Source organism: Lagopus muta, chromosome 1 (genome assembly GCF_023343835.1).
Source record: "Lagopus muta isolate bLagMut1 chromosome 1, bLagMut1 primary, whole genome shotgun sequence".
Classification (NCBI taxonomy): Eukaryota; Metazoa; Chordata; class Aves; order Galliformes; family Phasianidae; genus Lagopus; species Lagopus muta.
In genome coordinates, this window is record NC_064433.1 from 51,308,348 (window position 1) to 51,379,648 (window position 71,301).

Sequence of the window (71,301 nt, forward strand, 5' to 3'; positions counted from 1 at the left end):
CATGGTGAGCGTGAAGGAGCTTTTTATTTCAGAGCTGGCACACAGAGTATGCTGAACTTAAGGGGCTGATCCGGAGTGTTTCCCTTTTGCCCCTTCCCCTCCCTTTTTCTTCATTTATTGCAAAAAAAAAATCACTCCAGGGCAGGTAGGTGAGACGGTTTCCTAACCTTGATGCTGCTTGCAGGGGCTTTCATTTGAAAGCAGAAGACGAATGAGGAGAAATAGGCCCTGATCTGGTTTGTCAGGTGAGAAGGCAGCTGGCACATAACTACAGAGCAGGGACTTTTGAGTCCCAGCTTCCTCCAAAGCCCTGCATCTTGGGGCAGGGTTTGGTCTCAGAGAGCCCCATATGCTGTGATCAGTGTGACAGAGCAGGAATATCCCCTTTTTTGGAAAAAGCAGGCATCTCCCATGACTTCTCCCATTGGGAAGCCGGTCCCCTCTGCCCTCTGTGTGGCAGAACATCCTTGCCTTCATGCCCAAACAGCGTTTGGAATGGCAAGCCCTCAGGGCTGTGGCCACAGTTCTTAAGCTAAATAATCATAGAATCAAAGCATATCCCTAGTTGGAAAGGACTCATAAGGATCATCAAGTCCAACTTCTGGCTCCACACAGGATTGCCTAAAAATCAAACCAGGTGCTTGATGCACCTCAGGACACTGTTGGCCCTTCTGGGTGCTGGGGCCAAGGGCAAATCCTGCCCATCTCACCTGCTTCCAGCCCCATGGCCTCTTCCAACTCCACTAACAGAGGGAAGTGACCTCAGCCCACGCAGGCCAAGTCAGCTGCAGCTCCAGGCATTCCTGCTCACAAGGTTTTGCAAGGAAATGGCACAAAGCAAATGGGAAGTTTTCTTCCTGAAAGTCCACATTCCTAAATCCCTGCTTCCTTGCTCAGGTTTTGCGGTCGCTGCTATGCACCTCCTCTTGGTCACCTCCATTTCCTTGCTCCTGAGCACTGGGGCACCTACTTTTCTCCCTGCATTTTTGCACATTTGCCTGTCTCCCTTCCCTTCCCTTCCCTTCCCTTCCCTTCCCTTCCCTTCCCTTCCCTTCCCTTCCCTTCCCTTCCCTTCCCTTCCCTTCCCTTCCCTTCCCTTCCCTTCCCTTCCCTTCCCTTCCCTTCCCTTCCCTTCCCTTCCCTTCCCTTCCCTTCCCTTCCCTTCCCTTCCCTTCCCTTCCCTTCCCTTCCCTTCCCTTCCCTTCCCTTCCCTTCCCTTCCCTTCCCTTCCCTTCCCTTCCCTTCCCTTCCCTTCCCTCCTGAACAGAAATGGAAGAGGCTTTATTCTCAATTGGGAAGGAAGAGGGAATCTTGTTGTCCCAAATAAGCTTTGAGGAAGTTTTGGCACTGTAGAGCAAGATGTGGAGTGGAAAACAGCCTTCCCAGTGAACCAGCAAGGGGTACTGTGCTGATGCGTGAGATGCTGTGGGAAATTAGAAGACCAATTTGTTTACTGTTTTTTAAAAATAAATTTCATATACTATTTGAATTGGTTTTTGTGTTTTTTGTTTGTTTGTTTGTTTGTTTTTTGTTTTGCCTTGAGGAACGCTGATGTGCCAAGAACTGCACAACGCAAACATCATGGAAATTCTCGTGAGCTTTTAATATGTGCTTAACTTTTAGAGATAAGGAGCAAATGTGACCCAACGCAGGGAGGTTCTGGCTTTTTTCAGCTTACATAAAAACAAGCACTCCGGAAATGTAAAAGGTCTATGTGGGTCACGCTCTTGTTCCGAGGGTGGCTTTTAATGGATGCTTCAACCTATGTGTGCACACAGCGCTCATGTGCACGCTCCGTAGCGGTCACCGTGTGAGGCTGTGCCAGGCTAAAGGTTGAGGCGTAATTCCTAGAATAAGGCACAACTTTGGTTGGTTGGGTGTCCTGCGTAGCGCAGCCCGCTCTAAGCTGGTCACTGCAAAGTGAGAGAGCTTCCTCCGCAGCTTGCAGAACTCGGGCAGCCAGCGTGTGAGGCACTACAGCCATCTGCTGGGAGAAATTAGCAAGCAGCCTTGTGGGTTGGTTTTTTTGTTGGTTTTTTTTTTTTTTTTTGTGTCTGTTTTTTTTTACTTTTCTTTTTGTTATCCAATGGAATCATAGGACCATAGAATCATTAAGGGTGGAGAAGACCACTAAGATCACCCAGTCCAACCATCAGCCCATCCCCACCATGCCCACTGACCATGGCCTTCAGTGCCACATGAGCACAGTTCTGGAATACCCACAGGGATGCGACTCCACCACTTAGGAGGGTTTTCCAAGCTCCCACCCAGTTTGACATCAGGTGATGGCACAGGGACAGCTGTAGATACCACACAGCCCTTTCAGAGCAACTGTTTCTTGCATGTCTTTGAGTGATTTATGGATTGAGATGCGCATTTGGGTCTGGTCACAAGGCAGAAGGGGGATGGGGAGGAGGTAGCTCACTCTCTTGCTATTTTGGGATGGATTGGAACCACCTCTCCAGGAACCAGCACCTGCCTTGACTCACAGCACCCTCAGCCCCATGCCATGGCTCCTCTCAGCACCACTGTGTCCTCACTTGGAGAGCAAATGTGGCCACATGGCTGCATTCCTCTTCTCCCTTCCCCACGCCAGCACAGAGAACACACGCGTTCCTTCAGCGGAGGTTCAAGAGTTTGCTCCTTTAATGTGCAATAAAAAAGGCAACTCTCCCACATTCAGCAGGAAATCCCATGAGCAGGAGCCCCAGGCTCGGCACCCATCTCCCCAGCTGCCATACAGGATCAGGCACTGTGTGTGGTTTGCTCAGAAGGGGTTTCTCCCCTAAGTGCAAGTCGCTCCTGGCTGCTGCAGGGCAGCTTTGCTGTTGCGAGATGACTGATGTCTCGCTTCCCCTCTTCCGCTCACCAGCTTGAACAAGCTCTCCCAGCAACAGCATGCTCCCACCAGTGTAACAGTGCCTATGAGGGCCTCCTGTTTTAGGGAACACAGCTCTCTGCCACAGCACACAGGGAGTCAACAGCTGTTAGCTGGATCTGAGGCTAAGAGATCCTCCCTGCATCACAGCGGGATGTGGTGGAAGGCATCAGCGGAAGCAAAATAGAGGCAGGGTCATACTGGGGAAAGAAGGAAGGAAAGGATGGTAACAGGGGAATTAAATTAACTGCGAAGAGTTTGCTGAAGGCACATCCTAACCCACAGCAGACAGCCCCTTCAGCCTGCAGGCTGTGTACCACTTGCAGCTCAAGGCTTGCTTGCTGCCAGGGGCTTTGGTAACTGGCTGGCATGCAAAGGAAACAAGGGATGTGGGTAAGATTCCAGATAAACTGACGGGTAGGAAAGGAAGAGAAGGGGTTGTGAGTAAGGTGCTGCATACCACAAGCACTTGTGCAAGAAAAACTAGAGCAATAGGGCTCCACTGCCATTAGTGTTTTTCCTCCTCCACCTGTAACATATCGTACCAACTTTGCTTTCCAGGCTAACAGTGGCAGGCAGAGGGCTGGAGACCCACTCTAGAGAGGGAGCTAGGAAAGAGGCAGGCAGGCATGATTTCAGCAGCAGGCTGCAGGCTCTCCTCTTTCTTGGGCAAGATCTCTGATTGACTCACTGGAGAGGAGGATGGGGAGTTTCTGCTTTATCCACTCCATACCAAAAAAAACACCCACTGAACTCCCATGTTCTCTAGCAGCTTTGAAAACCTTCTTCACAAGCCTATTGTGTGACACAGAATGTCCCTGAACACAACAATGATTATCTGAAATATGAAAGCAGCTTTAAAATAAAAACAACTCAAAAAGAAAACAGGAAGAGAGTGGAGGAAGGGGATAGAGTCCTTCCCCTGCTGGCCCCGGATTGGAGGCGAGCAAAACAGCACACACAGCCTCTTGCTCCACAGCACACCAGTCAGTCGTGCTCACAAGGCAAACATAGCATCATCTTCTTTTGCTTGCTTCTGATGACGGCTGGCAGCAGCAGGGGAGACAGACGTCCCTGCTGAAGAGCTGGACAAAGTGGGCAGTCGGTCTGCAACTTTTGCTCGTTCTTCCAGAAACTTGTCAAACTCTGGCACAAAAGCAGAGTGGAGCATTAACAAGGAGGGGGGTTTGTGGAAAAGCCAAAGTGCTGCCAGCTGGAAAAGCCGTTTGCGGGTGACTCTTACCTTCGCTGGTGACACCTTTTCCATCCTCTGACTCTCCCTGGAGAAGGAGAAGGGCATGATTAGAGGCTTTTTATATTGATACGGTAGCCCAGATCCTGTGTCCTCAGCTTTTCCTGACCTGGTCCTTCCAAGCAGCCTGTGCCACACACACAGCGGTGCCAGCGCTGTTGTACACTGCCCAAGATCCAACCTCACAGGCAACTCTGACAGCACCACTGCTTACAGATAAGCAGCCCTTCACTTACCACGTCAGTAGACAGCCACTTTTCTATGTCTTCCATGAAATTTGCCTGGGGAACTGGCACCTGGGACAGAGGAAAAAAAGGCTGAGAGAATGTTCTTGAAACCCACTTTGCAAAAGGAAAGCCCAACCCCAAATCTAACCCTCTTGCCCCATCATTCAGTCAGTTCAAGCCCTTCAAAATCCCACCACTGCCATTGCAAAGCTCTCCCAGCTGCCAATGGTTCACCTCTTTCCTCTGCCCCATTCACACCCAGGCATGCATAATTTCCAGGATACGTGACATTAAAAGCATCTGGGGTTTGGCAATTGACTTTGGGATATTAACACAAGATGAGACTTTGGTAAGGACCCACAAGATGGAAGTTGTCTGCTTGTGTGAGGAAGCCAGTGAACAGGAGATGTGCTTTACTCCACACCACCTCCCTTCCACAAAGCAGTGACAGTCTGATGTCAAAGTCTGTGGTGCTTAAGATAACAAATGTTTGATGCCATACGGAGGGAGAAGGGCCAAGAATTGATTCTCTGGTAGGATCATGGAGCAAGGCAGTATTTGACATCACACCAAACTACAGACACAAATCAATCAAAGATAAAGTCCTCTACAGTTGAATTGTAATTAAAATTCAAGTAAGAAGAAGACTTAGTGCAGAATATTTTACATCTCTGGCCAATTTAAGAAGCAGAGACACCTTTTTAATGGACAGAGATATCCTTGACAGAAACCAAGACCAATTCAAACCCCCAGATCCTTTTCTCCAGTCATGAGCTTTTGAACAAAGCTGAGCAGCTAGAAGCTTCCCAAGCAGAAGCGCCAGAGGCTGTGTTATTTCTTAGAGGAACTTATTTCTTAGTTTCCTCATATGAATAACTCCCTCACCCTCAGAAAATGGCAAGATGAAGAGAAAAAGCAACTCTTTCTCACCAAGGACAGGCAGACTTTCTCAAACCAGGTAGCAAGTTCAGACAGTTACCCCAGTGGGCAGATGTATGAGTGGGGATGGAAGAGGATGTGTAAAATTAGGGAAGTTTCAAAGTGAAGTGGCTTTGTCTACCCAGAAATGAACTCTGGGTAGTGCATTCAAGCTGACAGGAGAACTTGTGGGGAAACTTCCCCACAGACATTAGCCTAGGTGGTGCCCATTTTAGGAAGAAAGGCTAGCAAACTTTGCACCTGGGACACTGTCAAAACCTCAGCATGCCTGAGGGGATTTCTGCAAATGCAGAAATTCCTGTTGTCAAAAGACCAAATTTGAAAGCTTGAACACGTTATCTGCAGGAGAAGGCCTCCAATGTGATAAAAGCCAGAATATGTTCTCTTCCAAATGTGGCAGCTCATGCTAGGCAGGAGAAGCTGCAAAGGGAATGAACAGCTGCAGCCTTCCCTATACCACTGTTTCATGCCTTTGACCCAGATATCCACCCTGTTACAGGCCAGTCTTTGTACGCCACATGCTCTTTTGGCCTCAGAACTTCTGGGATTTTTCCCTACTGTCATGTTAGAGGAAGGACTGACACTGCCTTCTTCCTTCCCAACCCTGGTCTCTATAACTGGCCCAGACCAGGGTTGCTCCATTTCAGTTTGCAGTCTCTCCTGATGCCTGCAGTGCACCCACACGTGCTGTGCCATTGCCACCTGCAACCCAGCAGCCCCAGCCTCCTTTCTCCCTACTGATACTCCACCATCTCACCATTCCTTGCCGCATCATCCAGTTAGTCAGCTGGGCTCCATCACTGGAGGCATTAGACTCCTCCTGGTTGAGAGAGAGTCTGTACTGAACGCTGTTATTGCAGAAGGTCAGGGAAAAGGGAGGCAATGGGTTTAGGGTAGTGGAAAGTGCACACTGTTACTGGTGGCCCACTTCTCTGACTGCAGAGAGGAGGCAAACAGACTTGGAAAGCTATGGAAGTGTAATAAACTGTATTTCCAAGTGGTTATTTCCTGCAGATGTAAGAAGGCTATCCTGTGTCTGTCTGAGTCAAGTTCAGACTTCTCACATTTCCCCACCTCCGGGTTGTAAATAATGAAGTATAGAGTCCAGATAGTAAATGCAGGTTGGTAGAGCCTAGGAGTTATCAGTCATGTTAAATGCTTGATTATTTTTTTTTCATAAAGGCAGCAGGTTTACTGTGTTGGAGGGCAAGGAGGATACTCCCACTCCTGGTCACACATTAAAGGCTCTGCAGCCACTTACCGCTCCTGTGTTCTGCTGCCGGGCATCCAGGGCACCAGCAAGTCCTTTGGTGGCTTGGGGATCTTCGTACTTTACCCTGAAAGCATGAAGTTAGATAACACACAGGTTGATATAGTGTCTGTGAGTGAAGATTGGGAAGTTCTAAATATATACTCAGGGCTGCTGACTGCACAACTTTTCATCTCTCACCGTTCTCCTCCCAAGAGCTTCTAGAAAGGAGTACAAAACTCCTATTAAAGAAGAATGCAACCCACTGTAAACCAGACTAATCTACTCACTGCAACATCACTATGGATACCAGAGGACAGCTCTGGCACTTGATAAGGGGATGACAAGGCATCACCTAAAAACAACTGTCCAGCAGACTAAAACTCAGTCCTCAGTCTTACAGTGCTAGGTGTATCTAACATGACACTGATCTTCCCTGGACTTGACTACAGAAGAGAGATAACTAACACAGACTGCACAGGAGATCACAGTTGCTATAGAATGGATTTGAGCAAAAAAGCCCCTGTATTATTCATATATCTTCACAGCAGAAACACATCTCAAAATCCTATCTCTAACCAACGCCACTCAAGAACTGATAGTGGCAGAGACTCACAGGCTTATACCATGTGGGAGGTTAAGCTGGATGATCAGAAAAGCCTGGTGTTGCTTCAGTCTCCAAACATCCCATTACAGCAAGCTCTTTCTATACACAGACAAGTCCCACCCAGCATCTCCTTTATCCCATTTCTGTGTCACCTCCAGGCTGCTACCACACACGCCAATGCCATGCTTCACCATCTGATCCATGCAGACTGGGGAAAACAATCCATCCATGCTAGGAGAATGAAGCCTCTCCCAGAAGCTCTCCTCAGGTTTCCCTTCCAGCCAGGCCCCTTCTTGCAGCTGAAGCAGATCATCATGTGGAGCTGTTTTTGTTGGGGGCTGAGGGCTTGGGCCACCGTTGATCAAACTTCTCAAAAAAGTGCTCATCAGTGAAGGGGCCGCTGTGGATAATTGCATCAAGGATGAAATACAGCACCACTACCATGCCACTGATGAGGAAAAATGGCAGGAAAGGCTTAAGGTGTTTCAAGCACTGCTTAGCTGAGACACCCATGAAGCATCAGGAATCAGGAACAGACCTTAGCTGCCTTGCTTGTGTCTCCTGCCAGCACATCCTGCCTGGGAGCAGCAGAGAAGTGGGTCTGTTCAGGGAGAGGGAGATACTGAGAGCAGAGCGTGCTAAGTGAAATGGGAAACCTGAGCCAGTGAGAATAGAGACTACCTGGCAGGGCTGCAAGTGCAAGCAGATGGAGGGCAATGAGGAATAAATAGAAGACGCCTCATTACCGCAAAGATCACAAGCCTCAGTCCGTTAAGGATTGCGCCACACTGGAGAGGATATGATTCCACCCCTGCCCAACTGTTCCTCAGCCTCTTGCACTGTGCACATACCAGCAGCTTGGGTTTCAGAGAGGCTGTTGGCACCAGTGTTTCTGTCCCATCCTGAGGCATCACACCCTGTGGTGTGTTGGGAGTACCCTCCAAGCAGCAGTCTCATACACCCTGACGGACTCTGCACATGGGTTCACAGCCCTGAATAAAGTGGTTCAGAGCTGCAAATGTTGGCAGTCATGTTCAGGCTGAGCCCAAAACAGCCATGTGTGTTCAATCACTGCTTCCCAACAGCCTAATGTGCTCACTAATGTAGCCCATTAGTGTGGTGCCCTGAAGGGTGCTGTGGACTGGAGACAGTACAGAGGACAGTCAATGAAGCAGGAGCAGAATCCCTTTCTAGCACTCCTGCCAGGGCAATCAGTTTGGGGAGCTCAGTGCTTGGACAAGATGACCAGGAATAAATTATGCGCCGTCCATGGATGCAAACTGAGGCAAGAGAGTGAAAGGAGACTTCTTTATGAGGTGTTAACTTGCCACTGTCCAGCTGCAGAGCAAGGCACTCCAGTGGATGGAGATCAGGAGCGCAGCTCTCTGAGGGCTGGAGGCAACCATAAGACTATGGACTCTACTGTTTGGTAACCTATGAAGAACATTGGGTGATTCTGACAGGTGAAACAGAGTATCATTGTCAAGTCTGTCAAGTCAAAAGCATCCTGTCAGCACAGCTCTTGTTGGCTCTTCCCAGTTAGAGGATTCAGAAAATTCACTCTTTGAAGAAAAGAAGAGACCTCTTCAGTGTAGACAGTGTATAGACAGTACTATGAGGTCCAACTATTACTGCTTTACATCAGGAGGTCTCAACCATACTACAGAGCAAGAAAAACCAGTGCCACTTAACAAGAGGGAAGCTGAGACCTAGATCAATGCCCTGCCTTGCAAACCACAATGGATTGTGCACTGTCTGCACTCCAGCTGAATATTCTGTCCATCAGACTCCATTGATATTCAGTGATACAGAATGGAACTCATGATTTCAGAGATAGACAAGAAAACTGAGCCAGTCCCATTCTGCACCTTTATCTCTGACACTGAGCCTTGCCACCACATAAAGCACTGCAATGTCCCTTGGTGAGGGATGTGTATACAGAGACCACTTTCTTTTCCACTTGACCAGGAGAACGCTGTAACGGGTGGACAATGGCAGCAAGGAAGAATGCCTGGAACTATAGAAGACATCCTACAAACACTGTGTGTGGGAAGAGTGCATTTCTGTTTCACCCTACTGCTTCCCACAAACTTGCTGGCTGGGATCATAATTCCAATTCCCCACAACCTCCCCTCTTGGAAGAAGGCAAGCACAGAGGGGCAGCTACACTCACTCTCTGCGTTGCTCAGCCAGCGAGCTGCCACGTGTCACAGCAAACATGTCGAACTCTTCCTCCAGCTTGCCAGAGGTGTCGAGGGAGTGCAGCCCTGCACTCACGCTCCTTGAGCCCAGGGCTATGGGAAAAAAAAGAGAGTGAGCAAGCAGCATGGACACACGAATGGAGGGCCATGGGCTTGGAGGTGTTGAGTGGAAGGCTAACATTCAAACAGGTTAAACTGCTCCAGGCCCACTAATCAATTCTGCCCCTCAGAAGCAGCACAGTGTTATCAGTGTCATGGGTGATGTGACAGAATCAGTTTCTTCTCCTACTCAGCAGATATTTTTAGCTCAGTCTCTGGCAGCAGCAGCAGCAATTTATTGCACTGATTCTGAAGGGCAGATGTTCCTGATCGTTTAACACAGGGAATTGCTTCATAACCCGTGGAAGAGGATAACCTGTGTTCTCCACTGGAGTGGATTTTCAGTATCACCTGAAAATCTCTGACCTGAAAACTATTTCCACTGGCTTGTTTGTAAATACAGTATTGTTAGTTTCCTTCAACTGCATCCAAGTTGTACTGAGCATGCTCACAATCAGCAAGAACTTCAGGCATGATTTTGTAGACTGTTGCTATGTCCTGAATACCCCTCAGGATCCCTCAAGCTTTCTGACAGCCTGTCAAGATCTGGGTCCTGAGCCCAAAATGCTCATGGCTGCCTTTGCAGTACAGTTCAGTGGCTTTTCTTCTCCCCAGCCCTGGTAGCCAGCCTGACACCACATGGCAAGAGAAACAACTGCACTGTTGCTAGGGATAGGAGGGAGTGCAACTTTCTTCCCTGCTGGAAAGCCCAGTTCTTAGCCACAACCTACAACTGAGGTCCTTCCATAAGAAGGTCCACCTCCTGCACAATCTGAGGCGTTAATATTGAGACATGTGCTTGCATCTCTTGGCATGCACAGGTTTCTTCATTAGTTTATTATTTGACAATATACTCAATTTTCTAGGCTACTTTATGAATATGGCTAAATTGGTAACTGAAGTGCATTACAGGTTTCTTACAGCAGCACAGGAGAAAAACTGAGGAGAATACTGCGTGGCAACATACTCATTCCAGCCAGCTGAGAGGAGAGGTTGTTGGTGACTTCAGGTTGTCTCACTACAGACGGAGTACTGGGTGTACTGGGTCTCAGGTCAATCAAGTTATTCTCTGCCTCACTTGGTGCCTTTGGAGAAAAAAAAACCCAGAAGATAGTGAAGAGTTTGTGAGCTTTGGACGCTTTGACTCCCCAGTCCTAGATTATTAACACTGAAAAGGGAAGCCCTACTGTACCCATTGAAAGATATCAACTGGGAGCCTGTCCTTGGGAGAAGTGGGACAATGATGAGAGAACTGGCTGGGAATAGGGCAGAATACATCTTGGTACCCAAGTCCCAGCTCTGCTGGGATGTCAGTAGGTTAGGTGCTGGCTCAGACAACAGGCCAGTGATGATACAAGGAGGCTCATTTGAGAAATGTTCATGCTCAAAACCCAGAAACCACATCTACTATTAGTCTGTCCATATTCCTTGTGTGAGGGGAAGGGGCCTACTGCTAGGAAAGTCTAGCAATGGGAAATGGAGCATCTTACACACTGATGAGGTCTGGTGTGTCTGGGCTGGGAGAGAAAAAGCCTATAGCTTGCAAGTGGGGCAGTTTGAATCTCTTTTCAGCACAGCAAGACATCACAGGTTGTGCAGGATGCAAACTGAGCCATACAAAAGGCAGTAGCTTTGAATTACCTTAACAGGCTGTCCTGTCCGAACACGCTCGAACCTGCAAGGAAGATGACAGGATGCAACAGGATACATTTCAGTAGTGTGTACTAATTCACCCTCAGCCCAAGAGATTTCTCAGTAAGGCTTGGCATAGTCTGCCCCTTCCTACATACTAGAAAAGGGGGACCATGTTCAGGGCCCCATTTCTCCCCTACACAGAAGACTCCACAAAAGGGCCCTCAGAGTTGATGTCTCCAAAGATATGTCTCCAAAGATGTGACATAAGAAAGCTTCTTGTGACACTTCAAAGCTACTTCTAATCAAAATGGTTCAAACCCAGCTCTCCTACACAGAGGAGATCAAATTCTCTTCACCCTAGTAGAAGAGAGTTTGGTGAAATGGAGGACAAAAACAGGTGATGATTCTACCTAGGCAAGTCCTTTCTATGTCTGTCTGCCTGAGAGCTAGAAAGCCAGCTCTTTTCATGCAGTCTCTTTCTTCTTCTGGGTTATGTTTATATTCTATCAGCAACAAACACAGTGTACTGAAGGGGCATGGATAAGTCAGCAAGATCTGAGGACTGGCTCTTCTTTCTAAGATGGGTAATAGAGGCTGACACACCTTGAGCATTACATTCATGGGCAGATCAAAAGCTGGGATAGACTACCAAAGGGCAGTCAGCTCTTATGGAGGAGCAGAGCAGGGAGGAGAGAGGTACCTTTCATGGCGTAGAAACACATTGTTGAGGTTGTCATTGATGAGGAGTAGCTCCTCAGTGAGCTGCTCATGCTGGACACGGGGAATCAGCTCTAGCACACGCTGCTGCATGGCTCTGCATGTCCGATTCAGCTCCTGCTCATAGCAAGAAAAGTTACCACAAAGGTCAGGCTCAGGCTGAGCTCTTGCAGATTTGGAAGTCTGAATGCAACAGACAGACTCCAGAGCCAACTGGAGTCTATCAGCAAGTGTAGAGGATGAAAAGAAGTTGGTATGAGACATAAACCAAGTCTGGGATTTATAGTTACTAGTTTTCTTTGTCCTTGCAATAATTGCATACTGTTTGTTTAACATATTATTCAGGAACAAAGGCCCTCAGGGATTATAGGTCTTCGTGTGAGATGATTCCAGCCTCAACAGGGCAAATTTCCTTGGCCACTGAAACTTCACAGCCCCCATGTCTCCCTTATCCCATCACTCCCTGCGAAGTCCCACACTGAATTGTTCCAGTGCAATTGTTCCCCGTGCCTAGCATGTAGAATGTCTCAGTTCATCAACTCATTGCTAAATTGAGCTCCGTGTGCCAGCCCTCTGTCCCACCAGTAACTGCCTTGTGTTCCTTACTTGCAGCAGCTCCAAGTCAGAAGTCTCAGCCTGGGATGGCACCAGCTCTGTCAGCATCTCTGACATGACCTTCACATTCCCATTCACCACTTCCAGCTCACTGCGTAGCTTCTTGATCTGCAGAAGGGAGTGGAAGTGACTACTTACCCCGTGAAGGCCAGGGGATAGCTGAGGTAGCTGTGAAGGGCAGCGCACAGTGCGGATGCATTCACAAAGCTGAAGGGAAAAGCCACTGGAGAACTCATTTGTCACTGCTCAGTTTGGTTCCCGGGAGCTCTCAGCAGAAGGAAGCCTTATTACTTACCATCAAATTCACTCGCTGGTAAAAGATGCCAGGCTCTCACTGGGAACCTTTGCCACTATACCTAACCTTGATTTTTAATAACCAGCAAAGGCTGCTGTTATGATTCAATCTCACCCCAGCCAGCAGCTCCTCTGTGGCAGTGACTCACATGATTTCATTTCAGAGGCAGCAGATTGGAAAGAATGAATTCCCATTCAGAAGGTGACTCTGGGCTAAGAGTGCAGTTGAAGCTTTTTCTCTCTGGTTTCAGAGGCTACTAATGAGCTCCTTGAGAGCAGTTTCTACCCTCTGTTCTGCAAGGGGATGCAACCTACTAGCAGCTGGAGAATTGATGCTGAACTTGGTGTCTTAAGTCAGGGTGAGGAAGGAGAAAAGAGGATGAAGAAACAACTGAGAAAGCCCTGGTCTATGCAAGCTGCATAGCCAGTTAGGATTGATTTGTATGGAGTCACTTGTGAGTCAAGATAAACAAAGATGGTACGGAGGCATCTACAGAGAAAAATTCTGCTCCACTGTACTACAAAGACCTTGCTCAAAGCCTGTAGGTCTCAGCTCCTTACTTCCCTATAGACTGGAGATCCTTCCAGTAGCTGCAAGCAGCCCTGTCTTAGGGAAGCATAACCACTCTGTGTTTGTGGTAACACTGCGACCACAATGGAGAAAATCCCTGAATGACACTTTGGAACAGCTCCTTAAGGATCTAGGCTGGGGAAGGAGCAGGACAGCAGTCTCAGAACAGCATCTGTGAAACAGATCCCACGTGGAGGGACAGCTAGCAGCAGCAGAGGGTATGTGTCCAACTCACCTGCTCTTGTGTGGGTGTGATGGGTGCATTGCTGGAAGTGTCTCTCCCAGAGGGCAGGGTGACAGGGTGGAGGATGGACTCCATCTGCTGAGGGGAGTTGACCGCAGGAGAGTTCTGTCCAGACTGGGAGTTAGAGCTATACACAGACTATGAGGTGGGAACAGCGGCAGAGATGTTAGACACTCACAGCTGACAGGATAGTACAGTTACGAAAGAAATGTTAATGTCAAGTCCCCATCTGCTTTCAGTTAGTCTTCCAACTTCTCTGCCTCACCTCCCTCAAAGCTCTTACCCTATAGCTATAAGTCACTTTGTCCACCGTGGCCTTGCAAAGAGACTCTCCTGCAGCTTCTCACTCCCCACTTCCTCTAACTGCAATCCAGAGCTACTGTAGCACCCTCACAGCTCCAGAACAGCAGCAGTACACCTCCCTTCTCCTCAGAAACGCTTCCATACCCTCCGCGGTGTGTGGATGGGGGACAGCATGTCCAGATCAGTCATGGGAAACTCAAGGCCTTTCCGTCTAAGGTCTTCATAGACAGCAACAACACCAGTTAAGTCCGGTGAGCTGCGGAAAGCATCCGCCCAGGACTAGGGAGAAGGAGATAACCATTTATATCATCATTTACATAATTTACACTACACTAACACACAAAGACCTAAAGACAACCGGTCCCTTCACTGGTGCAGATGCTCATTCTTTTTGGCTCACCTGGATGAGGGTCAGCACCTTGTCGTGTACTATGGCAGGTGGGTTATTCTTCGGCAGGATTGTTCTCACCAGGACACTTTCCACAAAGTCCTGGCTGGCTACAAGGATATGGAAGCGATGGCCACAGTTTTTGACACATGTCTCCAAGACCTTTGAAGGCAAAGAAGCATTAGCTACAGTCTTCTCTTCTCTGCCTGCATATATTAGCCTTGTTGTCTTTGGGTGCCCAAGTTTTTGCACTTGGGGACTCAGCTTTACAGCAAGAATCACGGAACCAAGAAAGAATAGTGACCACTCACCGTCAAAGCCAGCATAACTTCATGGAAATTCTTATTCCCTACAATTCTTTTCTTTATGGCTCGGAAAGCATCTTTGGGCCTGCAGGAAAAAGCAAATGGAGAAAGATCATCAGAAGGGTGAGACCCACGTAGGCAGAAGCAAAGCAAAACAGCCACTGACATCCAGAGTCTTGCACTCAATAGGTGATCTTCCCCATCACATTTTCAGTGCATCTTGAAGCAGTGACTGATAAAGCAGTTTTTGCCGTTAGTTCTGTAAGAGGAGCTAGGTCCTGCTGCTGAGCATTGGAGCTGAAACTGGAGGCTTCTGTGCTGATGTTTGCAACAATCCAAGGTGTACAGACAAAATAGAGAGTAAAAGCAACACCAGAGATGTACTGTTTGGGGTAAAGCAAAATCCCATGGCAGTGACAATGCAGACAAGATCACAAAAAGCTTGGCATAGGACAGAGGAGAAGCAATCCTTGTAATGTTTAGAAATAAACTGTTTAAACTTTTCCCTGGAGGAAAGGAGGCTAAAAAGAAGTTTGGGAGATGCAGTGGCAAAATCTTGCATATATGGCAGCATAGCAGGACAACTGTGGTTTTGTGAGAGGGTACAAAAGGACTAACATGCTCCAGTAGAGTAGGGGAAGAAAGGCTGGCCTGGAAGAGCAGCAGCACTGGAAGATAAGAATGAGATGGAGACACCAAGATAATGAAGAAGCACCTGGGAGCCCATGGGGCAGAGAAGCTGCAATAGATGGGCATTAGCAGGAGAGTGGGAGAGACAGCTGTGCTAGCAGCAGCCCAGAAATGAAACACAAAGTGGTAACAGCTTGGGACTGAGAACTGTTGGCAAAGACAGGCATATTTGTACCAAGGGGAAAGCAAGGAAGGTGTGACAGATCTGTAAAGAAAAGGTGTTTGACTTTGTTTCCATAGAACTGTGAAGTTTCAAACTGAGCTTGCTATCTATCAGCCTCCCTGTGAGGTGGGACAGCAGGAGTGAAACCCACATTTTTCATTCCATGTATCACCTTCTTTTTTACATGCTGTTCTTGACATCTCCACTGTGAGATGGAGCAGACCCCCTAGGATTCACTGGCAAATCCCCAGCTCCAGAGTTAACATGTTTGGCAGATTTCTAACATCCCTTTTCGGGGGGAATGCCCACATTTGTGCACATCAGAGTGATTGTATATGAAAATAACTTAGAACATAACCCCAGCAGGACCTGCCTGAGATTTTCTTCTCTCCTCAGTCATTGGCCTGAAGACTTTTACATTCCCAGTGGGGAGAGTGGGATAAGGAAGAGGAATAAATCAAAGTGAAAGAATTGCAAATGTGTCTTTGGGAGACAGCCTGGCTTGAATCAAGATTTCTCTGCAGACCTCATAGGCCTGTTTGAATGGCTCCTTGTGCTCATGAAGATCACAGGGAGGCATCTAACAGATACTCTGACAGCTCTGCTCTGTCTCTAGATGCCCCAGCAGAGTCTCATCTAGGGGACCGTTGGGCAGCCCAGTTTATTACCTCCACCACTGCATGCTGCCATTGCAGTATAGGGATATTGTTACAGGAAGCGTGCTGGGACCTGCTGCTGAATGAGAACCTTTGCCAGCTCCCTTACCCTTCTTCAGTCTCATTAATGATGTCGCAGATCTCCATGTTGAGAGACCAGTCCTCGCCCCGCAAGGATCCATCGGTGGCTCTCTCTGGAAAACAGAAACCAAGACAGGATAAAGCTAAGAGAGGCCCTGGCACGCTCATGGGCTGCTCTTCAGCTCTGACCCTGGATTCCACCATAATATTTAACATGAATAAAGCTGCAAAGCCTGAGCCACCAAGTGCTTCCCACTAGGTGTCACCACCATAAAGCACATTGCTGGCTGGTGTTGGGATGGGCAGTTGCACAGCTTTGCCCACATCACTCATGCTGCAGACTCACACACTGCATGATCTCTGGTGTCCTACACACAAAGGGGGAGAGGGCCTCAGTAGAAAACAAGTGACTTCAGCTGCACAACTGAAGAGAAGGGGGATTATTTGCTTTGTTGCTGCAGGGCCAGCAAAGGAAACCATGAGTTTAGCCTGCTCATGCTGACATGTATCTAATGCCATCGGCGTTGCTTTTATTTGCATCAAATTAACAAATGAATTAGCCTCCCAATTTTTACAAGTCCTATAAAAACAGATAAGCAAGCAAAACCTAAAAAACAGGACTTGATTAACATTTGCATCTCTTGCCTGAATTTCTGGCCTCTGGGGGGTATTGACAGACAAGGACTGTGGGCTGAAGTCATGTTCCAGTTTTGATTGTGTCCCCTTTAATTAGGAATTCCTCAGTCAGCCTTGATGTTATTCAAGGCAGAGATTTGGGCAACACACAACTATTAGTGAGATCACCAGTGCCTCCACCCTGTAATCAGCTGCGTCTCACCCCAACCACACTGGCTGAGTGATGCCTTTAGGGTCACCACCAGTGGGTGGGGGAAACAACTGCTGGTGGGCAGGCAGAACCAGGCACTCTCCAGACCACGGTAAAATGCAGAGATACGGCAGATGGCAAATAGTGCAAGAGAACCTTCTTTCCAAGCTTTCCCATCCTATAAGATGCCTGATTTAGTAGTGGAGCAAGGCAATAAAACTAGCCAGACCAGTTCAGCACCTATCAGGTGCTCTTCAGGAGAACTGGGACCCAGCTTCCTTACAGGGACCAACTTACTTAAACACTTAGGGGAGTGCCTGCTTTTTCAGAACTGCTGTCACTGCACAATCTGGATCTGGCCCTTGCTGTTGTGGGTCCTCTGCCCTTCAGAGGGAGCCTCCTCTGCAACCCAAATAGCTGATGATCCCTCTGTGGGACTAAAATGAAATGCCTGCTATGCAAGTGATAATGATAGGGGCCATAACATTGGAAAAATGTTTCTAACTTGTGCCTGGGTAAGCAGATCCTTCGTGTTTTGGAATGCCTTGTTTTAAGGATCAGACAGCGAGCTACTCACAGCACTGTGCAATACACCCTCTCTTGTACACATCCCTCCCACAGGTTACACACCACAGCATGAAGCTACCTGTCCAAATGTCATTGAAATCCAGCTGCCACCTTTTTTCTTGGCTGCAAAACCTACTGATTGCGCTGTGATTAGGTTGATTACATGGTGGCCACAACCTGATGGAAGAGGGCAAAGCAGTGAAGGAGAGCAGCAGAACGTTCTTAACGCTTTTTCACCTTTCCAATTATTCTCTCCAGCTCTGGGACACCACAGAACTGGCCCTGCTGGCAGGTAGACTGCAGTTCAGGTTGATCTGATAGATTTGGTGCACTTGGTCATGAAGCTACACTTCACTGCTGCTCTCCTCCATGCTGAGGGTCACCTCCTGCTCAGGACATACCTTGGTTTATGTCCCAGCCTACCCAGAAGGTCCTCTGTACTGATTGTTGCCTTTGGCAATGAAACCCACAAATCAATCTCTTGTTTCTTTTCCTACCAAAAGGAAGTCCACATCCAACCTACTCAGCCCTGAAAAAAAACACTGCAGATAAAAAGAAAAAAACACAACTCAGGAATAGAGTTGAGCCTGCTGGGAAGCTCTAAGCTACAGAAGAAACCAGGGATTAAACAAAAACAGAACTTAACCATCAAGTCTCTGCTGCTCAAGAATCTCCCCAAGCCTCCTCATCTTGACTTCTGCCTTACACAAATGTGAACTGAGTCTGCCACCATTCCTCTCTTGCTTCCCTGTGCGTGGCACCACTCTGCAACTTGCTTTCTTGTCTCCTTTTCTTCCAAATGTGCTCGCCCTGCCAAAGCTGAGGAGCAGGTTTGCTTTCCGAAAGGAATGCAAACAAACCATGCACGCTCCTTCACCTGGCTGGCTGGTACAGAAAGTGGGGATTCCTCAGAGGTGACATATGCAGCTCGCAGTCACCTCACAGTGGGGCAGTGATCCTGTCACTGCCACCTTCCTTAGGAGGCTGGTGGGTGAAAAGCTGCAGGAAAGCAGCAAACCTGCCATAAATGCAATGTGAAGTTAGAAAATGTGCAGCTGGAATAGCAGAATTAGGGCATATGGAAAAAAGGAAGGCGATTACTTTGAATCTGCCTACTGAGATTAAGGCCCATCCTCTCTGGCCTCGGGAGGGCTGGAGCTAATGCCTTCTAAATCCTTGCTCCCAAGTACCGAAGGACTGCCCAAGTCTAATAAGATGTGTTGGAGTTTTGTCTGAAAATCCTGAACTTTACCCTTTTACTAAAGCCTGCAGAAAGAAAGGAAACTAAGTATATTCATTAGCCACGTGAAAGATCAGAGCGGCTGGCCCTGTTTCATGAGCTGTAATTAGCACATGAGCTGTCTGCCCCTTATAAAATCTGAGCCTGACATGCCGACAAGTCCCTAAAAACAGTGAGGACAGGAGGCAGGGCCTGGCTGCCTGCGGAGCACTGCTCGGCAGGGCTTATCAGGCAGCTTTTGGTTCTGTGTGCTGGGAGCTGACCCTGGCCTGACGCAGGGCATGCCTCATGGGGAGGCTATCAGTGGTCTATAAATGCTGCTTTCTTCAAAGCCTGATACCAAGACCATACAGTATGCAAGAGGCTCTCTGCAGGGCCGCTTCAAAGCCATGTTGTTTTAGTGGCCAGACCAGCTTCCTGGGTGTGACAGCACTGCGGTTTGACTGAGGCCGGTGTGCTGCCTTGCAAATTGCCCACCTCAACCCAAAATCACAGCTGTGGCATGAATCAAAACAAAGCACTGAATCTTCCTTTCTGGCATCTGATGTATTTCTGATGACTGTAAGCCACTAATGCGTCCGGTACTGTAAGATAAGAAATTATTTTGAACTCGGCATAACTGATCCACTGGAGTAGCACCTTGCATTGTGCCAGGTGTGAATTCCATGGCTTTGTTTCCTTCCTAGATTCTTGCTTCTTTCTATTGTGGCAGGGGAGGGCCCACCACTGGGCTGGCCATGTAGCCATTCCCAGTGGTACAGTCAGCATCACAGCAATGTACGGGAGCCAGGGACAGGTAATACCAAACAGAATCCAGCTCCTTTTCCTCCCCTTCAGAGGCCTGAAATATCCATAACAAGCCAGGTGGCATTCAGAAACCCTTCACCTGTACCCTTCACGCTCTACTGTAGCTTGTCAGAGACCAGCGCTTTGCTGCAAGTCAGGTCCTTTGCAAGACTGCCTTTGGCACTCAGTCCTGCTGGCTTCAAATTCCTTGCAAAGCATTCTCACCAATTCCAACACGAGTTTGAGAGCACCAGCATTTTGTTGCACAAGACAGCATAGGTTCAGCAGAAAGCAATCCAAACTTTCTCCCAGCCTCCCTCCAATTCGTAATACCCCCTGGACCAAATCAGCATCCTGTGGAAAGTCACCTCAAGAAGCCTCATGCTTTCACTTCTCACAAGGAATCTTCAGTACCAGCTCAGGCAGGACTCCCCTCTTCAGCCTTGCCCTTTCTTCCTTTCTTCCAAAGATGCAGGGGACAGACAGCTTGCTTTCCAGAGAAAGCTGAGATATATCTCCAGTCTTAATTCAAGAGTGGTGATGGACATGTACTTGATCTACCACAATGCTTTGGGTATTTGCGTCTCTGAACTTATCCTCCTGTCCTTTGCTGTGAATCAGCTCAAAGTCTCGGGGATCCGAGAGCTCTTCATCAATTTCACAGCACAGAAGACAAGACTGAGCCTTGCTGAGAAGCACTACGTTGCAGAAACCCAACAGGAAAGAGAATGCTATTAACAGCAGATGGTATCTGCTTCCCACCAGCTCCTAAGGACCAACTTGCAGAGGGTTTGGGATTTAAATAGCTGTGAGGCACATTCTATTTTATCTGCTGCTCTCCCTCAACCATGAGCAGAGGCAATCTGCTCTCTCGCTCTCTCTCGCCAGCCTCAATTTTCCTGGTTATCATGCTTAACCCACACCCAAACATAAAAAACTCCCCTCCAGCTCCATAGTACACTTTTACTTCTCTCCCTTGCCTTCTGCCCTCATTCACAGAAAAAAACTCTTTCCTTTTCAGTACTGCTATAATTACAAGCTATTCCAGACTTCAGGGTTCAGAAAAGAGCACTGTTCATTTCCTCTCTATTCTCTCACTCTGCCTTGTTACTATCAGAGCATCCTTGAAAGCAGGTTTTCCATTCTGACGTTTCTTTTACCTCCCAGGTAGAAGCCAAGTGAATTGCCCTTTCATTGGTAGAACCCAAACTACAATGCTTTAGCATTCTTCAGAAATTTCTCCATTGGTTAGAAGTACTTCATTTTTTTAAAGGCTGTATTCACCTTACTTAGGGAAAGAGATCACAGTCCAAAACCAGGACAAAAGGGAAATTCTGTGATGAAATCTCAGGATTGGGAATAAAAAGGTGTAAACCTACTCCTCTGCAACTGATACTTTTTGTAAGAAATCACTGAGATTATCTGAGTGTGTTTCCTTCTCAGCAAAACAAGTGGGACTTGCTAGATTAACATTAATGAAGGAATTTGAGAACATCAGTCTGCACCAGAGTACTTCCTTTTCATTCCATAGCCTTCATCTAAAGCTGTTTTATACCTTTTAAGATGTATCAGGCATACATCACTCTGCCCAAGTAATTTACAAACATGCAATATCAGCTTTCTGCAGACAGCCCGAAATGGCAGCACCATGCAGGTTTGGTGAACAGGTTCATGGGCTCCTTGTGCAGCTGCCACGGACCTACCAAACAACTTCAGGTAAGTCTTGTTCGCGTCTCAAATTAAAAAGGAAAGATAGCATTTATCTATGTCCCCAGGATGTTGTTAGGCAATGTTCAAAAGGAGAAAACACTCGTGTTTACAGCTGACAGCCCTTTTTAAGTCCTCCACACCTCAATTCCTTTTCTCATACACTGCAAATCCTCCACCCCTTTGGACTCCAATAACCCCAGTCAGTGCCAATCATTAAGATTTTTCTGCTGTCACACATCTAGTACTATGGACTCTAAGCTCCTGTTTGACAGCACTCTTGAAACAATTTCCTCCTCTTCTTTGTTGTTGGCTTGTTGCTTGAAAATCCCTTCTTTACGAGAAGTAAAGCCCAGCAAGAAAACCACTTACATCTGACTGCTCAATAAACTGCTCAGAAGACCCAGAGGGCACAAAGTACTCTGTAACACCTAAAGATGACTTCAGTTTGCCTGGACCCAGACACAACAATGTATCTGATACTCTCCTAGAATAATCAAAAAGGGCAGGAGACCGCATCTCCTGGGAAGCAGGATGAAACATGTGACTGCCATCTGGGAAGGCATCAAATATCACGTAGAGCTGTTCTGTATTGAAAACCTTCCGTTGTTTGGGAAGATTAAAGTCAACCTTCCCCCAACTTGTAGTTGCATCTCACCAATCCCACCCAGTACTTGAGTTTCACATCACAATGCCCACTGTTTCTTTGGACACTGGTGTGTGCATTTAAAGAAGTGCAGCAGTTTTCTCTTTTTCCACCTCACTCACAGCATGCTGTTCACCCCTGCACATGCATTGAACCAGGGGTTTCAGAGAAGAACAGCACAAAGATTTGCACAGGCAACTGAAAGCAACACTGAGCAACTGCATAAACAAGAAATGGCCAAATTGCACAAGACAGAGACATCAAGCAGGAAACATCAACCACATTTCTTCAAGCACAACCTGAAGGCATTCAGATGGTACAACATGAGAACAAAAGAATCTTTATTCCAAGTACTTTAAGAACTGCATCTCTGCTTTGAGAGCAGTGTAGCTGCCCATGGCCTTATTCTTTCTCTTTGCTCCACTTTCTTGAGCTATTCTCTTCTGTGCTCAGCAATCTGTCTTTAGCACAGGGACTAAAACGCTTAATGCCTGCAAGCCTGAAAGGTCACTAAGTGGATGCCACACTGATACCACTGCTAGAGCTGGGGCTCTACCCTGTGATCCGGCCTGTGGTGCAGGGCAGAGCCAGCAGGGCCGCCAGTACAGTGTTAGGCGCTGCTGGGTGACGATCCCACTAGACAAACCATCAGACGGCAGGTCTCAGCCAGCCCGAAGTTCCCGCCCCTGGGCAGCCCTAGCTCTGTGCCAACTACCTCCCATGCCTCTTCAGGTAGTAAAAGGTGCCTTCCCGCCCAGAGCGCCGAGAGGCCACTGTGGCTGGAGCTCAGCCAATCAGCAGCCCACGCAGGGTGGGTTCCCCGCGAAGCCCCCCAAGAGGTGCAGGCGGGAATGGCCCCGAGCCAATCACGGACCTCAGCGCCGCCAGGGGGCGTGGCTCGGACCACCGCTCCTCGGCCCCTTTAAGTGAGGAAACTTCGCCTCGCCACCTCAAGACCCCTCCACGCCCGGATTGGCCGGCGGGGCCGCCAACGGCACCGCCACGGGCTGCGCGTCCTCTATTGGTCGAAGACGGCCGTCAGTCACAGCGGAGCTCCCCTCTCACAGGCCGCCTCCCTCCGCATCCCACCGCGAGGGCGGGGCCCGCCGCTTCTCGCAGGCAAGGGGTCCTGCGGCAGGGCGGGCGGCCGGGCACGGCGGCAAGCTCCCACGGGGGGCGCGCGGGGGAGAGGGAACGGGGACGCGCGCGGGGACGGCGCGAGAGCGAGGGACTCACCGATACGCTGCCCCACTGGGGAGCTGAAGGGATTCCCCAGCAGAAAGTCCATCGCGCCGCGATCAGCTGACTGTGCCGCCGCCGCTCACGTGACCGCGCGCCGGGCCGGGCCGGGGCGGGTCTCGGCGTGACGACAGCGGCCTCCGCCCGGCGCCAGCGCGGGGCTGAAGGACGCGGCCGGTAGTAATGTGCGCCGCAAATGGATGAGAGCACTCCAAGCGTTAAAAAAGAAATTATATTGTCAGGACAGTACAAAAAGGTTGGTGTTGTAAGGGCGTCTGGATCAAACGGCAAGGAAATAACAAAAATATAAAAACTGCTAAGTCTTGCCAAAGTTTTCCCTCTAGTACCAAATACCACAAGATACAGATTATACAAAGTGTACAAATTTTAAATACAAATACAATACAGCGGGGTTGGGTGCAGTTTGTCGCTCTCCAGGAGGTTTCCGTTGTAGAGAAGACAAAGCTGAAGAGGATCCCTCTGTCCCTTTGCGTTAAAATGTGTCTGCCTGGGTCGGAGGCTCAGGTCAAGAACACAGATGTGAGAGTCAGAGCACCTGGCTATGAGGCTGGAGGTGCTGGAGGAAAACTCAGCTTCGCAAGCCAGCCTGTTTCTGCAAATGCTCACAGTTTTCCCCACGTGCTGCCGATCCGTAGTGCTGCACACACAGCTGATTCCTGCAGGAAGAGCGGTGAGGTGAACCTGATCCCACTGCTTGTGGAGGGAGGGATTTCTGCTCTTAAATTATGTATATATACATATATATATGTACACAGTAATGTACAGGATAAATTAAAATCTGTTAGATATCGGTAAAAGTTAAATACATATGATATGAACACCACGTAAACACATATAGACACACAAAAGCCTATATGAAAATCAGGTGCTTTCCTACAGCTCTTCTAGAGGAGCGGAAAGCCAAACACTGAGCAAGTGGCAGGAAAGGGGGACCAGTCCTGTCAACACACACGTGCCTTGGTCAGCTGTAACTGCTTCTAACTGGCAATCAGCCACCATCCCACAGCAGCACCGTGGCTCTTTCAACGCTGCTGGTGAAAGAGAGGGGGGTCAGCAGTCTCAGAAATCAAAGTTTTCAATCAATTATTTTCCCATTTGCTATCGCTCTCCATCAAAGCAGGCTGACCACGCCCTGAAAAAATCAGCAGAAAGTTCGTTCTCTGAAGCCAAGAAAGTCTGTTGATACATCAAACTAGGGATGACTTAGGTGCATGTCCACAAGAAAAGATTAAATTGTTATCTTCAACTTCATTTCAAATGCCAGCTACCAGACCGGTGAGCTGACACTGACAACTTTCAGCTATTTACTGACTGAAGAGCGGGCTCAGAAGATGTGATCAAGAGTCAAAGCTCTCTGTATCCTTGCTCAGCTATCCAGCTTTCCCCTCAAGCAGATTTTAAACTCAAGAACAGAAATGGGGCTGGTGATGAGTTCAGTTCCATTCCTTGATCCAAAATATTCTACCATCTCTACCGGCTCACAGAATACTCGTAAAGGGTTTAACCAAACCATCCAACCCCTGCTTCTAAAGTAAGTTCAGCTAGAGAAAGCTCCATCTTCAAGGATGGAGATTCAACAACCTCTCTGGGCTACCTGTTTCAATGACTGCTCTCACAGTTACATGTTTTTCCTTACATCCAAAAGTACGTTCTCTGGCTGCTTCCCCCATTAAAGGATCTGTATTTAAGGCTAATATCTCAAAATCTTTCTGAATTCTTTTTACAAATATTTCCATATCGGATCACATTTCATCCACCAAGAGATTATGGTTCTCTCAGCTTCACAACTTTTCATAAAATACAATCCTATGCATGTAATGTACATATATAAAACTTCAAAAACACTACATGTGGAGCCCCTGGAGAGTGCCGGTGTAACGCACGTGCACACAGGTCAGTGCACGCAGAAGTTGAGTAAATCCCAGGATCCTTTCCCATCAAAGTCCAGGCATGATGTAAGCGATGTTGTCTAGTGTGTTTGACTGGGAAAAAAAACACAACATTTTAATGTCCAGCAGTGACTCAAAATCCCCAAAATGACACAGATGAGGGTACTAAGCACATTCATTTGTCTTACAAGTCACCGTATCAAGAGACAACCAAAGTGATAAATCATCACTAGCCTACCACTGCCTTATTACTGGCTTACTGTCACATATTTGAAAACTTAGAACTAAGCACAAAGGTAGCCTTAGTAGTTGGAAGCACTTGGCAACAAAATGCTTGTGGCTTTCCTCGAGTGATTTTTTCCTGAAGAACCTTATGCTCTACCTTTCAAGTTGAAACAAACCACACTGGCTACATCACATCAACCACATGGAAGATGTGGTGAAGTACTTAAGTGATCAAAGTTGTACAATGTGAAAAAAACAAGCAAAAAACCCCCACCAAAAATCCCTGCCATTATACTCACAAATCCTTTAAGACATTCTGCAGTGTATAGGAGAAAAAACACCTACTAGCAGGGTGTCAGAAGGGAAAAAGAAGTGTCCCTCCAGTCTTCCCTGCAAATTTAATAGAATTCTGAGATTGAGTCCTTTTTTTACACATCCAAAAACAACACCAATCACTATATTATCTGTATGTTCTTCAAATGTAGTATTTCAGTAACCTCAGATCTATGGTTAGGTGGCTGAAGGCCCTAAGAACAATTGCCTTTTAATTGCTGAAGACAGAGAACTGGATCTGTACCAAGGGTGATTCTAAAATTCAACAATGCCACCTACTGACCGAAAAGATAAACTGCATACTACATGCACCATGACCACAATTTTACTCCTCTTCAGATACCACTCTCTTTACATACCTGACAGTAAAAATCCGAATAATTTCTTTCTTATCAAGTTTGAATACCAGCTTTCCGAAGTGACAGATCAGTGCCTTAATCTACCTGCAGCATCATTGCCCTTTGTAACAACAAAGTGATCACGTTTCCAAGATACGAGCCATTAGTCACGTGAAAAACGGGTGTAACGTTCTAAATTGGCAAGCAAGGAGAAAAGAATTGGATGTTTTTCCATGGCTTATGATGGGAACACCCCGTTGACTCAGCTTCTGCATAGACAGCCAGTTTGTAGGAGCTCACAGCCTAAGCTCTCAGATCTGTTCTTGTTGTTAACAGTTTCATAAAATGAATCACTGATTGGGCTGTCCCGTCAGAACATGCTAATTCACATCCCATTTTTGTTATTCTCTTGTCCAGATTCCAGATATTATTCCAGTCTCTCAGCTTTTGCAGACTACAAACTTATTTTTCATATTTGCTCTACTTTATCACTTATTCATGTCTCCTGCTGGAGGTACAGCTTCTGATTCAGTTTATAGTGCTGCCATCTTCATCTGTGTCCACACCGTGCCACAGTGAGGTCACAAGCTGTTGCTAAATCAGGGCTCAGTTGCAATTGTAATATGGAAAAGTTGCTACCCAGCTTCTTCAAACAGAAACTATTTTCCTTTCCTTGGATAAGGAAACAGCTACATGTGAGAGGCCCTACTCAGTCACATAAGGAATCTTAATGGAGATCACGTTATTTTCTACGTTGCCAACTCAAAAGGGGATGTATGAATAATACAAAGCAGCTGGAAGATGCTTTTTATATTTTTAAGGAAAATTAGAGCTTTCAAAAATAATTGTTATGTGTACAGGTGCTTTTATTTGATTTAGATAGATTGATTCAGCCATTAAAACAGAACCTATATGCACTGCAAACAAAGGAACAAATATGAGGTCAGTTCCCAGTGGGAAAAAAAAAAAAGAACAATGCAATGTTGTACAATACCCTGCAACACTGACACCTCAAAGAATTTCAAGAGATATCCCCCACTAAAAATGCTTGACCAATAAAACTTTCTTATTGCACTGGAATTTTAATTGCATTCCAGGATTGATTCATCAGAAAAGTGTAGCTGGTCTCTACTGAAATTAACAGGGCTAGAATGGAAATAACCACAAGAAACTTACCAAAACATGCTTAGGGCAGCCATTCAACTCAGGTAGTTGTGTAGTCAGACATGCTAACGGCCCCAAAGCACAGAGGATAGAATCCAGAAGTACTGACAAACTTCCTGAAACAGCCACCATTCCCTGGAAGTAAGGAAAGAAAAACTGGATAGGGGCAAATAGCGGAAATTGTGGATCCTTCACAACTATGTTGATTCTCATTCACACAATCTTCATTACTGAGCTTCCCTAGTTCACTTCCATTATTTACATGCCTACAAAACGATGCAAAGCACTTCACAGAGAGTCTGTTAGCTCAGAAAAAGAAAAAAAAATATCAAGAATTCAATAGGCAACATTCTGATGTAGGAACAGCAGAAAATGTTAGAAAGTTGTCAGTTTTGTGTACAATTTTAGTTCCACAGTTTACGCCACATAATTTCCTTTCCATTTTGTACCTTCTACTATATTAGCTAGAGGCAATAATGTTTTATTATTGAAGCCCAAAGAAATGGTAAGTCTGTAAAAATGCTTTAGTTATCAATATACTTTCAAAAAGGGAATGTGTTTGCATGCAATTTTGTAAAGGGATTGATTTTTACTCCATTTGTTCTTCTGAAGAATAACCTCAATGAGGTTGTAACAGAAACAAAATGCAGTAACATCTATCTTATTGCTGTTAAAACAAAAAAACATAGTGAGATGACCTTGATAGCCATAAAATTCACTGATATTTGTTATTTTAGCCAAATATGTCCTCTGCTTACAAGCTAGGCTGAGTTCTAAACCTGTGTGTTTCTGTGTCTGTGTGTGTGTGTGTGTGTGTGTGTGCAGGTATGCAGACAATTACTATCATCTAACATTAGGAAACCACTGGAAAATATGACATCTCCTACATTAGCATATAAGCTGAAATTATAGTAGTGGCTAATGAAAGCACTGGGAGCATGATACTAGGAGAAAACAACAGGGCATGCTAAAACATCTTGGTAAAGGCCTTCTCTGATGTTTTTTTTTTTCCCTTTCCTAAAGGCTTGAGACAAAAAGAATAATCTCTCCAGTCCTATGTATGATGGTGTGACATCACTGTTGGGGACAAACTCACCTCTGTTTCCTGCAGTCTGTGTCCAATGAGGCTCAGAGATTCACCCAGCAACTGCAAGTGTGCAGCTACATCTATAGGTTCAGTCTCAGGGGCTTTGGCTGGTGAGGAAGGCAACACTACAGTGCTGGTGGGAGATTTCTTATGAGGGGAAATGGCTCCTGGTGGAGAAGCTGGAAACACAGGAATTAAAATTCTGTATTATCTACTTTGACTCTTTTACTTAGAAGCCTATTTACTTCCTGAAGATCAAATATCAAAGGTATTAGATGTTTAATAGTTATGTGGACCTTTGGAGAACAGAGCCTGCCTTCACTGCCACGCAAAGCAAGTACCTCAGCTGAGTGTGATTTGATAGTTTTGGGAGATGAGGTAAACGGAGATGCCAAAGCAAGAACAACCCTTTTTCATATTGCAGCAAGATATTCCCACTAGAACTTCCCTGAGTTCTTCATGTTTCAATTCCTGAATTGCTAAAACCAATACCATTCTACTAACTAGACTTCTTGAAAAGTGCTGATATCATTCTTGCTCTTGAAGAAACACTGTTGTTGAGTGACATGATGAGTTAAATGTAAAGACACCACCTTCCCCACTCCAAAATAAACCCAACAAGTAGAGCAAATAAAGTGTGGCAATTACCTTTTATTTTTGGAGCCCCATCTGAAGATGATGCCTTTCTCTTCACAGTGGTGGCCTCTGCTTTATTTTGCTTGTGTTGCAGATACTGAGCTTTTTGTTTCCAGATCTGCAGTTACCATGGCATAAAAACAGATTGACAATGTTCGATAATTAGTTTACCTGATGCCAAGACCTCAGGGTAGAATAACATTACGTAGCCAACTGGTGAAGCAATGCCACGAGAAGTAAATGGATGCTTTTATGAGCACACAGGCAAAATCATCAATTTTCCCACAGTTTGGGGACAGAGGTAACATTTTAAGGTATTGAGCAATAACACCGCTGTGTTCTGACCTAAGCACCTAGTTTACAACAATCATTTCACAGAAACATCTCACATGCACTTACCAGTTTATCCTTGTCAGGTAGCTGCTTCCAAACTTCTGCCAGCTTTTTACTAAGGTCTCCGAAATCTGTTAGGAGGAAAAATAGAAACGCTCAAAATAGATTAAAGGATAAAATCATGGTAAGGATACAGGGAATTTATGTGAATTTCAACAGTGTGAAAAACTGGCCTATGCACACACATTTAGAAAGTAATCCCTTTTCCACACTAATGGGTCTAAAAATGATTTCTGTTGTGCATTTCCTTACTGCCAGTGACTCAGGAAATACAAGATCACACATGAGTATGCAGAAAAATAACACAAAGAAAACAACTCTTAAAGTAAATGAAAGAAAAGAGTAGGAAATTTCTTCATCCAGATTCACAGCTTGGTTAAAATACAACGAAGCGAATCATAAAATCAATTTCTGTCCTTTTTACTGCCTCAAAAAATCAGAGGTTAGTATGAAAGAGAAGGTATGTCCTGCTAATTAATTAGACCGATGTATAATGAAGAGAAGAGAAGAGAAGCTACGCTTTTCTCTCACCTATCCCAGGGTGCTCAGACACAATATTGGTACGATATTCCTTACAGAACACTTGATAGGCAGACATGTTTTTCTTCTTTGGCTGGACGGAAGAAAAAAGGAAACAAAGGTTTTTAGTTATAAAAAGACATACTCAACTTTATTAATAATTTGACATTTATCAAAGACTTAAAGAAAGACACAGTGATTGGATAAGGAAGATAAAATAGCCACGTTTTACATGTTGTGGCCAAATTTAGCAGTTTTGAAAGCAATAGGAACTGGCCAGAATCAGTTTTAATGGAAGACTTGTTCTGCAACAACTATTGATGCATCACATTCCTAAGTCAAAATTGTTGCTATTCTAAATCCAGGAGCAACAAATAACTGTAAACATATCTCAGTTTTACAATTGAAAAAAACCCACAACTGTCCCACTGTACCAACGTGGATCTGTCGAAGCAGTTCAGTTTTTGTTCAATTTCAATGTTCATGTTTTGTTCCTTCTAAATGATTCTTACTAATTACTTCATACTTTCAGGAAAATTGTCTGTGCAAGTACACTGATAACAGATGCATAAGCAGTTGTCAGGCTCTGATCAAAGGAAAGTTTGCACATAAAGCAGAATAGCTGAGTAAATTTGGGCTATGTCTGCCCATTTGTTGACACAAAGCAACATTTGTCTGTGCGGATGTACAGAAATTTCTTCTCCCTGTCTATCCATATATATACATTGAAAATTATTCTGACTGGAAATCTTAGACATACTCCAATAAATGGATAAATAACTTCAGTATTTGAGCTTACAACTTAGTTCCTTCCTATAGGAACTGTCATGATGGACTACATGACAGCCAGAACAGCTCAGAATTCTACTGGTAATAGCTAGAACCAGCTACCTTAACAAATGATGCAGTGGTAACATAACCTGTACCAAGTATATAAAATATAACATTTTCAGAGGAACTATGTTGGCTAAAGACTGCCTATGTCACAAAACAAAGAAACAATAATTAATACTCCTTCTGCTAAAAGCTTGGAACACAGTAGTGGAAACATTTCCACCAAATATGCTGTGATGTCAATGCTGAAATTACTCAATCTTCAATTTAACACGTCCTTGTAACAATGTGTAATTTAACAATACCCAACACCCAATTTATAGTTCCCCTAGTTTTTCCTTACTTTTTCTCTTTCTCTGTCCCTTTCTTTTTCTCTTTCCTTTTCTTTTTCCTTTTCTCTTTCCTTTTCTTTTTCTCTTTCTCTTTCCTTTTCTTTTTCTTTTTCTCTTTCTTTTTCTTTTTCTCTTTCTTTATCTCTTTCCTTTTCTTTTTCTCTTTCCTTTTCTTTTTCTCTTTCCTTTTCTTTTTCTCTTTCTTTTTCTTTTTCTCTTTCCTTTTCTCTATCCTTCTCTTTTTCTCTTTCCTTCTCCTTTTCTCTTTCCTTTTCTTTTTCCCACTTCTCAGTTCTTTCCTTCTCCTTTTCTTCCCTTTTCCTCCTCTTCTCAATTTGTCCATCTGAGTGAAAAACAGTAGGATGAGGTGGAGGAAGAACATAGGGAGCGCTGGGAGGAGGAGGTGGTGATACTGTTATTTCTGTTACTGCCACAGAAGAGTGCCCTGAACTCTTCTTAGACTTAGAGTGCCTCTTCTCTCTGTGCCTCTCCTTGTCTTTTTTTTTCTTACTTTTTTTTGATTTCTTTTTCTTCTTGATTTCCCGGTAGGAGTCATCTATCACTAGCTCACCGGCCTCCAATTCCCCACCAGAAGAGGATCCCGATTCTGGCTGTGCCTCCATACCTGAAATCTCATACTCACTCCCATGGCCTTCTGAAAAAACAGATGTCTCACTACCAAAAGTCTCAGAAGGGGGATGTGAGTCTGGAGGTTTGTGCTTCTTCCGAGATGACTTCAGGAAGCTGTGCAGTTCGTGACCCAGATGGAATGACCCTTGCTCATCTCGAGATGATTTCTTTGAGGACTTTCTTGAGAAAGAATCATCATCTGTTGCACTGCTTTTCTCTTTTGGTGAAAGGATAAGTTTCATCTTCAAGCCATCAGGCTCACGAAGAGTAAGTGTCTCTGTGTTCACATAAAGAGGTTTCATTTTTTTAGTTTTGTGGAAGCTGCTGTCGTCCACGGAGTGCTCTGCACTGCTCCCACTCATCTTCTTCTTGTGGTGCTCCTTTCTGCTTTCAGAATGTCCAGAGGAAGAATAAGATGATTTTTCAGAGGTCTTCTTTGAAGACTTAGAGCTTGTGGACAAAGGTGTGGCGATAGCCTTGAGTAGATCCATGTTTTTGTCAGTGGAGGATGGGCTAGAAACTGCTTTTTTTTTCTTCTTTGATGGTAGATCCAAAGATGAAAGACCTGAAAAAGGTCAAGAGAGCTGCTCATCAAGACAATTCTCTTAAAGATGGCATTACACAAACCAAAAGTGAAGTGGGAATCCTGCAATACTTATTACAGCTAAGTGATTTTCATCTTGGCTGAAGGAGGTCTCTGAAACTTGCAGTCAGCTCAGTGTGTCCTTACAGAAAACAATTCAGGAGCTGTAACACCAGAGCTGGTCAATCTATTTAATGAAGAAGGACAGAACGGGAAAGTTCTTGCATTTCAACAAAGTTTGTATTCTAACACGAACCAGCATATTTTGATAAAAATATACCTTACTAAGCCTGAAATATTACAAGCTTATAACACTACTTTTAGCCCTGGAGGGACCAATGAACTGATAGCATAAGCTTTTTCATTCTGAAAATAGATTTTTTACTAATTTCAGCTTGCAAAGATATTCCAAAGACTTGGCGTTCTTTTCGCATTGGGACAAAAATAAATCTTCAGCCAGTTAAGCTCTTATGAACAGGATTGTCATTTTCTGGGCAGCTTTTTCATTGTGAGAATAACGCTTCTGTATACAAGCTGAACCAAAAAGTAATCATATTGTATTCCGACACATCCTATTTTTATTAATTCAGATAATTAATTAGTATTATTTGCTAGTAAGACTGCAGCTTGTAATACAATAGGGAAAAAAAAGAATGCAAATGCCAAAAAGGAAGGTATGAGTTAGAAAACTACAACTTGACAGTGAACAGACGAGTGGAAGATCTCTGCTCCAACAACAGCAACTTGTTAAGCTAAACTCTGAAAACATCATGTACTGATCTTTAGCTTTTGGTGCAGCAGAAACCCAATCAGTCAGGTGTCTGACTACTTGGCCTAAGCCCAGTTGGTGTACTTTTCCCCCTGATAAAGCTCTAATTGCAGCATTTGATGCCATTGGTTTAACAGCATACTTTCCTCCAAGTTCATTATCTGCTTCCCCTGTCTGATTGCTGTCTTACCCCTGGAGCAGAACTCATCGGAGGAATGCTTCCTCTTCTTTTTGTGATGTTCTGTCCCCGAAAAGACCTCACTGTCCTAGAATAATAATAATAATAACAAAAAAAAGCTGACAAATGAGATGGAAATAACATGAGATTCACATGGACTGCCAACAGAGATAATTTGTGGAAGGTATCAAGAGATACTAGTACTACTATAATGCCAAGCAAGCCTATGTATGAATCAGTACTCTTATTATAGGTGCTAAATCAGCAAAGAAAACATAGTATGTCACCAGGAATCCATAGTGTAGGTTTAAGGTAGAAGGCAAAAAGCATAGTACAGATACACGAGGGAACAAAAAAATGCAGTTTTAGAATAGGCTTCAGCATACCAGACAACTAAGAGGCATCAAGCTTTCTTTGGAAACTGCAATACAGTAGGACCATAAGGAAGCTGAAATACAAATCTCTATAGGGATCCCTCCTTCAGTGAAAGAATTAATACACAGGAATACTTGAAAAAGTACACTTGAGAAGAAACAGACAATGAAAGACAGCACTTGGACATCAGCTGATGAGTTGGTAAAAGACATCCACTTCTTAATCAAGCTGAGAAATAACTAAGTGTGCACAGGCTGTCAAGCCTTAAAAATGAAAGTGAGCAGCGCATATTTAATATAGTGAAGAAGATAAAAGAAGTGAAAGAAGGCACAGAGAGGTGACAATCAAAATGATGGGCCAGAAAATGGACCTTGGTAGCTCATGTAAGCCAATTATAATCTCTTTACCAATTTATGGTCTGAAAATGAAGTTCCTCTATAGCATTTCAAATATGTGGCAGAAGATTTTCATTTTTAAACTAGATCTTCTTTTCCAGAATTGAAAATTTTAAAAACAATTGCAAGTAGCCACCTTTGAGCTAACAGCAGAATCTAAGAGCAGAGCTCCAAGAGGAAAGTTTTAAAGAAACTTAAGCTGTTGCTTCATGATTTCAGAGTTAAGACCCCAGGGAAACAGGGCAAATTTATACCTCTCAAGAGCTATAATTTCAGGCTGTCTGCAACAGCCACGAGTTCACATTTTATTCATACTTTGCTGCCTTTTTATGCAACTATACATTCTAAAAATATTACTTTTTATGTAAAAAGTCATTCAGACTATCTCAGTATTTGCAGGCTGTACATCAAGTCTAGGAAAAAATACTACTGCCCTATTTTCTGAGGCAAAGAAATCATAATCAGTTTTAACTGGGACTGACCCCCTCCATTTACCCAGCGAAGCTACCGAACAATTCAGGACACAATTAACAGCTCTTGCTTTCTTCTACAGGAATTTTTCTATATAAAAGGACTTTTAAGCAACCCATCCCATCTTGTCTCAAGCTTTATACACTTTATTACACCTTCAAAGTTTTCTCTGCAGGCTTTCTGACCTGAGCTGTTATCCTCTCCTCCTCTTGCACGACATCCTTGTAATATCGCTTTTTCTCTCGATGTGCTCTGATGTCATCAGCACTTCGGTCACTCTCTAGGAATTCTAAGATGAATGTGAAACAAGAAAAGTAAGAAAAATGAGATACCATGTCAAGAGGCAACAGACACATGGACTACATACAAAATAAGACAGCACTGAACGTTGGCACACAATGATGCACAAAACCCAGCAAGCACTAGAGACTAAAAGATAATATTCTGTACTTTCTGACACGGGACAGGGTTCAGTGCTCCAATATAACCTGCTATAACACAGGTTCTCAAGATTTGATTTCTAATCCTTTTAGATTTCTTTCTGAAGGTAACTGAACTTAAAAACGTTGCCGTGACTAACCATACCCCTGGCCTCCCGTTTCATTGACCTGGCTGGGAGGAGAAAGGCTGCAGTGGCAGAGTTCCCAATTGTGGTGTTTGCTCTATGAAATACCACCCGTTTCTCTAATCCCATTACTTTTCATCTGGAAGTCAAGGGCTTGGGATCCTGCAAAAACTAGTCCAGATAAAATTGAAAGGTTAATACCCTTCAATGATCCACAGGAGACTAACTTCCTTTTCCACTCTCTGACTCTGTGACCCGGTGAGGGCTGCAGAGTGTACCCTTTTTCTTGGCTACTCCCTCTGAGATTATGAAGCAGTCATACCTTCTTTCTTCTTGGAGTCATCATAAGCCATGGTGGTCCTGCAGAAGCCTGAGAATATGTTGCCACGTCTGGGCTCCTTCCCCTGTTCCCATCTACAGGAAAAGTTCTGAGAAACAGAGAATGAAAATAACCCTCCCATCAGGAAGAACCACAACGTAAAATGAGAAATAACACCCGAACAAAATGAAGATTCTCTGGAAGACAGTGGGAAAGTCTTCTTCCTCATCCATCCTTCAGATGTGATGGAATTTTTTTTTTTTAAATTAAGAAGGAGATTTTTTTGTTGTTTGTTATTTTAAAAATGTAGCAGGACCACTTCTTCCTTGTAAAATCTCCAGGTCACTTATGTAATTTATCCACAGAAATGGAAAGTGGGGAGAATATAGCTGTTTGATTTTTGTCACAAATGAAATTGTACCTGAACTTGTATTAAAGACATGTTTTGGCAGAAACCACTGTAGCAAAGAGTGAGACAGTTAAAGAGAAATAACGAATTCTTGAACTTCAGATGAAGCAAAGGAAAAGACAGGCATGCATCATTGTGCTTTATAAGGATTGTTTCAAATCCTCTGAGCTTAAGGGTTTCACATTTTGTAGTGAAGGTGTACATCTTGCTGATGAGTTTCCTGACACTACCACTGCAGCCATTCTGAATGCCAGCCATGGGAAAGGAAACAGTGGAAAGTGCTCTTTTTTACTAGCACTTCTGCAGCACCCTTCCCCTGGCAGCTTCCAAATCTCAGGTCTCTTCTGAGTTATTCTATTCTACAGCTGCTAGCATACAGAAGAACAGCACCACTGCGCAATAGCTGCACTTCAGTTCTCTAAGAAAACTGATTTTGTTCTTCAAAAGTGAGGTAAGCAAATGGCTTAACATGAAAAGATTACCTCTTTTCATAAGAGATTAAACCAATTGCACTTAAATGATTTTTTAATGTTGTTTGTGTGCGAATGCTCAGCCATAAAGATGATGCAGTTTGCCCTTTCTAGCTGTCACAGGCATGGAGCCACATTTAAGTTACTTCGAGATCAGTGAACTTGCACTACATCTTTGTGTATACATTGAGTTAATAAACAAATGGCTGGAGGGTACAAAGTATTCATCTGATTGTGGTTACTTATGTGAAAGAACAAAGTTGCAACTATTTCAAGCTAAGGGTTACACAGGTGTTTCTGTTAAAGTTTGTGAGAATTCAAGAGAACACAAGTTCTGGGAAACCACCCAACTCAAGATGTTTCCAGTCACCATTCTGACCACCAGACATTGTTGTTAGTAAACACCGCAATTTGTAGGCAGAATTTGTGCACGCACCCAACAGCTTCACAAGCATCTTGCCATTATGAGATCTGACAATCTTAAAGGAGATCTTGAAAAGACCTGATGCTCAGCTCTTCGTAGTCTGATGGACTTCAGCAGGAGCACACACAATACTGAAGCACTGTGCTCAGGGCCTATCCTTAAATATCGAGGATGGTCAGGTCCTGGAACAGGCTCCTCATGGCAGTGGTCATGGACTCAAGCTGTCTGAGTTCAAGGAGTGTTCACACAATGCTCTCAGACACAGGGTCTGATTTTGGGTGGTCCAGTACAGAGCCAGAAGCTGGACTCAATGATCCTTGTGGGTGCCTTCCAACTAGGGATGTTTGGTGATAAATACTGCTCAGCAAACCAAAGCTGATGACAGTCATTCATGAAGAGATGACTTGGAAAATATGTGGGCAACACTCTTAGTCACAGAGATTGAGTTTTGGGTGGTACAGTGTGGAGCCAGGGGTTGGACTCTACAGTCCTTACGGATCCCTCTGTAACACTATGGTAGCTGTAGGCACAGCTTCCAATCTCTTTTTGAAGCTTAGGCAAGCAGCCTGTCAGCTATATTTGCTGGTAGATAACACCTAAAGGAACACACGATCTAGACCCTGCACATAAAGAACATAGCCTGAACTTGTCTTGCACTACAACTGCCATTCGGTTCCACTGCTCCGGCACTGAGGAAGCACTGGGAGCAGCGCTCTTCCCACGCTCCCGTTCCCTCACACCCACGGCTGCAGAACCGAGGCCCTGCGTGCTCTCCCGGGGGGCTGATGCGTTTCTGTCCTCCCGGGTGGGACCGGCTCCCTCGCTTCACTTCCCGCCACCACTCCCAGAGCCTGACGCGAGCCCAGGTCCGCCGACGCCCCACATCCCGGGCTCAGGCACGAGCCCCGGCCCCGCCGCCTCCGTTTGAAGCGGGCTCAGCCGCCCCGCTCGCTCCCGCCCGCCGCTCGCTCGTTCTCTCACCCGAGCGGGCCCCGGCCTCACTCCAGCCCGCGGCTCCGCCCCTGCAGCAGGCCTGGGCGTGCCTCCGTGGCGGCGAGCGCTGTCGGCCTGCGGTGCCGAACGGAGGGAGGGGAAGGTAGGAGGCGCGCGGCCGCCTCACTCCGCGCCGCCGCTTCGCGCCGCGATGCCTCCCGCCACCGCCATCTTGGAGAAGGAGACAAGGGACTGCCGCCCGGCGCCAAGGGCGGCCAGCCGAGCGCCGAGCGCCTGTAACGAGGAGTGGGGGCGGGGCAGGAGGCGGTGAGCGGGAATGCCGAGAGCATCGATGGGCGGGCTGGCGGGAAGAGTCGTGCTCCAAAGCCTAGAGCGGAATATGGAGTCATACGGGCAAAAGAAATCTAAGATCCGAGGTTCAATCGCCACCCCACCCCATCACGCCCACTGACCATGTCCTCAGTGCCACATCCACATGGTTCTGGAACACCTCCAGGGACAGTGATTCCACCACCTCCCTGGGCATCCTGTGCCACTGCAGCACCGCTCTTCCTGAGAAGTTTCTCCTGTTATCCACCCTGAACTTGTCCTGCAGCATCATGACACAGCTTCCCCTCTCACCATGGCTTTTTAATAGACAAGGCCTAGAGATGGCTCTGTATGCAGGGTAGGTTGGTTTTGGCTGGTTATGCTTACAGCAGTGGATCTATAGGAAAGAGTGAAATCCTGTTACTAAGCAGTTACAGAGGCAGCACTTGTGTGCAATTAGTCAGGCAATGACTGCTCTGTTTGCTCAAAGGTCCCTGTTCAACAAACCTCAGCTGACTCTTAGCTTAAATCCTATCATCTCTACTGACGTAGGACTCTTCCTTTTATTTAGATGCTCAGATACTCATATGACTGTCAGGGACCACTGCCAGTCACATGCTGCCTGCAGACCACAATTCCCAGCCATACGTGAAGGTAAACCTGTCCCATCACTGATGTGCTGCTTCCCCAGTGCTTACATATCTGCTTTCTGGTCTTGCTGATGGTTTTGTTACTTAAGGAATACAGAACACAATTTCTTCATTACAGTAGGGCTTAGAGGAATTAAAAAGGGAGAAGGGCCTATGTCTGTTACACTACATGAATGTATAGTGTGATCCGTATAACAGATGGTAATAAAGTTGCTCAACCACAATGCACAGCTCCACTATCTCTTAGGATAAATACAAGAGCTGTGCAGAGGTTGCCGTGCATGTACACATGCATGTCTGCTGCAGACAAAACTCTCTGAAAGTGCTCCTTGCTCTCCAACCCATAACCCAGTGGAAAAGTGCCTTTGCAGATTTATGGCCAGAACCTTACCAGAGGCTGAACTCACCATGCTGTGCTCTTTGCCATCTTGCTGGTGCTACAGACTTCATGGAAGCAGCAGGTAATGCCTGGAAGTGCTTGGACATGCCAGCCTAAAGGAAACAGCAGCAAGTCAGAATAAGACATTAGCATGGCTGGGAGAGGCTAGGTGCAGCCTAAAGGAACAGAGATTGCTTTGAAAATCAAACGCCTAAATTACCCTGGTATTTGATGATGACAAGTATTTGATAATGATAGCCAGTAAATGTGCAGGGAAGGTATGTTTAATATCCTGTACCATAAAATGAGAAAGGATTCAAGCTCCCCTACAGCTTAATGTTTTCAGCGCTGGATGGTTCAGAGGTATTAGAATGTGATGGTGATTGCTTGTGGAGGAGAGAGAATGAATTTGCAGATGAATTTGCAAAAATAAGCATATAGCAGGATACTTGCATATAAAGCTACTGAAGCACCAATCATTCAGATTTCCCTTGGTGAGACTTACTTATGTGCCCTTCCTCCCACAGAAAATAATAATAGTAGGAGTAGTAGTAATTGTAATAGTAATAGTAATAACAACAATAACAACATGTAGTCCTTCCTACTGCACTTCTCATCAGAGCAGAAATGTACAGAAAAGCTCATTTCAATCATTCCCATTTTTCTGAGCTAATACAAAGAACCAGCCAACACAAATCACTAGCATGTTCTGGCTGGTATTAAGCAATTCAGTCTTTCCCTGTACTAGAAAATCTAGAAATCCTTTCAGAGTGTACACCTGGACTATAAAGGTTGGGTGGGGAAATGTAGGATGCTTCAAATCCTTCACACTCAACAGAATTCCTTCCTTCCTTCCTTCCTTCCTTCCTTCCTTCCTTCCTTCCTTCCTTCCTTCCTTCCTTCCTTCCTTCCTTCCTTCCTTCCTTCCTTCCTTCCTTCCTTCCTTCCTTCCTTCCTTCCTTCCTTCCTTCCTTCCTTCCTTCCTTCCTTCCTTCCTTCCTTCCTTCCTTCCTTCCTTCCTTCCTTCCTTCCTTCCCTCCTTCCTTCCTTCCCTCCTTCCCTCCTTCCCTCCTTCCCTCCTTCCCTCCTTCCCTCCTTCCCTCCTTCCCTCCTTCCCTCCTTCCCTTCCTCCCTTCCTCCCTTCCTCCCTTCCTTCCTTCCTCCCTTCCTTTATTTTTGTATCCTTGAATTGAAAAGGTTGTAGTGAGGGAATCAGAAGAGCAGAGAGTCTGCATAGTTTTTAAGATCTGATGTGCAGCATTAGCCAATCTCAGAGTATTTTGAGAATATTCCTCATTGATTTTACTCGGAGCATCTTGCATTCTTTTGCCTGCATTCCAGGAAGACAAACTGCTAAAAGACTACTCAGTGTGTTCCCTCAGGTGTCTCCTTAGCAATGAGATGCATACTGACTGAAGAACTCTTACCAATACAAAGCATTTTGGGATGTGCATGTACTTGCTTATGCTTGATGTGAGATTAGTTCTGTGCTAGGGATTACTGCCCATTAAGCCACACAACTGAGTGGTCATGCTTTTCCCACATTATATCCACCATCTGTTCCTGTCTGTCTGCTGCCTATACTGAGGAGCAAGTTTCCAGATTCAATAGCCCTCTCTTTTTTTTGGTGCTTTTTTAGTACTTAGCCCAGTGACTCTCAAATGCAATGAATATCAAAAGAGTGAACAGTAAGATGAGCAGAAGCCCACAGCCACATTACATACAAAATTAAATGCAGCTCTCAGAGCTGTATGAACAATTATCAGTTCTTCATCATACTTTGAAACTCCAAAACCTTTTTTCAGTCCTGTCCCATTTTTCTGTAATTTTTTCCTAGATTCCAAGATGATTTGACATTGACTGGAATGAGACCTGGATTAAAACCCTGATCTCTGCCTTTCCATGAAAAGTCTGTTTTGCTTTGCACAGGCATTCTACTCTGTGCACATTACAACACCTGTATGTCACCAGCTATCAAACTGCCCTCTGAGAAATAAATGCATTTTAAAAGGTTATGGAAATTCTTATATATGAAGTGACTATAATGTTACAGTGGACTTCAGGTAAAATAAACACTGGGTGGCAATTACCCCAGCTGTATAATTTCCTTAGCCTGATATATAAAGAAAGCAATCAAGCACTATTTGAGCATAGGCTTGCTTCTCTAGAGATGCAAAAATTCAAAAGATTTGTCATCTGCGTTGTTTCAGTATCGGGGATTGACTTAAATTACTTCCCATTTATCTCCAGTTTCTGCAGGAAGCGTTCATTTCCCTACTTCTTCAGCTGGGAATATAGTCATTAACAAAGCCACAAGGGTGTGTGCAGTCATTTGTAACATCAGTACCACAGCCTGAATATCCCCTAGAGCCACAGCATCTGTCACAATGGACACTCACCTTCTCCTGCTGCTCCTATTCACATGCTGAGAGAGATGGAAAGGCAACATTCTCCTCCATCTGGTGGGGAAACAAACTATGCATTACAGCAGGAATAATGGATTCCAGACAGGAAGAGTGTGCTCTGGGCACCAAATCACATCAGTCACACTCAGATGTCTTACCAGCCATGCATTTGTGCAAACCCCAGTTGACAGCAGTGCAGAAATACCTCTTTAATGGCCACAGGCAACATGCTGAGGAGACCTGCAGTTGATGCCTGTTGGAGGGAAAGGCAACCCTATTCTCTTCAAATAATGTTGATGGGTCATGGCTATTTCTATGAAAGTAGGCTGCCTATTTGATTCTGCTTCCAGCTAGAGATGTTGCATTTGGAGATGAGAATTTTTGGGAAGAGCAGAAGTCTTCACTGCACCCTAAAAAAAAAAAAAAAAATAGCTACAAAGTCCTTGAAAGTTTTCAAGAAAAATGTGAATAGATCACTGAGGGACAAGATTTAATGAGCATGGTTGGGTGGTTGGACTAGATAATCTTAGTGGTCTTTTCCAACCTTAATGATTCTATGCTTCTACAAAAGTGGCAATGGAATGTGCAGAGGGAGACTGTCAACAGGATGATACTGCCCACACAGTTCTTGAATTGCCAACTGAACTAATGCAAATCCTATGGCTGTGGTGTGCCATCAGCTGCAGTGCTAATGCAAAGATGTGAGTAAGAGGCAAAGTGTGGAAAGGGCTCCAGACACCAAGCGTATTTTGGCATGGGAAAGGCAATAAGAGGACACATTGATCCAGGGACCAGGTGAAGAAAAACAAGTGCCCTGTCCATCCCTGTGCATTCCAGAATGGTACATGGGTGGAGAAGGAATGTTGTTGCAAGGCATTTCATATCTTGCAGCTGTTTACATAGCAGGTAATTTGCAATGCTTTCACCAAACTAAATAAAATGCTCTAGGTCATCCAAGGCTGTTTCTTGCTTTGTGGGCATGCTGTCATCCAATCCCCATTGTAAACTGATTGATCTTTATCTTAAAAGCAATCATGCCTCTTCCTCCTACAACCTCCACTGAAAGGATGTTCCAGAATGTCACTATTCTGATAGTAAGAAAGTGTCTTCTGAATACCAACCAAAGTGAATTCATGGTTGGCTTGCATCCTTTAGCTCCTATGCCAATATTTTCTTTTAGCTAATATAATCATTATCCCCTGTTGCTGTTTTTACTCTGATGCATTTATAGAGTCATCATACCTCCCCTCAGTTCTCATTTTGTTAGGCTAAACAAGGCATATTCCCCTCTGTTTCCTTGTAGCTGGTAGGCTCCTCACTCCTTTCTCCAAGCTGGCAGCTTTGTGCTGGTTTTGCTCCATGTTGAATCCTCCTCTGAAGCTCTCTCTGCTGAGAAGTCTCATCAAGGTCTCATGTAGTGCCTTGAATGCTTCCCTTTCTCTAGGGGAAATACCTCCCCCTTTTTATGAGAGCAGAAGATTGGAGTCCTTTCTTAAAACATTTGGGTACAACCTTCTGATCCTTCCTGTACCTCCAAACCCTATCCTCACAGGTTAATGAATTTTAAAAGTTAATGAATTTTAAAAGTTAATGAATTTTACAATAGCATTAATATATTAAGAGGTAAAATAAGCCTAAAGAGGACCACTTTGAAAACAATGATGGGTGTCTGGTTGCCTGTAAAGCATAATACGTTGTTAAAAGATCAGCAAGAGTCAATTTCTTTTTACTTTCCATTATAGTAAAAGGGAAATACAGCAGCAAGGAACATGCATAACTTATTCCTGGTGTTTCAGGGACAATGCTAGAGTCAGATCAGCCCAAGGTTTACCCTATGACTACAGCACAGTTATAGTGGAGAAGGGACTGTTTTTCAGGTTGGTAGTACTGTATGGGTATCACACTGTGTGGTGAGCCACTACCATGATGCCCATAGCATTGGGGTGCTGCTCATGAGGAGATGTGGAGCCAAACTTCCTCAGGCTTCATTTCTCCAACTTGCCCTAGTTGCTGCAGGGCTGTATGTCCTTTCTTCCTTCTTTCAAACTTTTTCTCCCTGTAATGCTGTTTCTGCTGAGGAAAAGAGAGAAAAAGTCAAGGTGCCAGACAGACATGCATCTGCATTCACTTGTAAAGAATCACACCTTTTCCTTTTTCGCTCCTGATTCATTTTCTTTGAACAACTGCAGTAATACCTACCAGCCTCCTTTGAGTGGAAAGAAATTACTAGTCATTTTGCTAAAAAACAGAAAAAAAGTCAATGATACCAGTCACTCGTATTCTTGTTTGGAGTCCAGCTTGATGTTTCTTTGTGTGTGTGTGATGAAGAAAGACTTGTGGACGCAAGGGAAGCCTTGCAACAGCATAGATTATGTTTCACATTTGGAGTCCAGTCTTTCACCATTGCCTGGTCTTTACCACTGTCCTTCCTGCCCTCTCTCCATCTCTTCTTAAACACCTCAAAAATCTCCTCGCTCAGAAATGCCTTATGAAGTCTGATGATCTGCAGCCTCTCACTGGCAGTGTGTGTCCTCTGAATCACCTCTGTAACAGAGCAAGAATTGCAACTGCTGCCATCGAACCAGACTGATGCATTAGTTTCACAAAAACAAGGCCACACATCCCACTAGATCTACATTTTTGTTACACTTTTAAAATGTTTTAATAAAAAATATTGAAGTAAGCTTTGTTACATACATACATTAACTATATTACATATTTTACAAGGGCTGCTCTGAAAGTATTGCCTCTTATTGATGCTGGTCCATGATATCAGAGGCAGATGTTGGTGGGATGGCAGTAGAGGCTGAACCTTTCCACCAGTATTCCATTACATGTTGTGTGCAACAGATGGCAGCAGAGAAGCAGTCTGACAAATTACTGTCTGATATGAAAGTGCAGATGAAGCAAAGGTGTGTCCTTGAAATCCTCCATGAAGCAAGAATGGCACCCACTGACATTCATTGACATTTGTGAACATTTATGGAGGCCAAACAGTGGATGTGTGCTCCGTGAGGTGGTGGATGGTGCGTTTCAGATGTAATAGTGACAGTGGATCACCTCCACTGGCGCAAATTTTTATGAACCCGCAGGCTCTTGTGCATCACTTGTAAAAATGCATGGCTCATGGTGTTGGCTATGCTGAAAAATAGTGTTTTGTAGCTGAGAATTTGCTTTATCAAATAGCGTTATTGTGCTTTTTGTAAAGAAATAGGAAGAATTACTTTTGGAGCAACCTATATATATGCAGCTTAAAATGTTTCTTTTGAAGTCAGTGTGGTCCATGCAAGCCAAAAGGTTGGACACCCAAGATATAGGTGAGTGCTGAATATGCATTTATGACATTTTACTTCTCTGCATGAAATGGAGAGCTACTTCTTTCAACCACGTCTGTAATTTTACTAGATTTCTCTTTACGTTGATACCAGTTTAAACTATCTTAAATAAAAGTAGATCAAAAGACTTGTTACATTCATGAATAGATCACAAGACAGAATCATATCTCTAAGAAAATGGGAGATGGTTATGCTGTTTATTACAGGGGGATGTTTATCTTAGTCATTTGGCTTGTGCAAGGGTACACATGATGGTAGAAAGATCCTGATTTGCTGCGACTTTCTGGAATCGTCATGGAGAAGAAAGAGAAAAGTCCTTGGCCTGAGTGTAAGTGTAGCTGAACAGAGACACAATGACTTTTTCTTTTTTTTTTTTTTTGGTGAGGTTGCACTAGTGTTCATTAATAAACTTACATCTTACTATCACATAAGCTGAAAAAAAATGTAACCTGTGGTTACGGGAGAACCTGATGGTATGGACCTGTGGCATTGCAAGGTGGCAGAATGGCAGAAGAAAACTGTTTGGGATGTTTGCAGTCTGGGCCATCACTGAGCTAATGCTTGGAAACATGAGGAGTGCAAGTCCTGTATAAAATTAGTTTTAACTGTAATTTCCATCAAGTAGACAAATCAACTATAAATATGAGCTTAAATTTTTTGTAGGGAGACAGGACTGGGCTGAAGTATAGGTAAAAGCATGGGTTAAACTTGAAATGAGAACATTTTCTATGTCACATCAGAAACCAGAATTTGGTATATGCCAAGATGAATAGAAACACAGAATCACTAAAGTTGGAAAAAGACCCCTGGGATCACCAAGTCCAACCATCATCCCATCCCCATCATGCCCACTAACCATGTCCCTCAGTACCAATGGAAGCTTCCTCAGCTCAGAGACCATTGCAACCATGAACAATATGTTGAAGTTTCCTCTTCTCTTCCATTCACTGTTATCCGGATGGAAGATGGGAGTTTTTAACATTGCCTGGGAATGCTGGTGCTGTGACAGTCTAGGAAGCAATTTTGACCAGCCTCCCAGGGATCCCCAAATCCTCACAAGCTGTACACTATACAGAGATATTAAAGCCCTCCCAGGAGGTGCTGGTCCCCTGTGAGCCGCACTGGCCCATCTAGCTCACAGTTGTTTTGTTGAGAAGCCTGCAGAAAGATTTGGTGTTTCATAACTTCAGTTTCATGTTGGGAGAGTCCAAAATAGGAAAAAAAACAAACCCCAAACATTGTTCATTTCTGTGGAGGGTATAACAGTCAGTGTACATAGAGAGAGAAAGATCGTATCGTTGTGTAACCCTGTCATAACTCATTCTCTTTTTAACATTACCAGCTGGTAAGACTGTTGAGTATTGGTGCAGTGCTTGGAGCTCAGAAAGAAAGGGATGTTTTATGGCGTTAAGTTCAATATGGCGGTTAAGTTCAATTCACGGTCTCAGGTAATGGAAGCTTTTACCACATCACTTGAGAGACCATTCTATTGTCTGCTGGATTTCATAAGCAGGGATTTTTCTTTTTTATTTAGTTGAGCTGCTTGCTTTTTCTGAAGAAATAAACGACCAAATAAAAAACAAATCTGAAAATCTCCCCCACTGAGTCTATTTCAGTTGTTGCTGTTTTTCTTCGCATTTTCCTCCTTGAAATGCATTAGTTTCCAGTTGAAAGAACCTGAAGAAAAGATGATTATTACCAAGAAATTTGCAAATTAGCACAGCTCAAAACACCCCCACAGCAGTATTCTAGTAAAATGAGTAAGGCTGGGCTAAAATCTCTACATATTTATTTGGATCATTCTATATTTGGACTTCAAAATCCTATTACTGGGAGGAAATTTAAGACGCTTTAGATACATTTATCCTGGAAATAGGACTGGTAAATTGTAAGATCTCATAGGCGGGAGGATGAGGACAGTGTCTAAGATCAAACAAGGAGAAAAGTAAAAGGCATTCTTCCTTTTCTATTAAGGGTATTTGCATATCTTCAGCACATTCAGCAGATGAATATTTTCTGCAGATGGACAATATTAGTGGTTAAAGAGAAGTAAAATGCACAAAGCATGGGATGTGGAGTATTGCAGTGCCATTACACAAATCGATGCTGTGCCTTCAGCAGAGGCTTTCAGTTCAATTTAGATCACCTCAGAAGGAAGAGGAGAGGGAGCCTACATGTGGAAAAAACACAGAAAGATTGAATCATTAGCAAAGGGTGGAAGATGAGGAGGGTGGAAGAGGCAGACTGCATGAAGTGCTGTGCAGAAGAGGTGACCACTAATTGCTTTCATTTATTTATTTAGTTAGTTACTTTGTGAGCATCTCTGTTTCTTGAAGGCCGGGATCTGAACAAAGCTCTAAACAACAGTGAAAGTTTTTATGTATCTGTTTATGAGGGTGGATAGTGATAGGACAAGGGGGAATGGTTTTAAATGGAGGCAGGGGAGATTTAGGTTAGAAGTTTTTCACACAGAGGGTGATGAAGCACTGGAACAGGTTGCCCACAGAGACTGTGGATGCCCCATCCCTGGAGGCATTCAAGGCCAGGCTGGATGTGGCTCTGGGCAGCCTGGTCTGCTGGTTGGCAACCCTGCACGTAGCAGGGGAGTTGAAACTAGATGATCATTGTGGTCCTTTTCAACCCCAGGCCATTCTATGATTCTATGATTCTATGATCCTATGATTCTATGATTCTATGTTAACTCTAGTGTAGTGACTGCAGTTTTAAGTGCGTTTTTATTTGAATACAGCCATTCTAGAAAGGAGGAAGCTACCACGTTCCAGAACAGAATTAAAATTTGGATGTTGAGAACTTGTCAAGAAATGCTTCCCTGGAGAAAAATGATCTCATAAATGTCAACTGCAGCATTTCTTAAATCTTCCTGTGAAGCAGTTGCTCCAGGCATTGCCATCAACAGTGTCTCAGCAATATCTTCTGCCCTCCTGTACACGGATCTACACAACATCGTGAAGTCATCTAGCACTGAGTTTTTCACCACATTCTACTCCTTACTGCAGCTAAGTTCACATTTTACTGACGTGCTATCTCACGGTGCTCGCTAGTGCTACCTGCCAAGATTTACAGCATCTTTCCTTAACCTCAAATAGCTGCAAAAGTCACCAGATGGCAGCAAAGTCATTTCTGGTCTGCTCTTTCCCGGTCACGGCTGCGTGCTCTGGGTGCTCTGTACAGCCACAGTTCCAAGTTTTGCAGAGCATACAAAGACATCTCTCCCTGCTGAGGAAATACCTTCCTCTTTCTCAAAAGGAGGTTTATGATCTCCATTTGATGCCTCCACGAAGGCTGGGTTTTAAGGGATGCTTTCCTATTTTTCTCCAGATTCCCTATTTTTCTTCAGAGTTGCTGCTATTTATAGCTTGCCAACACCAGCATATATACATTCTAATGGCTTTGTTCTTATGGTATGCTATAAGCTGCAAGTGGAATGTGAGGCAACTAACTTAGCTTCAGCTAAGGGTAGAGACTGTCGCCAGAACCAGGACAGGTTAAATGAGTGGGTCAGGGATGAAACTGGCTAACAGGAAACTTGTTAATGGTTTTGTTTACTAGTGCTCCATCATTGTGGTGATTTTTGCTCAGTAAAATGCCAAAAATATAATGCTGAGAGAAATATCCCAAAGAATTAAAGAAGACAGAATATATATACACACAGAGCAATCCTCAGGTTTCCCAAATCTGAAATATCCCATAAAAAGGAAAAATTCTCAGACTCTTTCCCATCTACAGCAATTAGACACTGAAGCTACATAGCAGCCTGATGGGTGGACAGGTAGGGAAGGGGATAGGACAGGAAAGCAGCTGGCTGGCAATGGCCGTGTCATTTTGCTTCCTTTCCCATGAAACCTCATTGAATGTGAGCAGTTTCCTGGTACAATCCAGATGTTAGCACTGGGTTCAGGAGAAAGTTTCTTCTGATAGCCAGAGTTTGGTCTTTCTGAGCCCAATAGCTCCTTACACATTTTCCAAAAGCTTAATTCTTATTCCCATAAGTGTCCTGATTACAATTCGTCAGTGGAAGGAATCCCACAAATTGGTGCTATTCCACTCATTTTTGGAGCCCTCTTTACACTGAGAGAGATGTAGAAAAACAGTAAGAGGAAAAGAAGAATAGAAAAATTTATTGCATTTGCACAGTCAGTTATTTACACATTTAGGGTTGCAAACATTCACTTCCTCTTTCTTGCTCCTACTTAACTTCAGCCATCCTGTCCTCGGGCTGAGATTGGAAATCTGAAATGGACTTAAAACAAAAGTACGTGCTCTGGCTTATTATGAGCATGTTTCAAGGGAAAAGTTGATTATACTTTTATTGGACTGAATGTATTCGGTTGCAGCAACTTTTATTTTTTTCCAAACAAAGTTTTGTTATTCAAACAAAAGGCTAAATATTATTCGCTATGCCAACATTTTCCTGTAGCTCACTTTTAAAATAGCCTTTAGGATTTACATGAGTAAATCAAACCTCAGGAAGAAGCTTGCAGGGGGAAAAAAAATCACTGCATTAGAGGCGATAAAATGAGAAATGAAAGAGATGAACATCAGTGCAAACTCATCAGCATCAGAATAAACTCAGAAATAGACATTCTACATTTCCATAATGCTGTCAGCTGCCACTACAGAGACAGGGATCTATTACCTCTGTTTATACTGCTGCTAACTTAATTTATAACAATTTATTCTATAAAAGTAGACAGTAATTTGACTGGTTGGGGGAAAAAAAAGCCTTCTGTGCTGAAAATAAAGATGATAATGCATATAATAGATTTCTAAAAGTAATTTGAATGGCCAGTTAAAACACAAGGTGAGTTAAATGTATTTTTAGTAAATCTCAGCACGAATTATCCAGTCTCATACACGTATTTGTGGATGGATCGATAAAGGGGGAACATGGCACACTTACTTAATGTGATTAGATGGGCTGAGGTTAGCGGACTGGCAGACTTCTTAATTTGGCATGGGAGGAGGAAGTGAGAGCAATGCCCTCAGGCTGAAATCAGGCACCTTTCCGTGATTGGCATTGTGAGAAAAGGATGTGATGCAGCTTGATTCAAATAAAATGAGCAACTCATGACACTTCTGTCTGGGTGGCAGAGAAGATGAGAAGCACCACAGCATTCAGCCTGAGGAGGAGTCTGGATTCTATTGTGCAGTCAGACATAAATGTGTTCTGCTTTTGTTCTGAACCAGTCAACACAAGCTTCAACCCAGAAGCCTGCTGCTGTGCTAATGCCCTCCCTCAGCACAGTGTATTGGACTTAGCCACTCACCACCACTGGTCTGTGTTTGGTCTGCATCTGACTGCATTCTGCTGGATTGGTTTCCAAACAAGCTCAGATCAGATTGCAAGGCACCATGAAGTTGAACCTGAGCTATCTCTGCTCGTTGCAGGGAAGTTGGACTAGATGACCTTTAAAGGTCACAGAATGGCCAGGGTTGGAAGGGACCTCAAGGATCATGAATCTCCAAACCCCTGCCACATGTAGGGCCACCAACTTCCACATTCAATACTAGACCAGGCTGCCCAGGGCCCCATCCAATCTAGGTTCCTTCCAACTCAAGTGATTCTATGATTTTATGATTCTATGTTGGGATATCTCAGCACTTTTCTGTGAGGCTATGTCCAAGCTGGTTAAAGCCTATAGGCTGTCTCTTCTCTTGGGCAAAGGTCCTTATCCTCTTCATTTTCTCAGCAGGAGTCTGGACTTTTTCAGTAGCAAACAAGCCTCATGGTGAGAAGCTTACTCCTCTTAAGTGCCTTTCATGCCCCCTCAGAAGTAGTTCATGAGCCTTTAGGGGTTCATAAACCAGAGGCAGGAAAGCATGGCCGTGAAAAGTCTAAGGGATATAATCATCAGCCCACAGGTGAACATGTGCTTAAATGCTTTGCTGATCAGAAACAGGCTGCTGAAGCGGGGCCTTGGGAACTGCCTTGTGACTGCAGATATTCCCTTTATGACAAGAAGCTGATCTTCAGGCTGTGGTAGAATATGTTCCTGTTGCAACACAGTCTGTCTTTGCATGGGAAGAGAAAGAAAAACACTCACCTCTCGTGCCTGTGGAAAGTGTTGAGATCCATTCTGGAAACAGTCAGGGGAGGACTGGCAGTGCTCTGGCCCCACAGCCAGAGCATGTTCATCCTACCAAGTGGTAGCTCACCTGGAACAAACATGGCACCTGAGTCCTTACTGATGGCTCATGACATGGACGATGGAAAGGGCAGCCCTGAGGGTAAGCCAGGGAGCTGTTATCTCTGGGGTACATCCTCAGCTTTGCCTGGGTCAGTGAAATCCCCTCCTAGTGGATTGAGAGAACTCAGATGAGTCTTCTGAGGGTCTGCATACCTCAGCTCCCTCGACAGCCTTTCCAATTTCAAAGAGAGAAGCAGACAACATTGGCACACACACCAGCATTGCAGGAAGGAGGGAAGTCTCCTGATGTGGGGTAAAAGATGGAAAGTCTAAGCCACAACATCTTATGAAGCAGGATGCTAGATTGGCTGTGGGAAATAAAAAGCAAGACTGGACAGGAGTCTAGGGGTGTAACACTGGGGAGAGTGCTGAGATGTGAAGGAACAAAATGCATGGCAAGCTGAAGCCTTATCAGTGTACAATGTATACCAAGAAGAAAAGAAATCACTGGCTGTGATTTCAAGCCTGATTGCTGCTCCTTCAGCGCTCCAGCATAACATTTGATATGGACATGAAGGCAAGAGCTTGCTTGGAAACATGGCTAAATAAAGTTTTGAACGTTGAAAGCTTTGACCATAGGGTTTATTTGTGCCCATTTATTCATAGTTTGTTTAATTTGTTTAATGTGTAGGAGAATAACTCATGACATTTTTGATGCTTATAATATATAAAGCTGGATTTTACTTTATTTGACCACCCATCAGAGAGCTAGGAATCTAGAGTCAATTAGCAGTGTGATTTAATGCATTCGACATGACACACACTGCAAAGATCAGCCAAGTTGCATTCAGATAGCTGCATTATCAGGTCTGTAGAACTCCATGAGGTTTGCCTTAAATTGCCGTTCTGCTCTGAAAAGCAGGCTCTAAAAAGCTCATGGTGTGGTTCCATGTTTATTGCCTTGCTCCAGTCCTTACCTCATCATACAGCTTAAAGGAAGATGCTTTCTTCCTGCTGTTTGTCAGCTCAAGGTGAATCAGAGAGGAAAGCTGAATTGCTGTTTCATGCCAAATCAGAGCAGATAAATGATGGACAAATGATTTAATCCCGTAATGTTTTCCACTATGCTGGGACAATCCTCCTTGTGTCAACTAGTAACATTGCTGCTGGAGCATTCACCACAGTGTTTGCTTTTTACAGAAGCCAACTTCGGCTTCCCTGCTTGGTGTCATTTTAGATGAATGCAGTTAGTCCTAGGATGAATGGCTGCAGCACTCTGAGCTGTGTTTCAAGGTAAGGCAGCTCACAGATTGGTCAGTGAGCTAAGAAGCTATGGTGTGGCCTCCTTCTTTTCTTTTCCCTTATCAAAGCTCTGTCCAGCCTCAGAATTCCAAGGACTGGGGGAAAACACATCCAGACACCAAAGGCTCTCATTTGCTCATGCTTGCATGAATCAAAATCTCTTGCTATCAGATGAGAGGACAGCCAAAAGAAGTGAGACAGGGTGTTGAACACATCTATCAGAAACATCTGTGAGAAAAGCATACATAACATTTCATTGCAGTACGATACAACTTTTTTTTCCCTTTTGGTCACCGCCAGCTGGACCTTCTGAATCTCATATAGTTTCCCTAAGTAGCTGTTTCTTATCCCTCCTTTACTTTCCCAATGCAATGCATTGCTCCTGGGATCTGGCTTTGTGAAGTGCTAAGTTCCACCTCAGGATCTTCTTGTGGTTGGGGTATTGTCACATGTCTCTTCCTTATATCTGTACCCCATCACTCAGCTTTTTTTATTGACTTGTTGGGACATCACACATTCTGACTTTCTCTGTCCAATCTGGCTGGTATCAATCAGAAGGTTCAGAAAACACTCACATGAGGGCAGGGAAAAATTATGGTTCTATTAGCTTTGTTTATTAGCCTTGCTTCCATGGGATATCAAAATAACAAGTAATGGTCCAACGATTTTTCCACCAACTAGGGAGATGGCTTATAATACTGATGCTTCTGGTTCCTTCTTATGTGCCTGCAGGTCTTCCAATCTACTCTGAGGACTGTTCTAGAAAACAGTAAATGGTGATAGTAAACAATCTATGATTTTCCCATGTGGTCTTTCCAACATGCTTGTTTGTTTTCTTCCTAATCTGCCTTTCAGTGAGACCATGATCTCATGTGAGGTCATATCTTCACTATCTTAACAGAAAAAACTACACTTGTTTTAATTAACAGTAAGTTCATCCCTCCCTTCCAAAACTGGAGGATGAATCTCCCTCAGCTGTAGCACCACAGTTCTTGCTGGCTTGAATTTCAACCAGGAGTATGGTAGGAAACACCAGGTTTCCTTTGGGGCATCCCATGTATAAGAACACAATGAGAGATTCCTCCTTGCTTCCTCCTGGGACTGAATTGATCAATCCCTCCCTAATCTCCAAGGGAGAGGAATTAAGTCAAAAATAAACACTGCCTTCAGATGAAAGCTGCTTATCTGAGTGCTGGGCAGAGGCCTTGTACAGGAACCCCTTAGGAGGCACTCCATTTCACTCTTTCCCTCCAAACCAAGCAGCCAAGTAGTGAAACTTCAGCAGAGGAACATTTTTTTTCCTCTCTTGAACTTATAACACAGCTTCCTGCTGTGTCAGCTGGAGTCTGTGGTGTGAGGCTGGCCCTAATGTGCTGTGACTGTGTCACTCGCGGGGTGTGAAGAAACCCATATGCCTGAAGAACTTTCTATCTATTAAACATACTACTCTGGAAACATTTGGGTTAATTCTTGTTGCCTAGCAAAGGTGTTTCATCTCCTTTTGCATAACCCTTCCATTAAAGTTCATTTTCCAGACATGAAAAGATAATGCAGGTAATCTCTGCTCGCAATCTATTTTGAGATTTTCTGCCAGCCTTCTTCTTCCAGGCTCCACAGAGTGAATTGGTTAGTGCAGGGTGGCCAATTTGCTGGCCTAGCATTCACTGCAGCTCAACAGTGACAGAAGAGATGCCTGAGGGACCTAACACCGTTGACCAGATTTTGGGGCTGCTTTCCTCAGTCAGTTCACACAAATGGAATGGAAATGTCCACGCTGAACCAGGTTCAGGGATGGATCTGGAAAGAGTAAAATCATAGAAAGATAGAATCGTTAAGATTGGAAAAGACTTCTAAGATCACCCAGTCCAACCACCAGCCCACCCCCACCATGCCCACTGACAACGTCCCTCAGTGCCACATCCACATGGTTCTGGAACACCTCCAGGGACGGTGACTGCACCACCTTCCTGTGCAGCCTGTGCTGCTGCAGCACTGCTCCTTCAGAAAACAATTTTCCTAATGTCCAACTTAAACCTCCCCTGGCACAACTTTAATCACCCATGGGCTAGCAATACAAAGCAAGTAGGCATCTTCACCCTTAATGATTGGTTAGAGGAGGATGGAAAGTCTCTTCCCTTTATATATTTATACAAGGTACAGTAAAAACAGAACTTCTGCTCTGCCAGTGCATCCAGAGGAGCAACTAGATGTGGTGGGAGCAAAAGGGGCAATTCTCCCCTTTCCTGTTCCCATACCGCACTATGAGGGAAGAGATGGAGAGGAGCTGTTGCCTGGAATGGACACTACTGGTGACACTAGAAGGAAGAAATAAATAGTCTGCTAAGAGTGGAACTAATGAGATTTCAATACATTTTTGTCTTATGGTCAATAGTCCAGTTGAAACTTTTTCAGTGCTTGAGACATCTATAAAACTTCTCATCTGTGGGGGGGTCTCTTGTATCTAATAAACTGTGAGTTCAGCATATAGATATTCCATCACTGAGTTCACCTGGACTCTGTCCTCTACTCAGAACTCTTCTCTTTTTTTTTCTTCTTCTTTTTTTTTTCCTTTTTTTCTTTTTTTTTTTTTTTTTAATTTAATTGTCATTCCAGTGAAATTCAGCTGAAATTGTACAGTGAGCTCAGGGGAATGACAAGAAGGAAGACAGAATGGACACTCATCTTCACAAAGAACAAAGCTGTGTGAATACCATTTCCCTAGAAATTCTGGACCAAAATCTCTAATTTTTCAGCAAGTGGAACGCGGATTGAAGCATCCTGACAGCCCTGAGGAAATAAAGGACCACCCAAACGGTGCTCAGTTTTTCTTGCTCAGGAGGAGAAATGCCACACCTGAAATGCCTGAAATCTTCTACCAGCATCTGCCTCAAGCTGCTTCTCCATAATAACTTCTTAAATGAAAGAAAAGTGTTTTCTGCTCTCAGTCTTTCACTGCTGCTTTCTTCTTCATTCTCTCTCTCTCTCTCTTGTTTTCATAAACATCATAAATTCATCTCTCAGAAAGCGGGAGAGAGGGAGAGATTAATTAAGAAGCTTGTATTTCAGTCTGAGGCTTTCACTGATAATCAGAAACTGCTTGAGTTGCGCTTTCAGGGGTTTGTAATATGAACAGGATCTCTGGATAGGGAGACAGGCTGTAATTAATTTCTCACTCGAGGACGATTACAGATATAAATAGTAAAACAAAGATAGCAAATATCAGCAGAGGTGCCCACCTTGCATGTTGCACGTTGCTCAGCAGCAGATCATTTCCTGCTCAAGGTCATTGGTCCACAGAATGAAAGGGATATGGCACTAGATTTCCATTTTCACCATTTTTCACCCACTTCTCCAACTGCCAGGCATAGCTGAGAAAGTTTCTCTTCTTGTCTCAGTGCTATCAGAGAGCTGTCCTAAAGGTTGGCAGCAAAAACTAGTTAAGCTGGGTGAGTTTGAGCGTTGTTACTGTTGTATTGTGGGAAGCAGGGAGCCTTAGCAAGGAGATGAAAGGGATGGGTTGGCAGAACCCTCTAGCTGCTTTTCAGCACTTCGGGTTTCTTGGGAAAAAATAAGTGCTTTGCTGCCAGGGCTCTGCGGCAAATTTCAAAAGAAAGAGTAAGTCTAATGTTGCAGCGCTGAGCAAGTTTGCAGGCAGCCTGCAAACAGCTTTGGGATGTGAATGACGTCAATTTGTTTCTGTAGGTGCCATCTCCACAGCACATGATGATGCTCTCAGTGTCTTCAACATGAAAGCTAGATGTGGCTCTGGGCAGCTTGGTCTAGTGGTTGGCCCTGCCTGTGGCAGGGGGGTTGAAACTGGATGATCATTATGAGCCTTTTCAACCCAGGGCATTCTATCATTCCATGATTCTATGATTCTATGACTCTTTGAAAGGTGTTATAGAAACCTCGGGAGAAAAGGGAGACTGGTGGTCTTACAGAGTGGGTGTTCTTGGACAGACCAGTGGCTTTCTTGTTCATTGCAGGGGAGTTGGACCAGATGACCCTTAAAGGTCCGTTACAAACTCAAACAGTTCTATGATTCTACGATTCTTACTGCCTTAGGATACATCCTCTAAGACAGCAGTGAAGGGAGATAGGGGAGAATATATCCTTTCTTCCATGTCCCATAGGAGTGGAGAGACCTAATGTTCTGGAGGTGTGGCTCTTCTGTGTGCCCATCAGTCCGGGGCTAAGGGAAAGCTGCTGAGATAACAGCCAGCTCTCTTGCAGTGCTCCTCATTAGCAGCCATCAATGCTGTTCAAAACAGGTCAACAGTATCATTGATTATTTTACAGAGAGGGACAATAAAGCACAAGAATACACAGAGCAGTGCAGTCAGTCTCTGCTAGCAAGAGATACTATGTTTTTAATGACCCATAATGTGCCTGACCCCAAAACAACAGTTTCCTTTAAGGGCAAATAACCTCGAAAGAGCTAAGCAACACTCAGCTTCCAAAGTTGACATCATAGTGATGAAAACTCCATTGTTCCCTCCAGGCTTGTCAACAGCAGTACTAGGTTCCACCTATGGATGTACATTAGAAGTAGAAATAAAGTGATAACTAACTTTGAAAGCTTTCCTTTAAGGCTTATGCAGAGAGATTTTATCTGTTTCCTCTTGCACTGAATATCTGTCTAAAATGAAGGGTTTCCTTTGAAAATCATTTTTCAAGAAGCAGTGAGGAAGCAATGGGCAGTGACTGGCTGAACTCTGCAGCAAGCTCTGTTCCAGAGGAGGATGGGAAGGACTGAGCTGCCTATGTGCTGTGGATCAGAAATGGTTGTTTATCAGGTGAGGAAAATGGTGGAGATATTGAAAGGTCCAGAGGAGGTCAATGAAGATAGAAGTGCCATTGAATTTATGGATGATGAGAGATTGTAGGGTCTCTTTAGCCAGAAATGATGACTAGTTAGAGGGAAACTTGTCTGAGACATTCACAATGATTAAAGATGGAAAGAGAAATTGATTGCTCCTTCCTTTCTTTTATTTCTTTTTTTTTCCCAACCCTGTCCTGTAACATGGGAACAAGGGGTCACTGGCTGAAATTGAAGGGCAACAGCTTTAGAGCTGATAAAAGAAACCTTTTACTTTTGAAAATGCTGCATGTAGTTTACCCATGGAATTTATTGTCCCTTTCCCTGAGGTCATAGGGGCAAAGGCTATGGATGGATTTTAAAGAGGCCAGACTAATTTCACAACCCTTTAAAACATTTGTGGCTACTTGGGGAAAGGCAAAAAAAAATAATGATGGGAATTGAATCATATGCTCTGGGGCAAAACCTCAGTGCTCCTGAGCCAGGATGGAAACCTCATCAGAGTACGCTGAATGGCTGGAATGGATTTAACCATGCTCATCCCTGTGCACCACTCCTCTCTGCGGGGCTTCTGCTTCACTGTGGAGGTAACTGAAGGGATCATGACGCTCAGTACAGTTTCTCCCATTCCTGAGATGGTGTCTTAATGAAAACTCACTTTCACAGTTGCCTTAAATTGGAATGGACTGAGAGGCATTAATGATGCATGTGCTGGTTTGCAAAGCTCTCATGAGAATCAATCGCTATTGTCATGCTGACAAGATGAGCTCTGTGTCAAAGAAATAAATACATGCCAAGCCCAGCACGTGGCTCTTGAGTGCTCTCCAGAGAAACTGGGCTTAGAGCTGAAGAATGGATTCAGCTCTCAGATTTGTCTTGGCCTTGTCCTTTCTTAAGCAAGGTAGCAACCATCATGTTTTGTTCCTAGGAAAGAGACGGGTTTCATTATTCATTGACCATGAAACTCCATCTGTTTAGGAGTGTAGTGAACAAAGTACAGGTAAGGCTGCAAATCTGCTGTAACATGAATCCCTGTGAGAGCCACCCATGAATAAAGATCTAGCCATTTAGAGAACTGGGCCCTAGGGATAAAATTACAGCCCCATGTGCCACAGATAAATCACAGAAGGAAAATGTGGGCTGGACTTTCAATATTGGAGACTGGGATTGAGTTTGACTTGCAATGTCATCTTCATGAAAGGAAGATGGTGAGCTTGTCCTCCAGCAAATTAGAGATTAAGAAAGTTTATTAGCACCAGAGTCCACACTGAAAAAAACATCAGTCATCACATTTTTGTGTCCTGGAGAGTCATCAGCCATTTCCATGTTAGGAGAAACAGAGGAATATTAAAATAAGTGCTCTTCCCTTGGTATTTTCTGGTGATTAAGTGCCACTGCCCACAACACTTATTTTCATGCCAATGGTCTTCTGGTTAATCTAATCTTTTTTTCTATTCTTTTTTTTTTTTTTTTTTTTTTTTGACAGCAGCCATCACTAACAGCTGAGGTTCTTTATTGCTCTGCTCTGCCACCAAACATAAGTTTTCCCATCTCACCCGTCAGAAATCATGGGATTATGTCATCCCACTGACAATGCTGTCAGTTCACTAAAATGCTGCAGGACATCACACGGTGTCCTCCCAGTGACAACTTTGGCTGGGCAAAGCCGTCAACTTTCTGTATTCCTGCAGTGTTTTGTGGGGAAAATCACCACTCAACTGCACACACTTCGTATAATAGTCTTAATGGAATTGCTTCCCAATTTCTGCTCGAAGGGGTATTTCAATGTGTAAACCCTTTTTTCCTTCCCCATCACCCCATCCTTCACCTGTATTGCGCGTGACCAGATGGAGAGGTAGCTGTAAGTAGAATTGGATCAACTAATATGGTAAAGCAGACTTGTGAATTTTTTCCACATCCTCAGAAGGTGTCCTCCACTGAGATTGCTGTTGATCAAGTGGAGCCCTTTTCCATCTGGGTGACAAACATGCACATCCACACAGAGGAAGTGTTATTAATAATGCATCAGTGACTGTGATGAACCATGATAGGTGGTGACAGAAAGCTGGAGATGAATACATTCAAATCAGTGTGCTTGGCAGGTATATGAAATATTATTGTGTTAGAGATGGGACCTTCAGCACTGTAATGCCAATACCCCAAGGGGAGAGATCCAGCACTGATGCTGTCAGTCAAATTTCATTTTCTCCAGGTACCTCTCACCCATCATTGCAGTGTAGGAGCACCTTTTGTCAAGCAATTCCACTGGCATCTGTCATGGGTGCTGCTTTTCATTTTCCTCTTTTTCTGGCTCCAAGAGAAAGAGAGCAAAATTAAAACAAACAGAGAAGGAGGAGGAGACTGGATGTACTTGTAGCAGCTGTGTTATGGAGGTGTCTGCACCACACAGCACTGCACTGCAATAGCTCTAGCCACAGATATTTGACTGCAAAGAGTGTGTATGCAAGGGTGATTACTTTTTCAGACCCTGAGGAGAAAATGGGAGGCAAAGGTTTTCCAAACAGCTCCTTGATTAGACTTACAGAATCATAGAATCATAAAGGTTGGTAAGATCATACAGTCTGACCACCAGCCTCCCCCCGCCATGTCCACTGACCACGTCCCTCAGTGCCAGATCCACACGGTTCTGGAACAGGGACAGTGACTGCACCACCTCCCTGGGCAGCCTGTGCCACTGCAGCCCCGCTCTTTCTGAGAAGAAATCTTTCCTCATATCCAACCTGAACCTCCTCTGGTGCAACTTGAGACAGTTACTTCTTGTCCTGTTATATGGAAGAAGAATCTGACCATTTCCTGCCACAGCCTTCCTTCAGGTAATTGTAGAGAGCAGTGATGTCCCCTGAACTCTTCTCCAGACTGAGCAACTCCAGTTCCCTCAGCTGCTCCCCATCAGACTTGTGCTCCAGATTCCTCACAGCTCTGCTGCCCTTCTCTGGACACACTCTAAGGCCTCCGTGTCTTTGTTGCAGTGAGGGGCCCAGAACTGAACACAGCACTCAAGGTGCAGCCTCACCAGTGCCAATTGCAGAGGGATGTTCACCTCTCTCCTTCTGCTGGCTGCACTATTTCTTCTGTTTCTTATAGCTGCATTATTTCTAACTTTCAATCAGGAAGGGCAGAAATATTTCTGAATTTGCATCCTGCCTTCATGGTCTGAGGGAATACTTTGTCTCAAGGAAAAACAAAACATCCCACAATCTTTTAGGCTTGTCTTTGCCACCAGCTGCTTCTTCCTGGACACAGCTCCCCTTTTCAGCCTGAAGAAACTGGGGCTGAAAAGAGCAGCGTGGCTGACAGGTCCTTTGGCAGTCTGCAAACACTGAGCTCTTGAATGAAGGTCACACCAAATGATTTGTGGATGATCCACATGCAGCTAAACATGTTTGCACAAAACACTCATCAAATAATTTGGAATAATGAGTGCAGGTGCTAAAATCTTGATGTGTTTGCAGTCATTTCATGATCAGAAGAGCTTAGAATTTGCCAGCTTGAGTTGTTACTGAAAGAACAATGATCTTGCTTTCCATGCTGTGTGTGGTACCCTCCGTTCTCTGCCTAAATTACAGATACAGGAGGTGCTCAGTGCAGTTAAACCTTCCTGTATCTACCTTTTAACAAGTCACTTTTCATGTTCTGCCATGCAGGAAATCTCAAAAGTGCATCCACTGCAAGACAAGCTGTGTTTGGGGAATTAAGAAAGAAAATTAAAAAAAATTTCTCCTGGCTCAGACTCAGAGAAGACTGGAGTTGACAGTGGTTTGGGGCCCCTTGAGTCACAGAGAGGTGGTATGGATTCCTGAGCCAGCATGGCTGTTTTGTACAGAGCCTCTGTTGGAATGTTATGAGTCTAGTGCTCGGCCACACCATGTCTGGGAGATGAAACAGTCCCACCTTCCATCAGATGATAGGGGAGAGGGATAGGCCACAGCTGGAGCTTTGGCTTTCATCTGGGGAAGGAGCAGCAGGGACGTGCTTTGGATGGGAAAGGTTTTTCTGCTGAAGGACTGTAAAGATGCCTGTCTTCCTCAGAGACTCCAAGACATCAGCAGTCCTCAGCATTCAACATGATGTGTGGAACCTCTCTGGAAATCCTATAAAAGCCAGGTTAGCTATAGTCTCTGCGGACAAATGCACATGGCTCTAAGAAACACTAGAACCCCCTTTATGAGCTGTTTTCAAGCGTGGTCAAGAGCTAAGCAGGCCTGGTGACTAGGCAGTTCACTCGCCTCGAAGGGACCATCTCTGTTAGAAACACTTCTGACCACATAATTCTGCCTGTGGTATTGATGGGTGCAATTTTCCTGACCCCATGAAGTCACATCAACATCTTTCTGCACCCAAGAATCAGCAGATATCATGCTTTCTATAGTAAAATCAGAGGGAAATGCTAGGAATGGTTTTCAGACAGGGACTTACAAAGGCTGGCCAGGTGTCCCTATTTCTCCATGGCGAGAGGGGATTGATCTAACTCAGATGTGAGGAAAAGGCTGGGATGATTTGGTTCATTTTCCTTCACAGCCTCTGCCCTAGTTGTGCCTCTGCTGTGGGATTGTTCCTAAGCTTGAGCTTCACTTGATTGCTCAGGAACCATGGGCCCAATTAAAGCCAGGTGTAGTGAAACACAGACATGATGTTAAACACCTTTACTCAATCTTCTCTAACACTTGTACCAGTGCAGATCAGTAACTACACAATAATCTAGAGCACAATCATAGAGTCATTAAGTCTGGGAAAGACCACTAAGATCACCTTGTCCAAGAATCAGCCCATCCCCACCATGCCCACTAACCATGTCCCTCAGTGCCACATCCACATGGTTCTGGAACTACTCCAGGGTGACCCCACCACCTCCCTGGGCAGCCTATTCCAAGACATCAGCAAATACCTCACCTAATCTAGAATAGCTGCGTGTCTGATGGGCAGGCTGAGACTCTATGCGAGGGCTGTTTCATGCATCTGCTCCCTGGATTAAATCTCTTGTTTAAAAACAGAGGACTGTGGGCTGCTGGCTTGGAGTATTACAGGGGACATATATGCAAATGTAATTTTATATATGACTCTCCCTTGAGAAAATTCAAGTAATTCTTAAACTGGCACAAAGACAATACTTCTATTGAGTTAGAGATGGTCAGCCTGCTGGCCATTGCAGCACTTCAATTATCTTTATGTTCATTTGGTGCCACAAGTGAAGTCATTTTCACTGACTAATGCCAAAAACTAACAGATATGTTCTTACCTTTTGTTTTCCTTTTTGAAATTGAATTTAGTACTCATGAGTGGTGCCAAAATGACAGCTCTGTAGCCTGGAGTGTTTTATTCAGCCAGGGAGCTAGTCCTAGCACACTATGAGTGAGGGATGCTTTGCTCTTGATAGATTTAGTGAGGAAGAAGGAATCAGACAGCCGCACCTCCTTCTTTTAGTCCATTCTGGTGCAGCTCATGATCCCAGCTGGGGACAGAGTGGCAGCTGTGCAACTTTTCACATCTCTGTTTCAGTTACATTTCAGGTTGGATAGTAGGAAAAAGCTTTTCTCCCAAAGAGTGGTGCTTCAGTGGCACAGGCTGCCCAGGGAGATGATGTAGTCAATGTCCCTGGAAGTGTTCCAGAGTTGTGTGGATGTGGCACTGAGAGACAGGGCTAGTGGGCATGATGGGATGGGCTGATGGTTGTACTATATGATCTTAGTGGTCTTTTCAACCTTAATAATTCTATGATTCTATGATTTTATGTGTGAGACATATCTTTTAGCTGTCAGGATAGCAATGGTTTTCATCTGCCTGTCATGGACTACAAGCACACTGAGGAGTATGACTAGGCCATGGTCCCTGCTGCAACTTTGAAGGCATGGGAACTTGGGGGCAAATTGTGACTTCAATTCTAGGTGTTTTAGCTTATTTCAAGCACAACCAAGCAATGTGTTGGACACAGGGTCTGTGGGACAAGCCAAGTAACCTTCTTATGAGTTCCCATGAAGTTGCTGCTCAATATTGCTGCTCAACACATACTAATGACCACTCTTTCACCCTTATCACTACTGTAAGGGTGATTGAGCACTGGAACACGTTGCCCAGAGAGGTAGTAGAGTCTCTTTCTATGGACATATTCAAGACCTGTCTGGATGCTTACCTGTGCAATATATTGTAGGGTACCTGTTTCAGCAGAAGGGCTGGATTCAATGATCTCTTGAGGTCCCTTCCAACCCCTGTGATTCTGTGATTCTGTGAAGGCTCTGTTATTCCAGTAATTGAGGATGTCGGAAGGCCTCACTGCCTCAATTTCACCTCCTACTCTCCCCTCTGCCACATCTCTGCCTGGAGCCATGAGAAGGAAGAGAAGGAATGTGGATATTTATGAATGCGTCAGGGAGATAAAAGAGAAACCAGTAGCAGACACACTAGAATGCCATTAGAAGGGATGTTTTTCTTGTGACATTTTGTTATCATAATTATTATTTCAGGTGCCTTGGAGTATAATCAACAGTTGCCTCCCCATGGATGTGCTTAGTAAAAATGTCTCCAATGCACGAGAGAATTCATTTATTGCTTCTGAGTTGCAGGAAGCTGAAATCACTGCTTAAATAACCTCTTAGTTCAAGTGAGAGTAAGACAGTGCTGACTACAGAGAATACACACTGTGGTTTTACACTTGTGACCCAAAGCTGCTCACCATCACAATTAATTCGAATTGTCAAATGAAAATGGAGGTGAATTATCTGTCATTTTTCCAGCTGGTATTCCTATGATGTGGAGAGGTGCTGCATTATTACAACAGTTTAAAAATTTCTTTTTCTTTAGTTGGTTGCTTGTATGTTTAAATGGAAATAGGAAAAAAGATGATGCTTTCCTGTTTAATGTGCTTGTGTTTATTGTCTCTTATGTAAGGTTTTCTTCAGCAAATAGTTTAAAATTTTGCCAAGCGTTCACTTTATTAACTATCTCACAGGATTATGGACCAAACATTGCTATCAGCTCTGCGTGAGCCACCTTTCAAAGTCTGAGGTCTTTTGTGTCAGATCATGCCCTTGTATTTTCAGCTTTATTGCAGTATATTTAGTACAGTGAGGAGCTAGATTTCCCACCTACTGCTTTGGCTTGCTGTAACCCTGACAGAAGTGGTACAAATATGATATTGCTTGTATTACATCTTTATGGCCAACAGAGCGCAGGTGTCTATTGAGATTTGTTTTGACAGAAAGTGACAGAAATTGGTCTAGGAGGTAGTGTTTGATGGGCACCGCTTTTCAACAGTCATGTTCAGCTCAAGTTTACTATCTCACGAACTATGCAATCCCTTGGTCTATCACTATTAGACCATGTAAAGTCAGTGACTCTCCCGCTTATCAGCTCCCCTCAAGCACTGGAAAGCTGCAATGAGATCTCTCCAGAGCTGCCTCTTCTCCGGGCTGAACAAGCCCAGCCCCCTCAAGCTTTCTTCATAGGAGAGGTGCTCCAGCCCTTTGATCATCGTGGTCTTCTTTGGACCCACTTCAACAGCTCCATATCTTTCTTGTGCAGAGACCCCAGGCTTGGACACAGTACTTGCTTTTACTTGCTTGTGCTCTGCTTGTTCAGCCACACATCTTTTTCCATTTTTTTGAAAACATTTTGATTTGTGGTAGGTTATAACTCTCCTGTGTATTGAGATTTCACCAGTTTGACTCCTTAAGCATATGCAGAGACCAGTCAGGAGCACAATATAGAGGTCAGGAGCACAATATAGAGGTCAGGACCTCTGTAGGCAAGGTGGGTACATCCTTCAGTGATATTCCAGCACTTTGGGATTTGTCTGAGAATGCACCTAGCTTCCAGCTCTTTGTTCTAGATTCACAAGGTTTCAAGATCTTCATAAGATCTTCCAAAATGCTAACGAGCTCTTGAAGTCGTTACTGGGATAATGAGATGAGGAAGCTCATCACCTTCCAGACAAGACCCTTTTTTAGGTGAGGCATTTTAATCCTATTGCATATTACTTGGTGCAAGAAGTGAAGGGTGAAATGTACTTTCTGTTATGTGCAGGAGTGAAACTAATGGATCTTAATGGTCTTTTCTCTGCTTTTGAATTAAATTTTCCTTTTATCTTTCATAAAAGTTGAATTTGAATGACTTTGTTATTCACCTAAGCAGAGGGTTGAAAACACGGCTTAAGATTAGGTGGAGATGGTCTTTTGAAAAGCCCTGGAAAAGCTGTTCAAATCAGCAGAAAAGTCCTCAGTGTAGTCCAGACACACCTGGAGCTCACTTGTTTGTGAACATGGAAGGGGGCACAGAGAGGGTTCCTGCTGATGGTCTTCTGGAAAATGGAGTCTTTGATCACCACAGCTTTGGCAGCAAAGCTGAAGACAAAGGAAAATTCACGTGACAGAAGCAATATGTAATCACTCACAATTTAATTTAAAAAAAAAGAAGTGGTCTCTGTGGTCACCATCCATACTTAGACCCCCACATGAATCTTGAATTAGTAAAGCCTGTCTCCAGGCTGTTGGATGATCTTAATTAAACTAAATTAATTATTTATTCAAATAAAATAAGACATACCAATATTCTCCAGGGTGGCTGTAAGGATATGGATGCTTCTTATTAGAAAACATGTGTCAACATCTCATAAACTTAAGCCGTTTTGTTGGGGATACTGACTTCTTGAGTTCTTCAGGACTCAAAATAAGGACACATATTTGCTTGTTGTGGAAGTCCTCCAATCTCTTATCATCATCCTTTTGCTGTTTTGTATTGCAGAACTACAAGTATTAGGCAGATATCTCTTTCCTTAAGAAACTTCTGACAGTCTATTCAAAATTTTAAGATCATTTATACATACTGGAAGCTAGAAATACTGAGAAGATATTTCTTTTCCATGACACTTCATGAGTGATGCTTACATAAAACTGCCAAGCACTTGACAAAGTCATAATCACTAAGTAATGATCCATAATGCAATTGCTGTAATCAGAAGTATTATTGATATTACCTTACTGGAGTAATTGGACTCACTTAACCTTTGTCTGTAGCAAGAGAAATTGGGATATTGATGCTGACAAGGACTGGCATCAAGTGGACAACAAACAGTCTTACAGCAGTTATTTGTTGATGTGCCTGCAGTTTTGTCTCTGCTACTTGTCACAGCTTTGTTGCTGGGTTGGAGCTGCAATAGTCTGGAGCAGAGGACAGTCCTTTTTCCACTCAAGGTTGTCAAGGTTGTGGTAAGGTTATGTGTGATCCAAGTCCCAGAACCTGTGGACTAAGGCCAATAATGTCCTGAACCTGGAGGCACGTTCTGAGGGTGGTGGGGTGATGTCTCATGTTGGGGACTCTGGCAAAAACTGAGAAGCCCTCTGGTGAGGCATGCTTGTTTTTTTCCCCAGCAAGAACTGGACTGATCCCAACCACTCATCAGATGGCAGCAGCTCTAGTTGCTAAGAAGCTGGGCTGGATTCAGCATGTTGTAGAGGAAAAGGTTGGCTGAGATTTCACTGTCAAACCAGCAGCCAGAAAGACAGGCAGTGGGTGTGCTCAGAAAGGTCTCCAGGTCTCCCTCTGCTAGTGAGGGGATGAAATACTGTGCTGGATGGAGGCCATGTGGCATGAAATGATGGTACTTCAGGCTGATGGCCTGGAGTAAGGTCTTCAGGGAAATCAGCATCTTTCTTTTTTTTTAACAAATGCAACACATTATGTTGTCCTCCTCCTATTTTTGTCTTTAATGGTAAATATCCACCGAATGTGTTCATCTACTCTGCATACAGCCTGTGTGCCTGAGGGTAGCATCTCTACTGTTCTTTCTGGTGGATGGCAATGGGAACAAATGCCACCCCTGTTCCTACTGCCCAGGCTGGATAATCTGGACGTTCCCCATAGCTTTGAATATGCAGGCTTTGTGGGATACAAGAAGAGAAAAGGTCTAGTGAAGGAAATTATGTCTATGTGGAGCTCAAACACTCCTTCTAGAGCCCCATTTTGAGGGGTGCAATGTGGAGAAAGAGCAGAAGTACTGAGAGAGGTCACTGCAGAGAGCTGCCTTGACCCTTAGCAAAACTATTCCTCCCACCAGATCACCCCAGGGCAAGAGAAGAAGCCTCTTCATCTTCACTGCTGCACCTGGCTTCATTAGACCTGAGTGAGTGCCAGCCCGATATTTCTGTCTTCACTGTCAGGCCAGCTACCTTGGTGCCATTCCAATATTATCTCCCAATTAACCTTGACACAAGCCTTCAATTTCCAAAAGCATGCTGAACCTCTGTAAAATTCAATTTTTTTCTCTGATGAGGTGCATTCAGATGAGTTTCAGTTTATCAGAGACAACTATTTCAGTCCCTTAAGTGTACAGGTGGATGCTTAATTGGACTTGTGCTCCTCATCATAGGTAAAAAGTGCTACATGCTAAAAAAATCTAATTTGCTGATCTGTTCTAAAATCTATCTATTACAAAATCTACAAAGGGGAAATTAGATTGAAAACTGACTCCAGACACCACTTAGTAAGAATTATTTCATGCCAGTATGTGTTAAATTCAATATCTATTCCATTCATGCAGTGTAGTTTATTAAAGTGAACAGCATCTCAAATATGCATTTCTGCATTCAGTTACCTCAGCCTATTCTTGATGGATCTATTACTGCCAAAGGATACAAATTCCTTCCGACTGTGAGTGAGTTCACGGCCATTTCATGGTGAGGGAAAAGAAGAAAAGGGGGAAAGTTAAAGGCATAAAGTGTCTAGACCTAAAAATAGCTGTGCGAACTAACCAGCAGGAGACCCACATCAGAGCAATATATGGGCTGTTTGTGGCCTTTCTTCTGACGGAGCCCAACTGCTACATCACTGCTAGCAGATGGCTTATTGTTAGCATTTTCCACTGATAGGCAGGCATTTTTCTGGGCTTATTTTGGGAGGTGCTAGAGCTGGGGTACTCTCACCAACCTTCAAATCATTGCAGATCATGACGGTCTGAGTTCTGTATGAGTCAATGTATGAGGTTGCTCCCCAAAACCAACCGCCTCTTTATCCCACCAGCCCTGCAGCACTATTCCCAGGAATCCTCCACTGGTGGGCACTTCTCCATCACCATTCCTGCCTGCTTTCCCTGATGGCATTTTTGGCTGTGTCTCCTTGCTCCTCCCTGTCCCTACTTTGTGCTTCTGCAAAATGAACTCCAGGTCAAAGAATCCAAGAAAGTGAGTGAAGAATAACTAAGTTTGTTGACTATGTTAAGGGGCCATCTTGGCTTCTCTGTCAGCACACATTTTAACTTTGCCAAATTTCTTGCCTTTGCTTCTGCTATTTTGATGTATTTAGACTGGTAACTAACCGTGTTTCTAGTGTGCTTCATTTTGAGCTAAATGAATATGAAAGATCTGACCAAAACCAGTATTATGTTATTTCATGTTAGATTTTAGCTTATTTTTCCACTGGTTTCACCACCAGGGTGAAAAAGCTTAAGACACATATGTGCCTGTTGACCTTAGGGTGCTTTCCCGATCTTTAATTGCATGAGGAATATACTTCCACTAGCTTTAAAAAGAGGGGAAAGATGTGGCTGATGCAGAAGATTTGCTAAGATATGTCAGAAGAGATTCAATGGCTGAACAGAATTCAAATCAAGGTCATTGATGCCTGCTAAGCTGGTGGGCAAGGGTATAAACCAGTGGGTAAGCCCAGCATCAGAGATGTACTTAAGAGGAATTCAGTTCTGCAGGGGTAAATCTTCTCTGAGTCCTCTCTTTTGCAGCCCGACTTTGTCATGTGAGACTAATTGACAAACCTCTCTGATATAATATTATCCATGTCACCCCACTGAAATGCAGTAGTGATGTTGAATTCTATAAATCAGCCTGATCTTAAAAAGCAGAGTTAAATGAGCATCGCATTATAAACCACAAAGCACATTCATCACTCTGCTACAAACCATAAATATGACAAGTACATCCATCAACTCAGCACCTTTCTTTCAGGTCTGCGTACATGGATGTTAGTAACTTAATGGGTCCAGAAAGCTTTCCCTTCTTAAATACACTGTGGAGTTTGATCTTTCATTTGCTGCAGTTAGGAGAAGTGGAGCTCAGACAACCATAGCTGTTCTCCTGTGCCGAGAGCTTCTCTGAAGGAAAAATCTTTCTCCTGGGAGGGTATACCTATAGTAAACCCTTTGGAAAGCTTACTCCCACGCTGCTCACTGCCTGTGCTGTGACTGCACAAACTGTGGCAGCAGGAGGATTTCAGTCTGCTGTAGCCATCAAGCTATGCAAACTAGAAAATAGTCTAGCTATAAAGGGATAAACAGATCTAAAGATAAGTTTTCAATGATTTACTGTCAGATTGTAAAGATTTATTGAGTGGGTACTCTGGGTCTCCTATAATCCCATGTTTTCATTATCAGCTTGCTGGATGCACTAGGGAATTATATCTGCAGATGGCAGTGAGCTGGAAGGAGATCTACACGTGCCTCAAAGGCAGTGTTAGAATTTGAAATGGCTAACTGGAAACATGGCCCTGTAAAACCATGCATGATTCAAGAAAGACAGCCACCAACCTCTGCAAGTGGGCAGGAGTAATTAACAGCATGAACAAAGGACAGGCGTGAGCGATGAATCCCACAAATACAAATCTGTCAAAAGTCCTGCTGATGGTCTCAAATCATAGAATCGTAAAATCATAGAATCATTAAGGTTGGAAAGATCATCTGGTCCAACCACCCCCCTACCACCAATGTTACCCACCAACCGTGTCCCTAAGTACTGCATCTACAAGATTCTTGAACACCTCCAAAGACAGCAGCTCCATCACCTCCCTGTGCAGTCTGTTCCGTCACATCACCACTCCTTTGGAGAATGTGATTTTCCTTACATTCAAATATCACGTGGGGGTCACCAGTGTCAAATTGCTGAAAAAAGTCAAAATTCATCTCTGTGCCATTATCCATCAGAATTCTGTTTGTAAGACTGCCGGGTCCTTTCATGGACACGGTATCACCTCTCTTTGAGAGCAGTCTGAGCCAACTGCTGGCAGTCAGAGAGCAGAGAGTGTGGAAAATACGATGGCTGCAGAAAGAGTGAAATAACTGGGCTTAATTTTGATAAGAGATGAGTGAAGATAGATATCACAGTGATTTCTAAACACACAGCCACTGTTTTCCTACCCGTGGTGTCCTTAAGCTGCAGGAAGAGAGATTTAGGCTTGGCATTAGGACAAAATTACCAGACAATAGTGGCAGATGAAGTGGTGTAGTAGACTGCACAGGAAGGCAGTGGAAGCTTTGAAGAGCACACTACATTAACAATGGAAGGTGCCTTGTGGAAATGGGGTAGACAAGATATTATTTGAACCCTTCTAGCCTTGTTTGCTAAAGTTCTTCGTTGGGCTAGTGCTGGGCTATTAGTGTTAGTCCTCATAAGTCCAACTTGACACAGAAATCCATGCTCTGCCTGCTCATTTTCCTATGCACAGCCTGATTTTGGAGACAGCTGTAAAACATTAGCTGCAGTGAAGCTAACAAATGCTACACTAAGTGGACATTACTATGGCTAACACTTTGCTGGGAGGGGATGGTCGTTTAGGATGAGCAGAAGGCCCACCAGAATAAGTTTTGGGGGTTTATTTCAGGGTTTTATCTCATACTTTCTGCCTGTGTTTGCGAGAGTTGCAAGAGGCTTGATGTTGGGGGCTGCTCCTACACTGTCCTCCAAACTTTCAGGGTTGAGACTATACAACAGTGGTGCTGGCCTCCAGTTTCCCTCCTTCTGCCTAGGGACATATCGCTGTCCTCCAGGGCTGCTGGGACATGGCTGCCATGGCCTGGTATGTCTGGCAGCAAGACAGCACCTTCGTGGGCCTGAGTGGGAAGAGAAAAGAACAGGGCCAGTCTTGCCTGCCCAAGCCCCCTGAACATTTCAGTATGTCTTTTTCCACTTCATCCATAAAAATTCTTTTGTTCTCATTAATAAATACGTCATCCTGGAAACAAGCAAACAGAACCCACAACAAAACATTCTACCAAAAAACAAGAAAGAAGCAGCAGCTCTTCCTCACCCCAGCCAAACAGGGGCCATAAGCAGATGCCAGGGGAACAATAAGAACAAGGCAAGCTTATGTGCTCCTTCTGCTAATAAACTTACCCTGCTGAATAATTTAGATCAAGTCAATACACAGAAATCACAGCAACTGAATTAAGGGGGTGCTGAGAAAGTTGTAGGTTTATTTGATTTCATTCAGTGTTGTACCTGAAGAATGTAAATTTGTTAGGGTAAATCAGAGGCTGCTTTGTCCATCCAGGTGGTGAGTAGTGCTGCATTAGTAACCACCAAAAATAGAGCTGAATCCAGGAGCAGACAGGATCCCACTGGTGCATGTTCTAAGTCACAGGGTATTTTCAGATGGGACTGGAATCTGTGAAAAAGGTTCTATTGGCATGTTTGTTGATCCTGTGTCCTTGTTCGTATGTTGTCCCCTAAGACTCCTGGCTATGAATGTTCTTCTGGTGCTTAAGTTTGACTTGCATTTGTGC

The 71,301-nt window shown here is 44.3% G+C and overlaps 2 protein-coding genes across 3 annotated transcripts; both read right to left on the minus strand.

The window, feature by feature from the left end:
* Positions 1-2,624: 2,624 nt before the first annotated feature.
* Positions 2,625-23,232, minus strand: TOM1 (target of myb1 membrane trafficking protein). Of its 2 annotated transcripts, XM_048946031.1 has the most exons (16): positions 23,123-23,232; positions 16,143-16,227; positions 14,531-14,609; positions 14,232-14,381; positions 13,976-14,110; positions 13,520-13,666; positions 12,411-12,527; positions 11,788-11,921; positions 11,094-11,127; positions 10,420-10,537; positions 9,326-9,446; positions 6,558-6,633; positions 6,054-6,116; positions 4,367-4,426; positions 4,122-4,158; positions 2,625-4,024 (listed from the first exon to the last, which is right to left on the minus strand). In XM_048946031.1, the coding sequence occupies exons 1-16, from the start codon at positions 23,172-23,174 to the stop codon at positions 3,876-3,878; spliced, it is 1,557 nt and encodes a 518-aa protein (XP_048801988.1). In that variant the 5' UTR covers positions 23,175-23,232; the 3' UTR covers positions 2,625-3,875. The 2 variants fall into 2 exon arrangements, with proteins under 2 accessions (XP_048801988.1, XP_048801997.1); XM_048946040.1 differs by lacking the exon at positions 6,054-6,116.
* Positions 23,233-23,343: 111 nt separating this feature from the next.
* On the minus strand, positions 23,344-37,676 carry HMGXB4 (HMG-box containing 4). The gene is made up of 11 exons (XM_048946017.1): positions 37,466-37,676; positions 35,185-35,290; positions 34,483-34,586; positions 33,069-33,144; positions 30,908-32,091; positions 29,743-29,824; positions 29,218-29,282; positions 28,831-28,936; positions 28,192-28,361; positions 27,108-27,230; positions 23,344-25,128 (listed from the first exon to the last, which is right to left on the minus strand). The coding sequence occupies exons 2-11, from the start codon at positions 35,213-35,215 to the stop codon at positions 25,084-25,086; spliced, it is 1,986 nt and encodes a 661-aa protein (XP_048801974.1). The 5' UTR covers positions 35,216-35,290; positions 37,466-37,676; the 3' UTR covers positions 23,344-25,083.
* Positions 37,677-71,301: the final 33,625 nt, after the last annotated feature.

Coding starts and splice junctions, on each gene's coding strand:
- TOM1 (XM_048946031.1), bottom strand. CDS start 23,174: ATGGACTTTCTGCTGGGGAATCCCTTCAGCTCCCCAGTGGGGCAGCGT. Junction 9,447..10,419: donor CTCTCAGCTGGCTGGAATGA/GTATGTTGCCAC, acceptor TTTTTCCCATAG/CCCTGGGCTCAAGGAGCGTG. Junction 4,159..4,366: donor AGTGGCTGTCTACTGACGTG/GTAAGTGAAGGG, acceptor CTCCTTCTCCAG/GGAGAGTCAGAGGATGGAAA.
- HMGXB4 (XM_048946017.1), bottom strand. CDS start 35,215: ATGGCTTATGATGACTCCAAGAAGAAAGAAG. Junction 29,825..30,907: donor GGGACAGAGAAAGAGAAAAA/GTAAGGAAAAAC, acceptor TCTTCCGTCCAG/CCAAAGAAGAAAAACATGTC. Junction 28,362..28,830: donor TGGGGCTCCAAAAATAAAAG/GTAATTGCCACA, acceptor CTGTGTTTCCAG/CTTCTCCACCAGGAGCCATT.